Source organism: Solanum dulcamara, chromosome 6, assembly GCF_947179165.1.
Source record: "Solanum dulcamara chromosome 6, daSolDulc1.2, whole genome shotgun sequence".
Lineage (NCBI taxonomy): Eukaryota > Viridiplantae > Streptophyta > Magnoliopsida > Solanales > Solanaceae > Solanum > Solanum dulcamara.
This window is the reverse complement of record NC_077242.1, coordinates 39273925-39346013: the sequence shown is the minus strand read 5'-3', so window position 1 is coordinate 39346013 and position 72089 is coordinate 39273925. Positions and strand designations below refer to the sequence as shown.

Sequence of the window (72089 nt, the reverse complement as noted above, 5' to 3'; positions counted from 1 at the left end):
ATAACAACAACAATAATAGCAACAACAGCAATAACAACAACAACCACCACCACAACAACAATAATAATAGCAACAACAATAACAACACCACCACCACCATCAACAATAATAACAACAACAACAATAATAACAGCATCAACAGCAACAGCAATAACAGCAACAACAACAACAGCAATAACAACACCAGCAGCAACAACAACAGCAATAGCAACAACAGCAGTAACAACAACAACTGCAACAACAACAACAACAATAATAATAGTAGCTATAACAACAACAACAATAATAATAACAACAACAATAACAGCAATTGTAATAGTAATAATAGCAACAACAACAACAACAACAGCAATAACAACAGCAATAGAAATAACAGCAATAGCAATAACAGCAATAACAACAACAACAACAGCAACAATAATAACAGCAATAACAATAATATCAACAGCAGCAACAGCAGCAGCAGTAGCAGCAATAACAATAACAATAATAATAATAACAGCAACAACAACAGTAATAACAACAGCAACAGCAGCAACAATAATAGCAACAACAGCAACAACAACAACAATAACAGCAACAACAACAACAGCAACAATAGCAACAACAACAACAACAGCAACAACATCAACAACAACAACAATAATAAATATAATAATAATAATAATAATAATAATAATAATAATAAAAATAAGAAGAAGAAGAAGAACAACAACAACAACAACAATAAATATAATAATAATAATAAGAGTCAAATCAATATAGAAAATAAACCCCAAGGACCTAGTATTAGTTGGTTGTCGAGCATCTAGTCAAAACAATATATAGGTACAGACTGTCTCTGAAGGAAAACTAAATACTATTCTTATCCATTATATAGGGAGATAGGCAACTCCAAATGCTAGGAGCTCACCCCAGTCTCTGAATTTCAAAAGCTGCTCCGTACGAGATCCAATCAATAACAAGAACTAAGCTTTCTCCTAGACTGGTCAATTAAGAAGGAGAGCGCTTCCCAAATGACTCTAATAGTTCCAACTAGAAAGGAGCACATCCTCGATGCCTCAAAAATATCCATAATCATTTTCTCAAAAAAAATAGGTCATAGACTCCCATTAAAAGATAAGTTTAGTAGTAAAAAAGGCAACAACCCTGTTTCCTCGAAAAATGATGGTAGAACAAATGCATGCCCGGGATTGTACCACAAAAAATGTGTATATGAGCAACCAATGCGGTGCATGCCACCACCAGCATCCAAAGAACTGAAGAAAATAGCAACACTATAGACACAAAAAGTACCTCACTCTTAGAGTAGTGAAACTAACTTGGGATCCAGCTAATCCTCAATCAAGGCATCGGGACCAAAATACTCAAACCATCTCAACAACAAAAGTATAATAAGGCACATCCCTACTCATACAATAAAAGAAATTGTAAAAAGACAGCAAATGAAGGAGTAATTTAAGAATCTCAACATCTATCTAACGATAACCTTCAAGGGACCAAAATACAGCTAGCTCAATCCTATAGAAATAAAATACATCAAAGGATCTAAGGTCTAATCATAAGATAAAGTTTACATCACAATCATAGGCCTGAGAAGGGCCAAACCTCACAATCCCAACACAACCTCACGGTCTCTGCACTAGCGAAGGCACCAAACCAAGAAAAGCTCTCACGAGATGCCACTATAATAAATAAGGATCAACCAACACCCATTCTGAGATACTAAGAACATTGGCTAATAATAAGAATCGAACAACAACTCTAAGGAAATCTAACAATACTAGACTAAGGCATAAGAAATGGATTACCAACCGAAACTAAGGATTTCATATTACTATCAAGCCCAAAGCTCAAACGAGAATCGATAAATAGGGATAGGAAAGATAATCCTAACCCGCCACATACAATCCTAAATCACATGCATATTATGCTAAATAATATCTTATGAAGCACAATCTAAAATAAGTAGACCATAACCCACGTCGAAGCCAAACACGCATGGTCCAAAGTCCATGAATCCTAAACTTTTCTTCCTGAACCACCACCAATTTTCAGCCACACCATCAAAATATCGATCACCTCATCAATATGAATATTTTGACACTAAAATCATATTTTTTGAAGAAGGACCCAAAATTGGGTCTAAAATGGGATTGTGGGACCTGCAATGGGAATCCCAAAATTGACTTAGTGAAAAGGTTCTAAATAACTAATTGAACTCGTATCCCAAAATAAGGCATATATTGATACTCAAAAACCGAGGGAAAAGCTCATGCAATAAAATGGCCATTAAACTTTGAAGGAAGAAGAACAATATCTTAACTCATGAAATTACCTCAAATGGAGAGTACCCACCAGTTCCAATCACTCTAATGCATATTCACAAACTTCTCGAACATCCTCGGCTTGGAATCACCCAAAATGGAGCTTTAGAACTCAAGTTATGGAGTTTTGAAGTTAGAGAAGAAGACCAAAAATGGGTTGGTCTTATTTAAAGACCCACCCGGACTGCTCATCACGATTGCAAAGCATAGGCTCGAGATCGCGAGCCACAAGGAAAATACACTTCACAATCGCGGAAGTGACCTCATAATTATGAAGGCCTATTAGGGAGAGGGTCGTGACCATGGCCAGGAGGCATCGCGATAGAGAAGGCCAAAGGTGGCCTGCACCAGCAAGGTGCTACAATGCAGATTTGGCAAAGTTCAAAATCTCCGACAGAGTGCTCGGAATTTGTTCAGAATCGTGCACACAAATGGTCTATCCTACCCCATCAAATTTGATATTTTGGACTTAAAGGCATAGTCAAAATTCCCATCTGAGGTCGTCTCGATAAAAAGTGAGAATTTCAACTAAAAGCCTCGGTAATCGCATGAAAGGTTGTTCTCAAAGATTAATCTCCAATTCGATTATCATCAACTAAGGGTAAGAGATGTGATATTCCCAAGATGGTGTTTTGAATAAGGTATGGTCATTTTGAATTCTTAGACATGTCATTTGGATTGACTAATGCTCCCACTATCTTCATGGATTTGATGAATCATATTTTTAGGCCATACATAGACATGTTTATGGTGGTGTTCATTGATGACATTTTGATTTACTCTCGAAATGAGAAAGATCATATGAGTCATTTGAGGATTGTGTTGCAAAATTTAAGGGACAAGCAACTACTTGCCAAGTTTGGTAAGTGTAAATTTTGACTAAGAAAAGTTGCATTTCTTGGACATGTGGTATCCGGTGATAGAATTAAGGTTGATCCAAAGAAAATGGAAGCGATAAAGAATTGGTCTAGACCATTATCTCCTTTGGATATTAGAAGTTTTTTGGGCTTGGCTGGATACTATAGAAGATTTGTTGAAGGGTTCTCCTCTATTGCTTCACCTTTGACTAAGTTGACCCAAAAGAAAGTAAAATTTCAATGGTCGGATGAATATGAAAAAAGTTTCCAAATATTAAACAATCGTCTTATGTCAGCTCTTATTTTGAATTTACCGGAAGGATCCAATGGATTTGTTGTCTATGTGATGCCTCACATATTGGATTGGGTTTTGTGTTGATGAAACATGATAAGGTGATAGCCTATGCTTCTAGGCAACTCAAAGTGCATAAACAAAACTATCCAACCCATGATCTTGAACTTGCGGTGGTTGTGTTTGCATTAAAATCTTGGCGTCATTATCTTTATGGGGTGCATGTTGATGTGTTAACAGATCACAAAATCTTGCAATATGTGTTTAACCAAAGGGACTTGAACCTTAGGGAAATAAAGTTGCTTGAGCTACTAAAGGATTATGATATGAGTGTGTTGTACCATCTGAGGAAGGCAAATGTTATATCCGATGCTCATATGTAATGACCCTCAAGGTCATTTTTGGAATTTTTGTAAAATGACCATTTTACCTCTCCCTTTAGTTTCCCCGAGTCATTTCTAATTGGTACTGGGTGTTGATTTTAAGAAAATTCTATGAAAAATTAAGTCTTTGGAAATTTTGAGTTTCATAAGCTTTAAATATTAAAAAGTGGTATTTGGGGTCAATCGGAGCTACAGGTCTTGGAACGGAATTCCTTCAATTCCAGTAGCTCCAAAATGTCAAAATTGGCTTAAGAGACTTTACGGAATCAGTTTTGGAGTTGTAACAAAGTTTTGAGGCCTTGAGTTAAGAAATTGAGGAATTTAAAGCCAAGGTTTGACTTTGGTCAACTTTTAAAGTTTCGATACTTGGAATGGAATTCCGATGAATTCGTTGGATTCGGGAGATGGCTTTTGGTCTAGAAGAATTATTGGTTGAATTTTTAGAGGTCCTGAGTCTGTTTTGGTATTTTGAAGGGCTAAGTTGGGTTAGCTGCGACTTTTTAAGTTATGGGTCAACGAGATCTCGAATTCATATTTTGATGGTTCCATCAGCTCCGGAATGACCAAATTAGTCTAGTAGAACTGTTGGAATGATTATCGAGACAATCGATACGAGTTTGGGGCCATTTGACGCTTTGACTTTGAAAGTTAGCCTATGGTTGACTTTGGTCAACATTCTTAGAAAACACACTCGAATGAAAATTCTGACAGTGCGTTAGTTCCAGAATGTTGATTTTGATATAGAGCGACCCTTCGTTCTTTTTCTGAGGCTTACGGTCTAATCTCGAGGCTCGTTGTGGAATGTGGTTTAAAAAGGCTCTTGGGTGTGGAACCCACTTTTTATTAAAATGATCTCGTATGGGAATTCTGAATATGCCATTGAGTCCGAAACATTAAATTTAGTTGGGAAGCATATTTGTTTTATTTTTAGCGGATTCCGAACGAATTCCGAGCACCCCATCGGAGATTTTGGATTATCCAAAATCTGAAAATGCAGCAACAGCCCTTTCCTTTTTTTGGTTTTTCTCTAACTTTAAAACCCCATAACTTGAGCATTAGGGCTCCAAATTGGGCGATTCAAAAGGCAAACTTGTGAGATTTTTCGTGAAGAACGCATTGGGGAGATTGAAAACTGATTGGGAGTATTCGATTCAGGTAAATATTGTGATATTATTTGCAGCAGTGTCCAATTTCGGAATGAATTTTTGAAAAACTTTGATAAGTTATTTCTTGACTTATATAAATCCGATTTGGGTGATTCTAGAGGCTATCTTGCGTGGAATATTTAGGAGAACATTGTGGAAGTTTCAGAATCTGCTTTTGGCACGTCGTTCGAGGTAATAAACTAATTTTTAGCTGCAGATTTAGTATTTTTCGGAATCAAATTTTGTTAAATTTTGGAAGAGTGTATCTTGGTCAATATAACTCCGTTTTGAGTGATTCTTGAGGCTAGATTGTAGAGGTTTTCGCAAGGAACATCATGGTATAATTTTTTTTGATTGAGAGAGTTTCTTTTTTGAGAAATCGACGCCTAAAGAGGCTGCCTTATTTGTTTTCTTAGTTTAAAAATGTGGGAATTGATTGTTTGATCGTCTTGCGTTATTTTTCCACCCCAAATTGTGTTATAAATCTGAATTTTGAGCTTGGGGTGATGTTTGTAACCTATTTTAGAGGTCAAATCCAGAATTTCGTATGCGGGTCCCACAATTTCTATTTTAGACCCTAAAATTGGTCTGTCTCCAAAAATTATGAAATTAGTGTCTAAATGATCGTATCGATGTTGTTATTCTATTTTTGATAGCGTGGCAGCATTCTGAGACCATTTGGAAGGGAAATACTCCGGCACAATGATTGGGAGCCCGCGTGTTCACCCTACAGGTAGGCTATGGTTTACCTTTCTTTAGATTGAGCTAGAATGTGTGAAAGCATGTTGAAATAGTTGGAATTTGGGTTGGGTAGTTTGATTGTATACTTTAGCTATTAGAAATCATGTTTTAGGCTTGTTATCGAGGTTTTCGGATATTTAGAAGCATGTGTATCTTGTCGTTATTTATTAGTATTATAAAGAGATTTGAATGAACATGTTGTTGATACTGTGGAATATGATGGCCTTAGTATAGGATGTAAAATTGCTTTAGATGCCTCGGCGTTACTCCGATAGACTTAGATCCTTGTAGAATGGTGTAGCGGGCTAGTGCCTGGTAGTTTGGCCTTAGCAAAGCATTACTCTTGCTCTTAAAAATACCATCATCCATAACTCGGTATAATCGTGACTTTCGTGATGCATCGGCAACACTAGATTTCGTGGTCATTGACCTTGGCTTCGGTTTTAGTTTTGGCAGCATATTGGTTGACTCATTGGGAAGAAGATTCTCGGTACTATTATTATTTAGTTAGAAAGGAGAATATTCGGCACCATAGGATAAAATATCTGTGAGCATCCAGGTATCCAGTCCTGGCCTCTATTCTGAATTATCTATGAGCATCCGGGTACCTAGTCCCGACCTCCATTTTGAATTATCGAGGAGCATCGACCTCCATCGACTTTCTAGTATGATGAGCATCCGGGTATCCAGTCCTGGCCTTGATCATATCGATGTGTCACGACGAGCATCCTGGTACCAGTCCAGACCTCGACCGCACCGATATAATACGGCGAACATCCGAGTACCCAGTCCCAGCCTCGACCGCACTTATGTATTTTGGCAAACATCCGGGTACCCAGTCCCGGCCTTGGCCCTTATGAACATTCGGGCGAACATTTGGGTCCCAGTCCCGACCTCGACCTCTAAGGCACCCCTAGATCGATTAGCTCTTGGAGATTCTGGGTTTGGGAATGATATAGTACTTCGGCTCCTAATATCGCAGATTCTTGGTTCCTAGCCTTGGTAGTTTTAGCTATTTTGTATACTCGGCGAGCTTTTGAGGGTTCGTCTGGGTATTTATTTAAATTGCGAATGAGCATCCCGGTTGGGCTTATGGGGGCCCAGTTGGGTATAGTTAGATGTAGCTCTCATAGATAGTACTCTTTTTACTTTAGATACTTATGTTGATCCCTATTTAGGCTTATTCTTTTTTTTACATATTGTTTTCACCTTTTTTTGCTCAGTCGGCGTATGATGCCTACTGGGTACCTATTGTCTTGGTACTCATACTATACTCTGCATTTACTTTTGTGATGCAGGACTGAGCACCAGCTACCATCACGAATAAATTGAGCCTATTGTAGTCAGATTCGGAGACTAGGGCTAGCACTTGGCGTTTCTGGATCACTTCTTTCTCCTTCAGGATGGATGGCCCATCTTTTGTCTTTTGAGACTAGCAGTTTTTGTATATATATGTCCGGTCCACTTTCGGGACTTTTACTCGTCTTTTATTTTATAGCAGCTCTGTACTTGTGACTTCCAGGTTCTAGGAGGGATCTTTAGTTGTTAATATCATGTTTTGGTCTACTTCCGCTTATTCCTTCTACTTATCTTTATGATTCGCCACTCTTGTTTAGTTTTCACCCTCAAACCTATTACTTGATGTTCTGGGTTTACGGGTTGGCTTACCTACTGGTGGGTTATAGTAGGTGTCATCATGACTTGAGGAATCGAGTCGTGATAAGTTGGTATCAGAGCCCCAGGTTCGTTGGTCTCACTTGTACAGAGCTAACGTCTATTAAAGTCTCGCGGATGGATTCGGAGACATTTGTAACTTATCTTTGGGAGGCTATAGGATGTCATTAGGAACATTCTCTATGTTGCTTCATTTCGTGCATTTTTGTGTCTTATTGGTTTTCTAAAATCTCATTTGTTTTACTATCATCGGGATGGTTCGTACACGCAATACTATTACATATGACGACCTACCAGTTCTAGGTAGGCCTAAAGGCTGGCCTCGTAGAGTAGGAAGAGGAGCAGCACTAGCTCCCGACCCGGAGATAGAACCGGAGCTGGTAGAGGAGCATTAGGATGCTCCTATTCCTACTCAGCCAGAGGGACCACCACCACCAGCACAGCCCACAGCTGCACCATTTATGACCCTAGCACTGCAAGCAGCTATTGTGCAGCTCCCCACGGCTATTGGGGTTGTACCACATGCCCCAACCCCAGTAGCATGCATACCAGAACTGAGGGATCCACCCGCCCAGCCAACACCTAAGGTTCAGCCACCTCCACTAGTTATTGCACTCCCGCCAGAAGTTCTAGAGGGTGTGATGTCATTACAGGAGTAGAAGATGTTAGGGGTCTTTCAAAAGCTGTCACCCTCGACATTTTCTGGAGCCATTGGCGAGGATGCCATAGAGTGCTTGACTACCTATCAGGAGCCACTCCATTCCTTGGGTTTTGTGGAGTCTAGAGGCCCCGACTTCACTGCTCACCAGTTCAGAAGGACAGCCAGAAAGTAGTGGCGCTCTTATTCGTAGTCCAGGCTAGCTGGGTCCCCACTATTGACATGGTCCCAGTTCTTAGAGGCTTTTCTGGCTCAATACATCTCTAGGAGTGTTAGGGACCAACTCCGAGATCAGTTTACTCAGTTGGAACATGGCCACATGACAATTGCAGAGTACGAGGCCATATTTTATCAGTTATCCCAATATGCCACTATAATTCTACCTACTAAGGAAGAATGGGTATGATGTTTTGTGCGTGGATTAAGACCTTACCTAAGGTTGTAGACCGAGCTCTTCATTTCTACGGGCCACTCTTTTCTGGATGTGGTGGTTCATGCCCATCGAGATTATTTATCATCAGGCCCAAGAGGGAAGCGATAAGAGACCCAGGCATCAAGGTAGCTACAGTGTGTCCCATTCTTGAGGCCATGATAGTTATGATAGGCCCAGCGGTTCCAGCAGGATAGGTACCAGCAGCGTCAGTCCAGTCGTCCAGTTCAGGCTGCCATGCCAGCAGTTGAGGGTAGTCAGCCCCATTTGGGAGGGTTCCACCGCAAGGCAGAGCTCGAGGGGATCAGGTTCACTTTCTTCCTACCACAGATGAGTTATCACGGGTCGCTTAGCTTCAGGATGCTTCAATTATGGCTTACTGGAGCACTGTTCTAGGGAGTGTCCCAGTCGGGCTAGACCGTTGGTAGTAGCACCACCTTCACCAGGAAATATGGATCGGGTTCATAACCACAGCGATGGTCAGCAGAGTATTTAGGGAGGTTCCCAGGGAGGCAGGTCAGGTGGTAGGGCAAATATTTGTGAGAGAGACCGACAGGGCCATTTCTATGCTGCTTCGACGAGGGCAGAGGCTGAGGCATCAAATGATGTTATCACAAGTACTATTCTTGTTTATCAGCAGACTACTTCAACTCTATTTGATCCAGGTTCCACATATTCCCATGTATCTATAATATATTTTGCTCCACGTCTAGGTATTGCTTATGAGTCACTTGAGGTATCATTGCATGTTTCGACCCCAGTAGGGGATTCTTTAGTAGTGGATCAGGTTTGTAGATTTTGTGCGATAACTATTCAGGGGCATGAGACTCAGGCAAATCTTATTTTACTTGATATGCTGCACTTCGATGTTATTCTGGGCATGGATTGGCTATCCCTTCATCATGCGGTTTTGGACTGTTATGCCAAGACCATTATATTAGCCATGCCTGGCATTCCCCCTGTCTTATGGCAGGGCATTTATAGTTGCTCATCGACTGGGATCATATCCTTTATGCAGGCCCGGCGGCTAGTTGTGTTCGGGTGTTTGACGTACTTAACATATGTCCGTGATGTGTCTAGTGAGGCCCCTACTGTTGATTCAGTCCCTGTGGTTAGGGAGTATACTAATGTCTTCCCTACTGACCTATCTGGCCTACCCCCAGAGAGAGATATTGACTTTGCCATAGATTTGGGAGTCGGGCACTAAGCCTATTTCTATACCACCTTACTATATAGCCCCCGTAGAGCTCAAGGAGCTTAGTGTGTAGCTTAAGGATCTTTTAGGTAAGAGATTTATTCACCTGAGTATGTCGCCGTGGGGTGCACCCATCTTATTTGTTAAGAAGAAGGATGGGACTATGCAGATAAGTGTTGATTACAAGCAGCTGAACAAGGTGACGGTGAAAAACCATTACCCCATGCCTCGTATCGATGATCTATTCGACTAGTTTCAGGGTGCGACCATGTTTTCTAATATTGACTTGAGGTCTGGATACCACCATTTGCAGATTAGAGAAGACGACATTCCTAAGATTGTGTTTTAAACTCGCTATGGCCACTATGATTTCCTTGTGATGTCTTTTGGGCTTACTAATTCCCCTACAACTTTTATGGACCTTATGACTCGAGTATTCAGTCCTTATCTTGACTCTTTTGTGATTATATTCATTAATGATATACTAGTATACTCACGGAGTAGAGAGGAGCACGTGCAGCATTTGAGGGTTGTGCTCCAGACCTTGAGAGAACAGCAGCTTTATGCTAAATTCTCAAAGTGTGAGTTTTGGTTGGAGTCTGTGTCATTTCTAGGACACGTGGTGTCCAGAAAGGGTATTAGGATGGATCCGACGAAGATTGAGGTTATTCGTGGTTGGGCTAGACCCACATCTGTTATGGATATTTAGAGCTTTGTTGGATTGGCTGGGTATTATCGGCGATTCATCGAGGGTTACTCCACCATTGCAGCACCATTGATCTATTTGACTTGCCAGGATGTTCCCTTTGTATGTTCCAAGGAGTATGAGTCAAGCCTTCAGAAGCTTAAAGAGTGTTCAATTCCAGAACATCAGTTCATTTTGAGTTCTTGGTTTTTCAAGTTGAGATTGGGATTTGGGGCTTTGTGCAGGGTGTCCTTGTTTTAGTTGGTTTTATCCTCCAATGTTCAGATAGAGTATGTAACTCCTTCGAGGTTTGTATTGTATGGTAATTTTTGAATTGCGTTGAAGGTTTTCAGGATAGCTAAGGACTGGTAGAACGCCTTTAGTGGCTTGGAGAAAAGGATTTGAAAACATAAGACAAGTATTTAGAATTTTGAGTGAGTTGTATCTGTCATGGTCGTGTATTACTCAATTCGGTGTTTTTGGTTTATTTTGGTTGTCCTCAGTAGAAACCCAGTGTTTTGGTTTAAGTTCGGTCTAAACGAGCGAGAGTGGAGCCCAATAAAGGACTGGAGGAGTTTTTGGAGTTGGAAGTGAAATTGAGGATTTTCCTCTTAGCCTAAGTTCTGTGATGGCATTGTTCGACCCGAGAGGGTGTCCAAGGTTTAGGCAAAGCATGCAGGCCCAAAACCCTCGTCCTTTCATGCCTTTAGACAGTGACTGTACTTTTACTTTCGTAGATGAAAGTATTTTTAGTGGTGGATATTGTAATGACCCTCAAGGTCATTTTTTGGATTTTTTGTAAAATGACCATTTTACCTCTACCTTTAGTTGCGCCGAGTCATTCCTGATTGGTACCGGGTGTTGATTTTTAGAAAATTCTATGAAAAGTTAAGTCTTTGGAAATTTTGAGTTTTCATAAGATTTAAATATTAAAAAGTGGTATTTGGGGTCAATCATAGCTACAGGTCTCGAAACGGAATTCCTTCGATTCCATCAGCTTTGAAATGTCAAAATTGTCTTAGGAGACTTTACGGAATCAGTTTTGGAGTTGTAACGAAGTTTTGAGGCCTTGAGTTGAGAAATTGAGGAATTTAAAGCCAAGGTTTGACTTGGTCAACTTTTGGAGTTTCGATGCTCGGAATGGAGTTCCGATGCTCGTAATGGAATTCCGACGAATTCCTTGGATTCGGGAGATGGCTTTTGGTCTAGAACAATTGTTGGTTGAATTTTTAGAGGTCCTGAGTCCATTTTGGTATTTTGAAGGGCTAAGTTGGGTTAGTTGCGACTTTTTGAGTTATGGGTCAACGAGATCTTGAATTCAAATTCTAATGGTTCCATCAGCTCCGGAATGACCAAATTAGGCTAGTAGCACTGTTGGAATGACTATCGAGATAATCAAAACGAGTTTGGGGCCATTTGACGCTTTGACTTTGAAAGTTAGCCTATGGTTGACTTTGGTCAACATTCTTGGAAAACGCACTCGAATAAAAATTCTGACAGTGCGGTTAGTTCCGGAATGTCGATTTTGGTATAGAACGACCCTTCATTCTCTTTCCGAGGCTTCCGGTGTAATCTCGAGGCCCGTTGTAGAATGTGGTTTAAAGGACTCTTGGGTGTGGGACCCACTTTTTATTAAAATGATCTTGTGTGAAAATTCTGAATGCGCGATTGACTCTGGAACGTTAAATTTAGTGGGGTAGCATATTTGGTTTATTTTTATCGAATTTCAAACGAATTCCGAGCACCCCATCGGAGATTTTGGATTTTCCAAAATCTGAAAATGCAGCAGCAACCCCTTCCTTTTTTTGGGTTTTTCTCTAACTTTAAAACCCCATAACTTGAGCATTAGGGCTCCAAATTGGGTGATTCAAAAGGCAAACTTGTGAGATTTTTCATGAAAAACGTATTGGGGAGATTGAAAACCGATTGGAGCATTCGATTCAGGTAAATATTGTGATATTATTTACAGTAGTGTCCAATTTCGGAATGAATTTTTGAAGAACTTTGACAAGTTATTTTTTGACTTATATAAATCCGATTTGGGTGATTCCAGAGGCTATCTTGTGTGGAATATTTAGGAGAACATCGTGGAGGTTTCAGAATCTGCTTTTCGCACGTCGTTCGAGGTAATAAATTGACTTTTAGCTGCAGATTTAGTATTTTTCGGAATCAAATTTTGTTAAATTTTGGAAGTGTATCTTGGTCAATATAACTCTGTTTTGAGTAATTCTTGAGGATAGATTGTGGAGGTTTTCACAAGGAACATCATGGTATAATTTTTTTTAATTGAAAGAGTTTCGTTTTTTGAGAAATCGACGCCTAAAGAGGCTGCCTTATTTGTTTTCTTAGTTTAAAAATATGGGAATTGATTATTTGATCATCTTGCGTTATTTTTCCACCCCAAATTGTGTTATAAATATGAATTTTGAGCTTGGAGTGATGTTTGGAACCTATTTTGGGGGTCAAATTCAGAATTTCATATGCGGATTCCACAATTCTCGTTTTAGACCCTAAAATTGGTCTATCTTCAAAAATTATGAAATTAGTATCTAAATGATCGTATCGACATTGTGATTCTATTTTTGATAGTGTAGCAGCATTCTAAGACCGTTTAGAAGGGAAAAGCTCCGGTATAGTGATTTGGAGCCCACATGTTTAGCTTACAAATAGGCTATGGTTTACTTTTCTTTAGATTGAGCTAGAATGTGTGAAAGCATGTTGAAATAGTTGAAATTTGGGTTGGGTAGTTTGATTATATACTTTATCTGTTAGAAATCATGTTTTAGGCTTGTTATCGGATTTTTCGGGTATTTAAAAGCATGTGTATCTTATCGTTATTTATTAGTATTATAAGAAGAGTTGAATGAACATGTTGTTGATATTGTGGAATATGTTGGCCTTAGTATAGGATGTAAACTTGCTTTAGATGCCCCGACGTTGCTCCGGTAGACTTAGAATGGTGTAGCGGGCTAGTGCCTGGTAGTTTGGCCTTAGATAGGCATTACTCTTGCTCTTAAAAATACCATCATCCATAACTTAGTATAATCGTGACTTTCGTGATGCATCGGTAACACTAGACTTCATGATCATTGACTTTGGCTCCTGTTTCAGTTTTGGCAGCATATTGGTTGACTCATTGGGAAGGAGATTCTCGGTACTATTATTGTTTAGTTGGAAAGGAGAATATTCAGCACCATAGGATAAAATATCTGTGAGCATCCGGGTATCCAGTCCCGGCCTTGATTCTGAATTATCTATGAGCATCCGGGTACCTAGTCCTGGCCTCCATTCTGAATTATCGGGGAGCATCCGGGTACTCAGCCCTGGCCTCCGCCGACTTGCTAGTATGACAAGCATCTTGGTATCCAGTCTTGGCCTCGATCATATCGATGTGTCATGGCGAGTATCCTAGTACCATTCTAGGCCTCGACCACACCGATGTAATACGGCGAGCATTCAGGTACCCTATCCCGACCTCGACTGCACTTATGTATAATGGTAAGTATCCGGGTACCCAGTCCCGACCTTGGCCCCTATGAACATTCGGGAGAGCAAATGGGTCCCAGCCTCGACCCCTAAGGCACCCCTAGATCGATTAGCTCTTGGAGATTCTGGGTTTGGGAATGATATAGTACTTTGGCTTCTAACATCACAGATTCTTGGTTTCTAGCCTTGATAGTTGTAGCTATTCTGTGTACTCGGTGAGCTTATGGGGGTTCGTCTGGGTTTTTATTTAAATTGCACACGAGTGTCCCGGTTGGGCTTATGGGGGGCCAGTTGGGTATAGTTAGTTGTAGCTCTCATAGATAGTACTCTTTTCACTTTAGATACTTATGTTGATCCCTATTTAGGCTTATTCCTCTTTTTCAAATTGTTTTCACTTTTTTTTGCTCAGTCGGCCTATGATGCCTACTGGGTACCTGTTGTCTTGGTACTCATACTACACTCTGCATCTACTTTCATGATACAGGACCGAGCACCAGCTACCATCACGAATAGATCGAGCCTGTTGCAGTCAGATTCAGAGACTAGGGCGAGCACTTGGCGTTTCTGGATCACTTCTGTCTCCTTCAGGATGGATTGCCCATATTTTGCCTTTTGAGAGTAGCCAGTTGTTGTATATATATGTCCGATCCACTTTCGAGACTTTTACTCATCTTTTATTTTGTAGCAGCTCTGTACTTGTGACTTCCAGGTTCTGGGAGGGATCGTTAGTTGTTAATATCATGTTTTGGTCTATTTTCGCTTATCTTTCTTCTTATATTTATAATTTGCCACTCTTGTTTAGTTTTTGCCCTCAAACCTATTACTTGATATTCTAAGTTTACGGGTTGGCTTACCTACTAGTGGGTTGTAGTAAGTGCTATCGTGACCTGAGGAATCGGGTCGTGACATCTTAGTTGGTTATCCATCAATAGTATAGCCCATGTAGAGGAAGGTAAGAAAGAGTTGGTTAAAGAAGTGCATAGTTTGGCCCGTTTAGGTGTTCGTTTGGTTGATTCTAAGGATGGGGGTGTTCTTGTACATAATGGCTCAGAATCGTCTCTTATGGCAGATGTTAAGGCCAAACAAGACCATGATCCGATTTTGATTGAATTGAAAAAGTCTGTTGTCGAAAAATCCATTGAGGCTTTCTTCAAAGGGAGAGATAGGGTACTTCATTACCCAAGTCATTTGTATGTGCATAATGTGGATGGTCTAAGGGAATTGATATTAGTTGAGGCTCATAGTTCTCAGTATTCGATTCACCAAGATGAATCGTGAATTGAAAGAAGTCTATTGGTGGAATGGCATGAAGAAAGACATAGCGGAGTTTGTGGCCAAGTGTCCAAATTATCAACAAGTAAAAGTTGAGCATCAAAAAGGGAGGTTTAGATCAAGACATTAAGATTCCTACTTGGAGAAATCAACAAGTAGAGAGTGTTACATGGGAAGCTGAAGCGGACATGATGAAGTATTATCCGTATCTCTTTCCCTCCACTTAAGCCTAAGGTACTAGGTTATTTTCACAACCCGACCTATGACCTAGTCATAACATGGCGATCGAAACTCCGAAGGGATCCAACCAAGCCTCTTGTTCATATCATAAGCATACATAAGGTAAAGTAAAAGAGGAAACATCATAAGAGAGTCTAAACCATGAATAGTAAACGAAGAATGTCACATGACAACATAGACTCAAAACATTTGTCCAAGTAGATGCCTCTACTCATGAACATGGGCGGGGGCTAAGATATTTCCTTAGCTCACCCTCAAAATGAAATATAATAAAAGTCTTTGGAAACAATAACAAACTCAATAATCAGTCCCCAATAAATTAGGACTCACCACAACTTCATAGGATAGAAAAGCTTAACTAGCTACGTAGATAGATATGATCCTCAACCTCAACCCCTATATTATGAGACAATGTAGGCAACAAGTACGCATTAGTACGTTCGAATTTACTAAGTATGAGGGCATAACATGCAACATAAATAATGGAATACAATGATCATGTAAAGTATATGATAAGATGAGATAAGTAAAACATAAGAAAATCATAATGACCAAAGTATTTGAAAAGCATACTTGAGATCATGAAAATACATAAGATATCATACATACGTGGGATAGGAACCATAACTGACAATAAGACCATGCTGGCTATAACATGGAATCCCGATGCTACCCCTACACCAAAAAGAGGGGGAATCTACTTGCCAAGATAGATTCTACCCAGCTAGGCAGGTAATAACATAAGCTATATATGAATCCAATAGCTAGGCTATTAGGCAACCTACGGTGGCACGTAGTTTAAGAGACATGAGGTTGCTACTAGGGCTTTTGGTAGGGCCCCCACCTCAATTCCACTCAATGCTAAGTAAAATCCTACGAAATACATACATAGCATAGTAAGCATAGTTAACATACAACATAGACATGATCATAGGTTTGAAATCATAGAGTTGCTCATTTTAATAACGTAGCTGCAATGTGAGTATTTTCCTTCCACATTACATAACATACCTACATAGTCGTAATTCATACATAATTCATATCATCCCTTAAGTCACCACATTGGGCCCTAAGTAACCTTTTCCATAATTTGCATGAAAATCATGATTTAAAACATACTTATAATTCATGCTCATAGTTGAAATACATAATCATAATTCATACTTGGAAATTAGGATAAAACATGAATGTATGATCAATTGATTTGAAAATTATAAAATTGACTTGAAAACATGCATGATTGTATACTTTCTATCAGCCCATACATAATTTATAAAAATAATATCATTAGAAGTATAATTAAAAATACTCATAATTCATAACATGAACCCCTAAAGATCAATATAGGAAAATTCATGGAAAAAATCTTCAATTCAATGCAATAACCATCAATTTATATCAAAATAGACTCATAATCATAATTAGAATCATAATTAATGCAATTGAAATAGAGATCATAAAACTCATAAGAATACATATTTTAATTGATTTAAAAAGTAGAGAATTTGTTGGGCTCCATGGGTGAAAGTACCCTAGGATCAATTACCCTCATACCTTAAGTTAGAAGACAAAAGAATTTGGAAGAATTTGAGAGTTTTGATGGAGATCTTGAGTAAATTTCTTGGAAGTCTTCAATGGAGTCCTTGAGGGATCTTGTAGAGAGAAAAATATTTGAGTAGCTGAATTGTAGAGAAAATGAATGGAATTAAGGATTTAGGGTAGTTTATAGAGTAGAATTAGGACCTAAAAAGATCCACGTTCATTAACTAAAAATTAGGGAAAAGTCTAAAGTGCCCTTACTTAAAAACTGAATTCGGACAAAAATTCTTGCCCGGGTCCATGACGCGGAGCTGCTCCCGGATAGGCCAATTTTTAGCAAATGAGATTTTGGCCAGAGTTTGACTCGGGAAAAATTAAACTTAATGGAAATAAGTGGGAGACGTGGAGCTGTCGCACACCTCATTGTTTTGTGCAATATTTGTCAAAATTCATTTTTCGATACATGAGTCCTAAAAATCCACCGAGACTATTTTTCTGTAGATTTTGACCCCCTGATCGATATTCTAGACTCGAATTTGCCAAAAAGAATGAGGATAATACGTTACGCGAGCATCCTATTTCCAAGGCATTCTTAAGGCACTTATGAACATTTTGAAGGAATGTTACAATATCTCCCCCTTGGGAACATTCGTCCACGAATGAGATTCAATAGGAAGGACATGGAAAGAGGACTAGCAACCCATCATGAACATGAGGACACCTTAAAATGCATAGAACATGTAAACGTAGTACTTAACATAAACATGGCCTTTGAAAAATCATTTTCATGAATCATGCATGCATAAGAATGACATATGGAACTGAAACGTAGGAGTTTAATCGATTTGATCATGAACAACTTAGAATCTTTAAGCTTGAGTGGAAGGAAAGAGATACAGATAACTCTTGATCATGTCCACTTCCGCTTTCCACATAGCACTCTCTACTTGTTGATTCCTCCACAAAACTTGGACAGACGCAACGTCTTTAATTCTTAACCTCTTCACTTGCCGGTCTAAAATTTTCACCGGTACTTTCTCATAACTCAAATTCTCTTCAATGTTTACAATTTCCAATTACACAATGGAGCTTGGATCATCCACGGATTTCCTCAACATTGACACATGAAATACCGGATGAACAATAGCCAACACAAATGGTAAGTCTAACTCATATGCCACTTTGCCAATACACTTCAATATTCTATAGGGTCCTACATATCTAGGACTCAACTTTTCTTTCTTACCAAATCGCATTACACCTTTCATAGGTGAAACCTTCAAATACACCCAACCATCTACATCAAATTCAAGCTCTCTTCTTCTAGTGTCCGAATTGGACTTTTGACGACTTTGAGCTACCTTCAATCTTTCTCTTATGAGCCTTACTTTCTCCATTGCATCAGCTACCAAATCTGAACTAATCAATGCCATCTCACCCACTTCAAATCATCCCACCGAAGACCTATATCTTATCTCATACAAGGTTTCAAAAGGAACCATTTGTATGCTAGAGTGATAACTATTATTACAGGCAAACTCAATCAATGGAAAATGCTCATCCCAACTTCCTTTAAGATCAATCACACATGCCCTTAACATATATTCCAAAGTTTGAATAGTTCTCTCAGCTTGTCCATCGATTTGAGGATGGAAAGCGGTACTTAGCTTAACTCTAGTACCAAGACCTCTTTGAAATGATTTTCAAAAATGTGAAGTAAATTGAGCACCCCTATCCGGTATAATTGACAAAGAAACTCCATGAAGTTTCATAAGTTCACAAATGTACAACTTAGCATAGTCATCGGCACCATAAGAAGTTTTGATCGGTAGAAAAAATGCAAATTTAGTCACTCGGTCCATAACAATCCAAATAGAATCATGTTGTCTCGTAGTACGAGGTAAACCTATTACAAAGTCTATATTCACATCTTTCCACTTTCAAGTAGGAATCTCAATGTCTTGAGCTAAATCTCCTAATTTTTTATGGTTAACTTTAATTTGTCGACAATTAGGACACTTAGCCACAAACTCTGCTATGTCCTTCTTCATGACATTCCACCAATACACTTTCCTCAAATCACGTTACATAGTAAAGAAAATCCCAATACATCTTACATTCACCCACATGCCATCAACACCACATTCAAGCCTAGTTCTATAACCATTCTAATACATTCGCTTGAAGCCCTTAAAAAGAAATCACCAATATCCTACTACAATCACTCACATACCGACAACAACATATTCAAGCCTACCATTCTAACCACTTTGTGGCTTCCTCGAAGTCAACATCGCTTAAGAATTCCCATGTTTAGCATCTCTACATCCGCATTTGTATTACCTACTACCAAAGGCACACCAATATACTCTTATCTAACCATTGCACGCACAAGATCCTATACACTTATTGTACGGAACACCCACTATATACTTAATCTTTTCTAACTCATCTATCAAGAACTATGAGTTCCACTCAATACCATTTCTCTTAGGCCGTTTACATTCAAAACTCCTAAGCAATCTTGGTAACGAAATACTCCATCTCCCCCTTGTGGGAGAACCTTGATCTTCTCATCAACCATCAATTTCTCATGCACTACCCATCATAATTCCAAACAATTTCAAACAAAACACCACCTTCATTAGAATTACTTAATTTTACCCCCAACCAAACGCACGACTAAGCATGCCAATCTATGGACCTCTTTAACCAACTCCCTCTTACCTTCTGCAACACATTGCAACATTATCCATAGACAGCCGACTAAGAGCATCGGCTACAATATTTGCCTTACCTGGATGGTACAATACACTCATGTCATAGTCTTTTAGAAGTTCCAACCACCTTCTTTGCCTAAGTTTAAGTTCCTTTGGCTAAACATATATTTCAAACTTTTGTGGTCAGTAAACACATCAAGATGCACCCCATAGAGATCATGGCACTAAATTTTCAAAGCAAACACAACCAACGCAAGTTCAAGATCATGGATTGGATAGTTCCTCTCATGTACTTTAAGTTGCCTAGAAGCATAGGCTATAACCTTACCATGTTGCATCAAAACACAACCCAAACCACTACATGAGGCATCACAATAAATAACAAACCCATCCAAACCTTCGAGCAATGTCAAAATAGGAGACGACGTAAGACGATCCTTTAATATTTGGAAACTCTTCTCACACACATCCGACTATTGAAATTTCACCTTCTTTTAGGTAAACTTAGTTAAAGGCGAGGCAATATACGAAAATCCTTCAACAAACCTTCTATAGTATCCAGCTAAGCCCAAAAAACATCTAATATCCAAAGGGGATAATGGTGTAGGCCAATTCTTCACCTCCAACATTTTTTTAAATCTACATTAATCCCATCACTGGACACCACATGGCCAAGAAATGAAACTTTCCTTAGCCAAAACTCGCACTTATTAAATTTGGCAAATAATTGCTTCTCTCTCAAGGTTTGCAACACAATTCTCAAATGACCCATATACTCTTCTTCATTCTAGGAATAAATCAATATATCGTCAATAAAGACCACCATAAACCTATGTAGGTACGATTTGAAAATTCGATTCATCAAGTCCATAAACATAGAGGGAGCATTAGTCAACCCAAATGATATAACCAAAAACTCTAAATGTCCATACCTCATTTGAAAAGCCATCTTGGCAATGTCACACTCCCTCACCTTTAATGAGTGATAACCAGACCAGAGGTCAATCTTAGAGAAGTGACTTGCACCTTGGATTTAATCAAATAAATCATTTATTCTTGGAATGAGATACTTATTCTTTATTGTGACCTTATTCAATTGTCGGTAATTTATACACATGCGAAGTGACCCATCCTTCTTTCTAACAACCAACACGGGATCACCCCATGGTGAAATATTTGGCCTTATGAAACCCTTATTAGTATCAATCATTCTTTGGGTTTGAGCTCTTCTTGGAGGAATCTTCTGACAATCGTAACGAATAATCCTTAGAGAAAAAAGACCTAGAGTACGCTCTATCGCATGACATGGATCATGAAAGAAGTGAAGATTTCCTAAAATGCCTCATTGCCTCCTACTCATAAATGTGGTGCACTTCACACCCATGAATAAGACTCTACTTGACGTGGCATGTGGGACTCTCTAGGACACTTGAACCTTGTGCTTTGATACCAAGTTTGTTACGACCCGACCTAGGGCCTAGTCGTAACACGGAGATCGAAACCCCAAAAGTCTCCAACCAAGCATCTTTTTCATATCATAAGCATACATAAGGTAAAGTAAAAGTTGAAATATCATAAGAGAGTCTAAACAAAGTCCACCCTGCCTCATATTATGCCAGAATGGTATTTTCTATCAATCCATGCCATTTTTTTAGGCTCCATACTTCAACTAAGATAATGAAAAATTATTTCACCCCTTTAGTTCTTTTTATCATAGTATGATCAATTTTTTGAAATTGTCCATGAATAGTAAATAAAGAATGTCACATGACAACATAAACTCGAAACATTTATCCAACTAGATGTCTCTACTCATGAACATGGGCGGAGGCTATGACATGTACCTAGCTCACCCTCAAAATGAATCATAACAAAAGTCTTTAGAAAAAATAACCAACTCATAACTAGTCCCCAATAAATGAGGACTCACTACAACTTTGCCAGATAAGAAAGCTTAACTAGCCAAGTAGATGGATATGATCCTCAACCTCAACCCCTATACTATGAGACAATATAGGAAACAAGTATGCATTAGTACGTTTGAAAGTACTAAGTATGAGGGAATGACATGCAACGTAAATAATGGAATACAATGATCAAGTAAAGTACATGATAAGATGAGATAAGTAAAACATGAGAAAATCATAATGACCAAAGCATCTGAAAAGCATACTTGAGATCATAAAAATACATAATAGATCATACATACTTGGGATAGGAACCATAACCGACAACAATACCATGCGAGCTATAACATGTAATCTCGATGTTACCCCTATACCGAAAAAAAAGGAATCTACTTTCCAAGATAGACTCTACACGCTAGGCGGGTAATAACGTATGCTATATGTGGATCCAATTGCTAGTCCATGAAGGTAACCTATGGTAGCACATAGTTTAAGAGATATGAGATTGCTACTAGGGCTTTTGGTAGGGACCCCACCTCAAGTCCACTCGGTGTTAAGTCAAATTCCACGGAATACATACATAGCATAGCAATCATAGTTAACATATATCATAGACATGATCATAGGTTTGAAATCATAGAGTAGCTCATTTTCATAACGTAGTTGTGCATCACAAACATCGTGAAAACTTATACCTTTACATATACCTTTGTGGGATAGGACCTTTAACAGACATATAAGACCATGTGAGCTATAAAGGGAATCTAATGTAACTCCCACATCGAGAAGAAAGAGGGTACTTGGCAAGGTAAACTCCGTGAGAACATCTTAAACTTGAGTTATTTATGGATCCACTAGTTAGGCCATAAAGGCAAACATACCCAGGCAACATAAATAGGGATTAGAGGTTGCTACTAGATTTTTCTTGGGTCGCTACTTGAGCTTTTGGAATGAACTCCACCTCAAAGTCCTCTCGGTGCTTAGTCAATATCCCAATAAAAATCATAAATCATAGTCATTAACATTATGAGGAAAGGCAATAATGGATACCAATTCAACATCATAAAATAGTCATAAGAGTAGCTCATTAACTTGATTGATTCGTACAAGAATGATAAAACATTTCAATCCTTATGAATCTGTGATTCAATGAGAAAACCTTTCACCATCTTTAACATGAGTGTGTGAGGAAAAACCCTTCACAACCTTTATACTTTCTTGAAACATCATTGAAATCATAGTTCATCATCATTTATTACTTTCATGAGACATTCATAAGTCCTTAATAATCATTCATAATTAATTCATAAAAATCCTTTATCAATCATAATTATAATTCCTTATAATCATACTTGAAAATAGAATATGGCATGGGTCCATGAAAATCAATTGAAACTTTAATCAACTTGCTTTAATCAATGATAATAAAATAAACTATAATTGAATTGACGTAATGCAATTTAATGAGAGTTAGGGCTTAGGGGAAGAATTTATAAAAGGGGAATGAAGAAAACCTTGGGACTCCATGGATGAAAGTATACATGGATGAATTCCCACATACATAAGATAAATAGAGCCCTAAATGCACTTGAATTGGAGACTTGGACTTGAAATCCTTGAAATCTTGCTTGAGGAAGAAGATGAACTTTGAGAGAGAAGATTTGTATTTAGGGTATATGAGAGGGAATGAGGGGTTTAGGGGAGTAGTTAATATAATAGGATTTGTACTCAAAAACTGTCCAAATACATTAATGAATTAATAAAGGAAAGACTAAAACACCCCTAAAACTCATCAGTTAGGACCCCTGCATGGATGGTCCTCACGAACTATGTAGCCCTTCACGATCTATGAAGTGGATTATAAACCATGAAGACTAAAGGGGAGACTTCTACGGGCGTCTCTACGGCTCATGCATAGCTCTATGAGGCTAAACCTTGACGTGAAGGGAACTTTTCCTTTGAGTCCAACTGCTTCTCTTATGCGGACTTCAATACGATCTATGTAACCCTCTACGGCCTATCAAAGGGATTCATGAAACTTAAAAAACATGGGGTTCTGAGGGGTCAGGTCTACGAGCAAGTCTACGGTCCATGGTGACCACCATGATCCATAGACCCTCTCGTGAACCTTTCCCCTTTTCCCCGCTCACTTCCACAGCTCGTGCTGAGCATCATGACCCGTCAACCTTGCCCGTGAAAACCCTAAAGCTGCAACTTTGAGAAATTTTCCTTAAAACTTTTGTTTTCCGACTTTTTAACTTTTGGGGTCTTATATCTATACGAGGCAAGAGTTACTTATTATGGATGGTAACCTTGTTCAACTGTCTGTAATCTATGCACATTCTTATGCTACTATCATATTTCTTTACAAAAAACACCGGAGCACCCCAAGAATAAGCACTAGGCCAAATGATTCCCTAATCAAGCAGTTCCTGAAGCTGAGTCTTGAGTTCTCTCAACTTTGCCAGAGCCATGCGATACGAAGGAATAGAAATTGGGCGAGTGTTTGACTCCAAGTCAATACAAAAATCTCTATTCCTATTAGGAGGTATGTCAGACAAATCTGTCAGAAACACCTCCTTAAATTTTGCAACTACAGGAATACACTCAATGAAAAGGGACTCCACATTGACATCTTGAAGATGAGCCAAATAAGCCAAAAACCCCCTGCCCACTAGCCTTCTAGCCTAGATAGAGGATATAATCTTTACTAACTTAGGCATGTACACCCCTTCCCACTCTAATCTTTTTCTACCCGAGATCTCTAGAGTCATAGTCTTAGCATTATATTTAAGCACAACATAATAGGGGGAAAATCAATTTATTCCTAAGATTACATCAAAATCAATCATATCCAATATAATCAAATCCACCTAAGTCTGGAAACCCACAAATAAAATAGAGCACAAATGGTACACATGTGTAACAAATACAAACTCTCCAACTGGGGTAGAAACATGAATGGGGGCATCAAGAATATCACATATCAAGTCAAGACTCAAAGCAAACATAAAATATATGTAGGAATAGGTAGAATCCGGATCAAACAAGACAGTAGCCATCGGGTCACAAACAAGAATAGTATATGTGATCATTGTATCCGATGCCTCGGCCTCATTCCTGCTTGGAAAGGTGTAATACTGTGCTTTATCATCATTGCGGGCAACCCCTCTACCAAGATGTTCCCCTTCCCTACTTATATTACAATTTTCTCGACCTCCATGACCTCTTTGATTTCCTCCTCACCCATCTTGTGGACATCCTCTTCCATTATTACCTTTGCCCGTTGGTACCACTATTTTTGCTTGTTATTGTTCCTTATCGACTACCCAAAGGTGCGGGTATTCCTTTCTGAAGTGTCTCATCTCCTCACAATTAAAATATGCACGGTTAAGAGATGGCATGTTAGCTGATGAGTAAGAGGCTCCTGGGCTACCCTGAGTCAAAGTCTGTTATAGAACACCTGAAAAACCACCCGTAGAAGTGAGAATAGCTGAGTAGATTGGATGGTCTGAATATACATGATGACTTGAACCCCTGGAGTAAAAACCACTATAGTTGCTCGCGTTCTTAGGCTTCTTAGACAAAGCCTTGACCTACCCAACTTGCCGAACTGCTTCAATCCTCTTAAAATAATCTGACACCTCATTAAAGCTCTTATATGTAGAAGTCAGATGCACAGATAGTATTTGCAAGTCAGAGTTCAATCCTTTAACATACAAATGGATTCTCTCCTACTTAGTGTTCACAAGTTGAGTAGCAAAATAGGACAAGGCATGAAACTTAGCCTTATAGGTTGCAACTGTCATACTACCCTGCTTAAGAGCCAAACTCAATCTTCTTTTGGTCTCTCAAAGTAAGAGGAATGTACTTCTCAAGTAACAATGCATGGAACTGAGTCCAAGTCAATGGAGGCAGAACTGATGAATGACACTACACATAAGCTCTCCACCATTGCTTGGACTCTCCCTGTGGCTGAAATGTCATGAAATCCAACCCATGTTATTGCACGATGCCCAAATTATGCTACCTCTCATTACAGTTCAAGATAAACTCAGAGGCATCCTCATTCTCCAACCCATAGAATGTTGATGACGTTAACTTTAAAAACATGATCAACATCTTATCCTCAGTGTCAATCATCACTGGACCTATTAATGTCAGAACTCAAAGCTCCCTCCATCCTAGGGGTTGTAGTAGCAAATCGATGAGTACCTTAAGCATAAGGAGTTGAAACAATAGATGTGTCTCCAGTACCTGCCGACTTACTAAGAAAAGCTAAAACTTGTTGAATTACCTCAGCAGACATAAGAGGAAGACCTGCACCCCAGCCCGTGCTGTTATCGCTCAACCTCCTCCTTTATCTCAACCTCAACCTCTTCCTTAACATAGTCATGTGGTGGGGGAGGAGTCAATTTCCTTGGTTCTACCCTTGCCTAAGCTCCACCCCTAGCGGGTGTTTCTTTTCCTCAACCCCTTCTCCTACCATGACCTCAACCTTTATCGCATCCTCGTGATGCCGACACTTTCATTGGCTCCGCCGTTAGAGGGCATCCTCGTACCGTTATGTCATGTACCAACTATCTGTGGATTGAAGAGTAAAAGAAGTTAGATATCAATTTAGATCATTAGATACCAATTAGAATCAAGTCATAGCACGAAAGGAGAAATAAGAGAGAGAGAGTTTTTCTATAGTCCTGCAGCCTCTCAAAAAAAAGTACAGACATCGATGTACCATTGCACAAGACTCTACTAGACTCTTTTTGGTACAATGAGATCAATGAACCTAGGGATCTGATACCAACTTTGACACGATTCTAATCCATAGTGAGTGGCACCCACACTCTCTGGTGGAAGAACCAATTTCTAACCCAACTATACCAAGCTAAGGACCAAAACATGCATTTAGACAAGTAAAAACACTTTAAAATAATTTAAAGTTGACTTCCCATAAATCCAATCAATATTTTAAAGTGAGTATTGCGGAAATAAACTCCTTAGAACCTGAAAGTCATTGTATCAAAAATCTAACAAAGTTTAGAATTGAGGGGATGCAACCACAAACAAGAATTAATAAACTATTGTCTATGAAATTTCTGAGTCCGAAGAGATGCACCGAGAAATAAAGACGAATCCATGGCAGCCTGAAAGAATTAGCTCACCCTTGGATTCGAGTAGTGGAAGTCTCATAGTTGAGGTCTTTCATCAATTGAAATGTTCATTCCTTTTTCCTAATCATATATCATGTATGTAATACTAATGAAGTAGTTAGCAAGGACATGTAACACAAATGGGAAAACAACAACTATCACCTAGCTCGAATCAAATCTGAATGCTCTAAAAAACTTGAATTTTCCTTTTTGAAGTGTCTTGGATTATTCTTAGTATAAAACAAATAAAAAATATAGAAATCAATTATCACTTTCCTAGATTACACGGATTATAACTCAAATCTCAACCCTTGGCCAATTTCATAATCATACCACCCAACTAGGATTTTTTCCGTCATTAATTTCATGTCAAGAACACTCCCTTAAGGTAATCCTCATAGATTCTAAGGTGCAAGAATCGAATTACAAATTAGAGGAGTAATCAACTAACCTGTACAGAAGAATTTGGTGGAAAAATCGAAGAAAAATAGCCCTAAGTCGTCTCTTTCTCTTCCAAGAACAAAATTGCAGAAATAAAAATGATTTTGGACATTTTCCTTATTGATCCCGCGACGGTCCCGCTATAGCAACCCCCATCCCTCTATAGCGGCCACACCATAGCGGGATCACTCCCGCCATAGCGACTTGCACAGAGATAGAAACTTGAAAATTCTCCCCCAAACTCCTATTTCACAATGCAACCTCAAACATTGACGTTCTAAAATAACCCTTTCACGCCAAGTTTGATATCAGGAATTCTACTCTCCCGAATTCACTTCCAAAAAGTCCTACAAACTCCTTAATGCCTTAGCTATCATAAAATCAAATCCAAGCTTAGGCATTAACCCCAGTCTATTCTCGAATTTCCCTAGACCTCACATCATTCAAATTTTGTCTTAGACTGACCTAATTTGAAAATTTTAAGCTACCATCCAAAAAGTTTTCTGGCCCAAATTATTTCACTATTGATTCTCCCTTAACAATAGGAAGGGGTCGTTACATAGAGAGGTGCCACATCACCTTATCTATGTTTTTTCGTTATATTATATATAGATTTACTCAATAATAGTTTGAATTGGTTTAATTTCATATACAATTTTTCTTCTTTTTTTTAATAAGGCGTTATAAATTTACACTAGTAATTATTTCTATATTGAACCTTTTGGTAGAAAATAATTTTGATATAATTCGATAATTAATGTTATAAAAATTAATTCAAGAATAATAAAAATATTTTTATGTATATGTTACTTTTATGCAAATTTCTAATTGGGGGTGCACTTTCATGATTTTTGTTGTTATTTTATTCAAGAATACAATTTAAATGAAGTTTAAAAATAGAATTAAAATCAATTTTATTTATCTAGTTAAAAAAAAAAGGCAACTCAGTGCACTAAAGCTCCACTATGCGCGGGATCCGGGGAAGGGTCTGATTACAAGGGTCTATTGTACGCAGCTTTAACTTGCATTTCTGTCAGAGACTGTTTTCAAGGCTTGAACCGTGACCTCCTGGTTATATCTAGTTATATAAATAAAAATCGTAATTGAGTTAACCAAAACTATCCATTTTGGTAATAAAATTCTTTGTTATGTTATTGAAATTTCCAAAATGTCTAAGATTAAATTGATTTAAATTTCCAAATAGAAAATGTGAAGGACCAAAAATAGAAAAAGTAGCCACTGTAATTTTGATCTCCATCTCAAGCTCCTACTTCTTTGTCTGGATTCAGTGACTGCAGTAGCAACCAACAATCAATATTGTCCACACTCAGGTAAGAACCAATAATTCGCTTTCTCTACATCTGTCTCATTTGTATTGGTTGGGTTCAGCACTTTTAGATTCAAGATGGGAATTTTCGCCAACAATTTCAATGTCGTATCCCCAAAGTTTGTTCTTCCCAAGAAACCACTTTTCTCAGAATTTCCTCTTCCACAGGTGCGCATTAATCCTTCACGCAGGCGCAGCATCACACTTCAAGTTGCTTTCAGCATGACACAAAACCCAGGTGACCATTTTTAGCAGTAAAAGACAAGTAATTTACTGTGATAGTTTAACAACATAGGATCTACAGAAAATGAGTTGGAATGTTTACACCAATCTCAAGAAATTTCCTTCTTCTTCTCCAGTCCAGTGGATATAAGTAGTGCACACGATTGACTGAAATAGGTGAAAGGAGCCTTGTAACTTAGGGGGTACATAATACAATGTAATCCCAAATATTCTTTGAAGCCAACGATGTCAAATGTATATGGATTACTTGATATTTAAAATGGACTCACCTCTGATGCTTCTCTAATGGTTGGCTGGATAACCTTTTTTTGGAGAATATTTAGGGGTAAGTCAGGGTTATTTTTTATCTTAATAGAACGTTAGTTTACTCTCGAACGAAAGAGAAGTGGTCAATTCTGTTTTGTTTTCAGTATGGATGAGGACTCCCAACTCTGCTGGCCCTACCAACTTTTTTTTGGCCATATCGACGTTTGTGATCTACATTCTTTAAGAATTCTGAGAAAAAGTGTTATCATTAAGCACACTTCTAGCTTACCATGTTCTGAACTAACTCATGTTTAGCATCGAAATCAGCAGTTACTAGTTAATCACTCTAGACTTTCTCTGCCATAGTCGTGTAACTAGTACTGCTCCCCAGCTAGTACTCTCACTTCTGCTCTTGTAGCTAGTGCCGAATTAACTGCAGCAGCTTTGTTTAATTTAGCATACACTTTGTTTCCAGGAGTCATTCTGGGATCTATGCTGTATTACTCCATAGATAATGCTTGCAATGAATAAAAAGAGAGTCAACCTGATTGAGTCACTAAACATAATCCGTGGATTTTTGACAACTTTTGGTGAAAGCTTTAGTAGTCTTCTTCATTTTCAATATGGAAGCCTGATACCAATTTAAAACGCTACAATAAACTCATCAATCTGCTTATACCGGAGAAAGAGGCAATGCTGATCCCTTGACAACTAATAACATATTCTGTGACATTCTTCTGTCTACTTACGCATGCACGTGTCCTGATGTTCAGCAGCTGTGCAGAAGAAAATTACAGTGCTGAGCCAGCACAATGAGAAACTAGTTGGAGTGTTGCATGATACTGGATCTATGGAGATCGTGGTCTTGTGTCATGGATTCAGATCCTCAAAGGTTTGAACTATTCCTTTTCTACTATGGTTCTTCTGCTTCATTAGCTGTTCTATTGCTTCCTTGATTTTTCTACTACAGTCATCTAGTTCAATGGAGCTGAGAAGTTTCAGAAAGTAAATGCCTCGGCTGTTTTAGATTATGCAGTATGTAGTGTTGTAGTGTCCCACCGCTGTGACATATCTGATTTTATCTCCACCAATGGTCTTGAGCAACAATAGTGTGAGTATGAAATCGTCCAAACAAAATAAGTGAATAAAAAGAGAAGATGTCAGTAATTAATTAATTTAGTACCTGCTGCTGGTGGGAGGTGGCAAGTATCCCCGTGGAATTAGTCGAGGTGCATGCAAGCTGGCTCGGACACCACGGTTATCAAAAATAATTAATCGAAGAATGAATTCTTACTCAAAAAAAAAAGTCTTCCTCAAAAAATTCATTGAAGAATGAATATATTTGGAGGATTAGTTGAGGAATCAAACTAAAGCAGCTTTATTTGTTTGGTTGCATTTTGATGCAGAAATGTGAGGGCTAAGAATGATGTCAGATTCCCAAGTAATAAGCTTTACTAAGATTTTCTTAGATAAGATTTTTAGTCTGTATTGTTTTCAGCATCCGTTTGCTGCTTCACATCTCTGTTAAGAAAGTTCCTGTTGATTTTGAATTGACTGGTGATGTTCCACATTGACTTGACCCTGAATGGGGTTTATTGATATCAAGATTTACTGTCTCTTTTTGAGTGAAACAGTTCTAGTTGACCAATGCCCTTGAAAAGGCACACTCGGTTATACCACTCGAGCATCAGAATTAGGCTAGTGCTCAACCTCATGAAGATTGAACAGCATCTAGTCATACAAGTACAAATATGAGCAGCATCTAGTAATACAAGTACAAATTCGAGATTATTTGGGTCGATACAATGCAAGTGCTTGCAGATTCACCTTCCACTTTGTCAAGAACAAACTTTTATGGCTATATTTTCAAGTGATGCTCTAGATAACTATAGTCTATAGTGAAGTTTTAACTTTGATTTGGCTTCAGTTAATACTGAACTCTGAACAATTTCATCAAGCAAATTAACTTTTTTGACTTTTCGGGGCTGGATAAAATTGAAGTCAAATGTTATATAAGATCAGTATAGAGCTATTATAGATGGATATGTATGGAGGAAAGTATCCTTAAGTTCACGATTGAAGCAATTACTAGCTCACTGGCTTTCTTGCATAAATTAATAAGTTAAATTTTTTGGTTAAGTTCCACAGCAGAAGATTTTTTTCTCCATGCTTTTTATCAGTATATGTGTAGTCTGTTTGATGGTGGGAGAGTTGTTGATGAAGCATCTAAATTTTCTGTGTGTTTCTGTTACTAGGACTTCAACACTATGGTGAACCTTGCTGTTGCTCTGGAGAAAGAAGGAATCAGTGCATTTCGCTTTGATTTTCCTGGAAATGGGTATGATCTTGGTATTAAAAGGACCATCTATATTATTCAGGCAATGTCTACATACAGGGGGACCTTTTTCATTTATTGTTCTGAATGCTCTTTAGGCAGACTACTGTTAGTGGTGTGAAAAGTATCTTCTTCTTATTCATTTCATTTTATGAGCAAAATATGCAATTTATTTGAGCTACTATTCAGTCTGTCCTTAATCCATGGCTTCTATTTCTCCCTTATCATTGGTTCATAGTATTTGCAGCAACTGCCTGAAACTATAGAGGCTTTTAACTTCCAAACAGATAATAGCAGTGTGCCGACTTTTTCCCTAAGGGAAATTATTCCAACAATGTGAGCAGGGTTGGTCATAACTCAAAGTGTCTGCAATCCAATGCTTCTCTGTGTTGATTTCTCGTAGAGGTAGTAAAGTACAGAGCAATACAGACCTAACTCGAGGTCAATGCAATGGGTCAAAGAGCAAGATTATACATCATTTCTATTCCATAATTCTCTTTGATTTACTTTCGCTCTCATCATCTTAGCTTTCAGAAATTTGTTGTCCCAAATTTCTGTATGCAGTGACTAACATTAGTTCTTTTACAATTCTTGATTGTACATTATCAACTGCTTTCCAGTGAAAGCGAAGGTACATTTCAGTATGGTAACTACCGTAGAGAGGCGGATGACTTGCATTCTGTGGTTGAATATTTCAATGGAACAAACCACAAAGTAACAGCAGTCCTTGGACATAGTAAAGGTGTGTCAATTTTTACCAAGAGTTGTATAGTATATCAAGGGTATTTTTGCACACTATGGTGAAGAAAGAGGTTTTGCATGTGAAATTATTATGCTCTAGATTTTTATTTATTTTTGGTGATATCTGGATATGATAATAGGATGTGATCATACCAGCACTAACATACCGGATCTCATCAGAACTCCGAAGTTAAGTGTGCTTGAGTGAGAGTAATACTAGGATGACCCCTGGGAAGTCCTCGTGTTCCATCCCTCCTCTTTCCTTGAGGGGGGGGGGGTCTATCAGAAACGGCCTCTCTGCCGCCCAAGGTTGGGGTAAGGTCTGTGTACACTCTTCCCTCCCCAGACCCCACCTGTGGGATTACATTGATTATGTTATTGTTGTGTTTGGATGTGATAATCTTTCTTCTCCCACATAATCACATTGTGGCTCTTCCTTCATGCAGGGCAGAGGCATAGTGTTTGTTATGGGTTCAGCAGAATCCACTAAATTTGTTTCAAACCTTATATTTGTGTTAAAAATTCATTTAGTATGTACAAATAATCTATCCAGAACCCAATAGGCAAAAAGAATTGTGGTCTAGAACCCATAAACAAAAAATCCTATCTCCGCTTCTGTCTTCATGGAATCTTGTTAAGATGTAACTGCAAAATCAAAGTTCAAGAAGAAAGAGAAAAGAGAAGCATCTCAAGGTGCTAAAATGTGCCAAAGTCCCTTGTTCCTTTTAGATTATATGAGCTAGTTGTCATTATAATAGAATGATATCAGCTAGCTGTTATTGTACCCCTTATTAATTTTGAAATTAGTTGTCCCAAGTACAGACATAAAACGTTTTGATAATGGTGGTTTCTGGGCTTGCTTTTACTCGCCTCGACTATTCTACTAGGTACCCGCTACCTCCCACCAGCACAGATGGTATCGCTGTCAACATGATTAGGCAAATAAGAAGAAGAGAACAGACGGAACACTAGGTTGTATATTCATTGCTAGGTCCATACACAAGAAATATCAACTATGAGAACTCCTTGTGGTTGAATTCATTGCTCCTAACTCATGTGCCAAAAGGAAAAAAGGACAAACAAGAAGGATATATACTTAGATTTGACAAATTCTTTTTACTTCAATAAAAGATAATTCAAAGAGTTTCTCCACTCAATGCAAATAACGGAAATTATCCCTGAAGTTAATTACTGTGAGTCAATAATGATGTTCTTTGATTTGTGCTCTGGTTTTCCTCTGTAAATGACATTGCATTAAGTATTAGCATTTTTCATGTTCTTGTATGTTGACTAATTATCAGAAATAAACTGTTGCAGGAGGGGATGTTGTGCTTCTATATGCTTCTAAGTATCATGATGTTCACACGGTCATCAATTTGTCTGGCCGTTATAATCTAGAGAAAGGCATTGCTGAGCGCTTGGGCAAGGACTTTCTGGAAATAATCAAGAAGGATAGCTTTGTTGATGTTAAAAATAGAGCAGGTAATGACAGTATATCTTTATCCTGCTTAAGCATATAAACATTTTCCCCTTTCTCCTGTAGATTGGAATTCTTCGTTTTTGTCATTTATATAGTGACTGTAATTCAGATTATATAGAATATATGAAATTGATAGAAGACAAATCTCAATTTGTGAATGCCACAACTGCCCCTGATTTTCTTGATTTCTCTATCATGCCTATGTTTTGACAAGTTTGACATTTCAATAGAGATAAGAGTCAAAATGCACAATATCTACTGTTTTTATCCCCCTTTATTTTGTTTTGTTTACTTTTAGGACTTTTTTTAGGACTAAAAGCTGAGGAAAGTAAGAATGTAAACCCCCAGTCATGATGCTTTGTATCTAATATTACCTTGGTCTCTCTTTGGTTCTTGTGACCAATGTCTATGGGCTATAGTATTAGCGTAGACAGAATAAGGCTCCAATGAGAAGTAAGAACCTCTTGCTCAGTATGCTTATTTAGGCTTCCATAGCCATTTTCTTCTCCATCAATGGAGTAGGTTTTAGCAAATGACAATGCATAGGATTTTCATTTTCTTGGGAAAGCTGAAAATATGACTTCTCTGTTTGTAGGAGACGTTGATTACCGTGTTACCGAGGCAAGTTTAATGGATCGACTTAATACAAACATGCATGATGTATGCCTTCAAATTGACAAAGGATGCAGGTTGTACGGATCTTGTTTTCATTATGTCAATACCTTCTCTCTTTGTTTTCGTTGACATCTCTCCAGGTGAAAGAGACTCACTGCAAAAAAAAAAAAAGTAAAAGGAAAATAACTAGGTGAAATTCTTTAGTTTGCAGAATGGAGACAATGTTGACATTCACTACATACATGGAATGCAGCCTCCTTGGAATATTTTAGGTCATATGATCAGTAGACTTTAAGAAACTATAACAAAGATAATTTCTTTAAGTTGTAGAAACTTCGGAAGATTGACATAGTAAAAATATTGTAAATACTAATAAAATATTTTAGAAATGCATTTTTATTGAATTGAATTGAAAAAGCTGATGGTGATGGTTCTAACTCACAATTGAGGTGGTTGTACCATAGCATTCCAACCTCGCTTTCATCTTGTCTGTTGGCATTATATTTCTGGTCTGATCTTTTCACCTTAATACATCATAGACTTGATCAGATCTAAGGTACAAACTGAGGAAGTTGCATTTGTACAGGGTATTGACAGTTCATGGGTCTGTTGATGAAATTATTCCAGTGGAGGATGCTTTAGCGTTCGATAAAATCATACCAAACCACAAGTTACATATCATCGAAGGAGCCAATCATAGCTATAAGTCACACCAAGCTGAGTTAATGCCTGTGATCTTGCCATTCATAAAGGAAGGTCTGCAACACTTAGCAGCAGAACTAGAACACTAGATAGGTACTTTGGGATGCTACTATTGTTGAAATTCCGGGTTTAGGTAACTTAAGGAACAGACTGTTACAATCTAACTTGTGCAAATGAAACAAACTACTGGCAGGGTTTTAGTTGAACTTGTTTGGGTAATTCAGAAGTTTCGCCTCATACTTGTCATCACTACATGGGGATTGTTCATACTAGATCTTGAACTTCAGCAGATTCGGTATGAAATGCATAACAAGATTAACTAGAGAGCATCTGTTGCACTTCAATGGCATTTGGATTTGTATCTTGAGCTTGCAAAATAAAGGATTGTAAAACTGCAGACCCTCACATTTTTGTCATTTCTATGTTGAATGTTTCTCATTTCAAATTTATAACAATAATACTACTTGTTTCACTTTTTATGAGTCTTTGAACCAACAGAGTTCAACTTGTTTAGAAATGTATATTGGTGAAAATGTAAAAAAAATACAGTTAAAAATTAAAATGAAAATGAAGAAAAAATAAGTAAATAATTTTTCAGGCTGAGATGAAGATATCTTGTTCTCTTCAAGGAGATTCAATGCGGTAGAATTTTCATTGCTCAAGTAGTACTACTCTTGACATGTCTTTTCCGTGATACAACAACGGAAAATGTCATATGATTCAAACAACTCCAAACTAGTTGTTGAGTCCACAGCTCTACCACTGAGAACACCTTCCTTGAACAAAAATAATATGTACTTCCTTTTCTAGAAAATAAGTTGGAGACTTGAATTTTTCCTCTACTCTCGACTCTCTTATTCTCTATGCCGACCTCACTAGTTTCATGCGTACAACAATACTTTCCCACACTTCTAATACATAAACACGAGGATGCAACAACAACAACATATTCAGTGAAATTTCATTAAATGAGGTTTGAGGAGGGTAGAGTGTATGCAAACCTTACCAATACCTTGAGGAGGTAGAGAGGTTGTTTTCGAAAGACCTCGACTCATGTGCTATAAAATCAAATAAAAGAAAAAACGATGAAGAAAGCATAGCAATTAACAAGAAAGGCAAATGTAAAGTCTACAATAAATAAACAATATTAACAACAAAATAGTCTGATAATAGAGACACGATACACAATAAAATACGCTAATCCTCCACTAACCTTCACCCCTACTAACCTTCTACCCTACTATGTGTCTTCCACTCCTTCCCATCTAGGGTCATGTCTTCGGTAATATGGAGTTGCGTCAAATCCTGTCTAATCATCTCACCCTAATATTTCTTCGGCCTATTTCTGCCTCTCCAATTACCCCCTACATCCAGTCTCTCGCACCTCCTCACTGGGGTGTCAGCGCACCTCCTTTACATATATCCAAACCATCTCACCCTCGCTTCCCTTATCTTATCCTCCACAGGGGCCACTCCATTATTTATAAGTGTATAAATTCTTCATAGATTAAATAACAAGATAGAGAGATAATAATACTCACTTCGTTCTATTCTATGTGATACCTTTTCTTTTTTAGTCCGTCCCAAAAAATATGTCACCTTACTATAATTAGAAATAATTTTACTTTAATTTTTTTTTACCCTTAACGAGATGATTTACAACACACAGATATCTATCGATTATTTTAGACTACAAGTTTCATAAGTCTTACTTTTTTCCTTAAACACTATTTCAAATCAAACGGTACTACATAAAATGAAGCAAAGAGAGTATTATAGAACATTGGTTGGTGTAATATCCCAGGCGTTTGAAGGTAGGAATATGATATAATAAGGTAAGACATTGCAAAAATGGCCTCAGTGAATTTTTAGATCAAGTATTTTGGAAAATAAAATTTTCGAAAAAATTACATTTCCAGAAGAGTACGCGAGCGGACCTGCCCCAGCTCAGTTCAAATTTTCTCCAGGTCAAAATCTGGTCAAATTCTCATCCGCTCAAAATTGGCCTATCATGAACCCTCTCCTCATCATGGACTTGGGTTAGTTTTTCCGTCTGATTTTAATTTTTAAGTAGGGGCACTTTAAACCTTTTCCTACCCATTAGTTAATGAACCTGAATGTTTTTAGGACTAAATTCCACCCTTTTAACCACCCACAATCCCCAATTCTCCCTCATTCTTTCACAATTATATATCACAAAAATTTTCTCTACAAAGACTCTCAAACTTCCATTGAAGACAAGCAAGCAATTCTCATGTTTTTCATCAAAATACAAAATCTCTTCAATTTTTTTCTAATTTCTTATTCAAGGTATGTGGGTATTCATCCATAGATCCTTCTCAACCATGAAACCCAACTAATTCTTAACTTTTTCAATCAATTCAAAATATATATTTTATGGGTTTTGTGATATCAATTTCAATTACATGAATTATGATTTAAATTATGGTTATGCACCTATCTCAACATGAATTAATGATTTTTGCATGAAATTGAAGAATTTTGGATGATGGGTATTTTCAATTATACTTCAAATTGATATTATTTTTCATGAATTTGCATTGGGTCTTCTCAGTTATGATTTATCTTATTATCATTGATCAATTTATGTATAATTCACATCACATTGCATGATTGACTTTCATTGACCTATGTTATATGCTATTTTCAAGTATGTTTTCAAGAAATTATGATCATGAATTTCAAGGGATTTCAATGAATGTTTATGAATGACTCATGAAAGGTTATAAATGATGTTTTGATGATTTTTCAAGTAAGTTTATGAAAAAGGGTGACTTAAGTACTTAATGATACTCTTTATGAAATAAGATTCGTAATGATGGAAGGTCTACACCCATATTACATGAATCACATGATAACAAGTTATTCCTTTGAACAAGTTTTACGAACTATGATTTATGACAAGCTTATGATTTACGACAAGTATGATTTATGATGATGATATGTATTCCGTGGGATATTGACTTAGCACCAAGAGGAATTTGAGGTGGGGACTCGACCCAAGGGGTCCTTAGTAGCAATCTCTAGTTCCTTAACTACGTTGCCACCGTATGTTTGTGTTTATGGCCTAGCTAGTGGATCCACATATAGTTCATGTTTATGTTTATGATACGGAGTCTATCTTGACAAGTAATCTCTCTTCTCGGTATGGGAGTTACATCGGATTCCATGTTATAACTCACATGATCTTAAATATCGATTACGGTTATAAACCACATATGTATAGTCCCTTATGACGATTTACTTGACTAATCCTAACTTTTACTTTCACATGATACTCTTATGGTTTATTGTGCATTGTCCCTTTTCATGTCTACTTATGAGTTTACTACCTCTTTTATCATGCTTTTTGAAATGGTCATTTGCACAGTATGATTTTATTATGCATTACATTGCCTACATACTTAGTACATTCAAACGTACTAACGCATACTTCATTGCCTACATTATATCACAATGTATGGACGGGCACTCCATTCCATTCTCGTGGCTAGTTGGTGATCTATTGAGGATTGTGTGGTGAGTCCTCCTGCTTTGAGGACAAGTCGAGTCTATCTTTTTCTTCTCTTGTCATTCTTAGACTATGATGATACATCGAGACTATTCCACGTTATGTCATTACTTTTTCTTTAAGGGTGAATTAGGAACATGTCCTAGTCCCCGCCTATGTTAGTTCACATAGAGGCATGTTAGATATGTGTATGGAGTCTATGTTATCTTACTTCATTCTTGCTATGCTTTGTTCTTGGATTTGTTATGAGTTTCCACTTTATTTTATCTTATGCATGCTTATGATATGTTAAGAGAATTGGTTGGAGTTTCTTCAGGAATTTGTTATGAGTTTCCACTTTATTTTATCTTATGCATGCTTATGATATGTTAAGAGAATTGGTTGGAGTTTTTTCAGGAATCCTAATTACTGTATCACAATCCTAATTACTGTATCACACCTAGGGCGTAGCCTGGGTGGATAATTAGTGATAATCATGACATAAATAGTTAAATGAGTTATACCCAAGAATAACTACCACTTTCTCACTGATTTATATCCAGTAAAATAATACACTTCTAATATTATAATTTTAATATTAAAAGGCACATAACTCCAGCACGGTGTATTGGTGGTTTGAATTTTCGAAAGTTGTGAAAGTCATAAAACATGGATTATCGTCAAATATTTTGAAATGTTCCAAAATGGATGTGTCACAAAAATTGGAATAGTAAAGAACCAAAGCAATAACAAATTTTACTTTCAGGCTTGCAAGATTATTCGCATTTCAGGATTGTTGTACTGTACACAGCAGGTAAAAATATCTAATCTACACAAGACGGGCTCTTGCAAGAAATTTGAGGGCAGACAAAACAAGTTGTCCATCGGGTAGGATTCGCAGGACGAGCTCACACTCAAAAACTAGTAGATGCCTTCAGGTATTTTGCGCCTCCCAGCTAAAAAAGGGACTGCAAAATTCATACATGATAACATATCATATGGTGATGTCATGGAAACATGTTTCTGTAATGATACATCAACGTGAATATTCACCTCGACTCTATTCTATACTTTAGCGCCTCCGAAGGTACAACTTCGCTTCACCCTGGATGGAAGAAACATTGTTAGTCAGGAGAAGTAACCCACAAAATTATAAATGATAAGTTGGAACCCTTCTGAACGTTACAGTTAGTTAAAGAGTGTCTAAGAAACTAGCACCAAGGAACATGCAGGGGTGGCCAGGTAGGTTGAGCAGGGGTCTAAGATCTCAAGTTCGAAACCCCATGCATGCTTTCTCGGTCGAGCTCCTCACACAGGGCTTGCCAAGTGTGGTTTACCTCACCTATGTGTTTGCGGGCTATTACATTGGAGCAAGGTTTACCTGCAGCCGAAGGGTAGCGGCTGCGGCTTCCCTTGTCATCAAAAAAAAAAAAAACTGGCATGAAGAAAAGGTTAAGGCGAAACAGAAAACTATACTTGTTGGAAAGTATGCAATGATTGTTCACATAACAGAGCAAGCAAAAGAAACACTTCAAAAACAATAAACAGAAGCGCCATAACTCATCATAAGTAGCTACAAAATAGAAGTCCAATAATGCACTCATTCTAGTTCTCACTTCAAACACAGAAATGAAATTAGCCAGTCCCTGTTTATTGTGTCACAGAACTACTAGACAGGTCAAATTTCACCAGCAGATCCTTTTCCTTTTTAAAAGTTAACCCACAGATCTTTTTCTTTTTTGTAGGGTGATTAATGATTTCACAAACAGATTCTTCATTGAAGTATGTTCTGCCCCTGAATAATATAGATGGATATGATGTTTACTCAAACTGAAATCAAAGTTAAGCAATCAACCAGCAATACCAGTACCAAAAGTGTGCAAAGAAACATCTTCCGCCTCAGATGTGCTGACACAATATATCCATCCATATCTTACCTGCAGCCTCAGTTGAGCAACAATGCAACACCATCCTTAAAAACCATTAGGCTATTACTAGCTCTGATCCTCTGCATCAAATTGCTGCAAATCAAAAATCAATATAGGTGCAGTGCTGATTAAGTATATAGATGGCCTGTTATAGTAATGTGAGCAACACAATTCAAGAAATATTTCCACATTATAATCTATATTGAATAGGACGAAATGGATTCAGATGATTCATATAGCCGGCGTGAGGTAGTTTAGGATTGAGATGTATTAATATTGATCAGGTCTAAAGTGGAGATCAGGATAAATTCTTTTCCAAATTCCGAGATATGGAAGGATAAATATTTTCTAAAAACCAGAACATTAAAGCAGACCAAGAAATTTGAATTGGGAACATTCACCACGAAAGTAATTTCATTCAGTATGATGTCCTCAACTGCCAACCGAGTACCACTTGCATAAATTTTGGAAAACCTGCACTTTGACCCATAACTAAGTAGGTTTTTACGATTTTGTACTGTGTTTCCCAATTTTAGGAAATAAAGAGGGCTGAGGGATGGAGAAAGATCAATTAGAGGTTCGATCTTCCTCTCCTACCTGCTGCAAGTGGATCAACATTTCATACTGGTCCAGGGTATTGTATCAATAAAATTTTCCAACTACAGGCCTCTATTATAGAAAACGATTCATAAGGAAGAAAGTTAAGCCAGCCAGCCAATTCAAAAGTGAAGATTATTCTAGTTTAAGACTGGATTAGCATAGGTTAATGCCAGTAATAGAAACTATCACTGGGGCACACAAATATTCTACAACTACTTCAATCAATAAAAGAACCAACGACTGACCCACTTCCATAAATTACGCTATAGAGGTTCAATGCATTCCTAAGCAATGTCAGAAGTTCAAGGTTTCTCTTGTATCATTATCTTTTATCCTTTCTCATTTTCTACTCTACTTGGAAAGAGGTGTCCATCTGTTGAGCCTCCAACTCTTACAGTGTTATTGTCTTTTTGCTTGGTCATTTCCTACTCTACTTTCAAAAGAGTACTTTAGACCCTCCTATTACCTTTTCCATGTCATCCTCATCATCAGATACATCTAATCTTGAGTATAAGGTTTCCTCATCAATCTCCTCAACCATGTGCGTATCTTCCTGTAGATTTTTCACAAGGACTAAATAAAAATGAAAGTGAAAGGTGATTTGCAAGTTTAATGGTTTCAAAAATATATTTCCAAAAGAATAGGAATTTCATACTAGCTCAGACTTCAAGTTTTGAATCTTATCCTGCAACTCTGTTATATGATGCTTTAGTGCCTGGAAGAATTTTCAGCAGACATCAATGAGGTGAATAATCTCAAGATATCAGAGACATGGAATACATCTACCTGTGAAAGAAAAATGATATAAGAATATATTACCTCGCATCTTTGAAGTTCAATTGAACGGGCCAATGCTTGTCTCTTAGTCAGAAGATTTTTGGGCCTGAATTCATTAGGACGCTGATAATTTTTCCCACGATAGAGTATAATTGCATAGCCTTGGGTAGTCTTGTCTATAGATACCAAAAGGCCACCGCTTTCAGCCTCAAGAGTAATTGCAATGTGTTTTATTTGTGCTGTATTCCTCCTCTCCGCAATGATCTTTACCAGCTCTCGGTATTTCCAATGTAAATGTATATTCTCTATAGTTCCATCAAAAACATCTCGCCTCCCTGAACCAAAATGTAGAAATTATGACTTATGAGCGTTCTCTTGATAGGAACTATCAGATTGAACAAGTAGCACCGCTTACCTAGAAGCAGAAAAGGTTTCATGCTAAGACCCATTTTGCGGAAAAGAAACCTTTCCTCAGCAGATAATATTTCCAAATCAGTTGGCAGCTCAGATGGTTCCCGATTTTCATGCAATTTACGTAACATATTTTCTGCCTTTTTGACCTTGCCTTTTGCCTGCAGATACCAGTCTAATATTATATATAACAAATAGGAAGCAAGATCCATTTGCACGGCATTTTCTCAGTTTTATTTACAACAACTTACAAGGGCTAGCTTCTCTTCAAGATACTTCACAAGAGAAGCATGCCTTGCTACAGCTGCATCTCTCATCATTTTCTCCCTCTCTTCAATACTAGGTTGGTTTCCCCAGCGTGAAGTGGCTGCCATAGTTTCAGAAAGCGTTCCAGCAACCAATGGTCTTTTAGGAGCTCTAGTATCAGAATAAATAGGGGTTGCTTCCCTTTGCCGTGCTTGTTCTTCTTGATCCTGCAAGAAAACATTTTTTCTCTCTGCTTCTACAAGCGCTTCTGTTACACGAGGTGGCAAGAAATCGTTACCCCTGTAAAAAACAATATAATCCTTGTTCCTGGAAAGTAATGTTCCTCTGGTCAATACCTGTTGAACAAAGCAGATCTATTGTCGGATTGATTTATTATTACTAAAACATACTAGATAAAGAAACAAAAGTTTGAGAGTCGGAATCGATCATGCAACTCAAGTACTCAACTGAAAATTTTGACTAAAATATTATGGAGTACCCCACAATACATATTCCAAAAACAAAATCAAGAGAATGATACCTTGCTAAAGCAGCTAACAATGTAATGGCTGGGAAATCTAAGTGCCAGAATGATGTGCAAGTTCAAGGAAAGACAGGGACATCCAACTTTTTGTCATAATTGTTTTTCTTATTATACTTCTGTCTTCTTTTTCTTCTTTTCAACACTTGCTAGTTTTTCTTATAAAAGATTATAGAGTACACCACAATTCATGCTTGTTTGTAGCGAGCTTTGTCGTTCACCTTAAGTTCTTCTGCCATTCTTTCATTGCTTGTATTTAGCACACCACGTTTTATGGCTATCTTGACAATAGCGCTTCTTCTCCAGAGCTTCACCATGGCTGCAGCTAAACCTTGCAGTTGTCTGTTCCTTCCTGAATGAAGCAGACAATAGTTTGGAGGTAAAAAAAAATATCAAAGTTAAAAATCAAAGTTACAGATTCTTCAATAAGAGAACAAGGAAACATTAAAACCCCTTTCCACATACCTAAAGCAAAATGAGGGGGCATAATTCTCGCAGTTCTGCGTAGGTAAGTCATTTCTTTATTTTTTAGGTTAAGCTTAACTCCATAAGGAAGACGGCGAAAAGGAGGTCTATATCCAGGAACAACAGCAGGCAACAGATCAGCATCAACAGGCAGTGGTTCACGACCTGACCAATCTTTAAATCGTGGACCAGCTTCATCCAACATCATGTTGAGCTCGCTTAAATCCACTATTTCTTCACCAGACAGATCAGTGGAACTATTTTTTGGCCTTTCAGCAGCTTCATTTAAGCATTTGACTCCAACGCTTTGACAACTAGCATTGTTTGGATACTCCAATTCATGGATATCATGGTTTGTTGAAGTAAATGATTGTACACAAGGAAGCTTGTATGATATTCCTCTGTATAACACTATGGAACTGCCTGATCTCCAAATCACCAATCCTCCTGTTCTATGCTAACAATGTGCAAAGTATAATGCACATAAGAATTCACAATATTACACAATCTACAAAACTGGAAAATATAACTGTTTATGGACAAACATATTAGAACCAAAAACTTCAAAGTTGACATATTCTGAGAAAACTTTATAACAATCTGGGTTGCATTTGCGAAAGGTTTTAGAAGAATGTAAGTACCTCTAGAATGTCATGTGCCCTCTTCATATTATGTGAAGGAGGACCTTCAAATCTCAATTTAACGATCTCATCTACTTTCCACTTGTCCTGAATGGAGTCAACAAGTTGCTGTGTTACACCAGCTGACCCAACCTTTATTCTCTCCACCATCCTCAATGCTGCATTCCTAAGCCTCTTGAGTTGAGCCTCAGGTATCAATTTCTCTGCCAATTCAGCATTACTTTTTCTCAACTTGTCACCTTCCCATGGCAATCTTACTGAATCTTTAGCATAAGTAATCCCCTTGTCAACATGGGCTTCAACCTCATATCTATCTGCAACCTTTGATTCCAATTTGATATCTTTCTCATCCTTCCCATCAAAATTTGCTTGTTTGTTTAAAGATTTTGACACAATATCTTCGCAATGCTCAAGAGATTTACCAACAGTGCTGCTTTCACCAATCTGAGATATTTTGGGTTGTTTTCCATGAACCCAAGGAGCTAAATTTACCTTAACTCTTGAATCAGAACTCACTATTGGATTTTCTAAATTAGAAAACTGCACTTGTCGTTGTACAACTTGTTCTATTGATACTGAATTTCCTTGTTGCCAAGGGAATTTCTCCCTCAATGAAGTGGGTTTAACAGACCATTTATCTTGAACTTGTTTAACAAAGCTTGGTCTGGGTTTTCTCTGCTTCTTTGTCTGATTGATTTGCTTTTCTTTGTTTGTTTGGGGAGAAGAACAATAAATTCTTACAACATTTTTAGCTCGACAATTATGCCAAGATTGAAGTTGTTTCGAACAAGGGTAAGTTAAAGGAGGAGAAATATAATCAAACGACAATGGTGTAGAGGCCATAGAGACCATGAACAAACTCTATCTTCCTCAATTCTAATCGCCAAGTCAACACACAGAAAGATATTTCCAAAATGGGCCTATGGCCCTAGATGTTACATGACTACTTGTTGCCCAATTTGTGTGGTAAATTTTTTTGGGAAATTTCGTAAATAACCATTATAATAAACGAAAAAAGGTCAAATATAATTCTATATTATTAAAAATAATTTATATATTTCATTCGTTATACTTTTGGTTTATATATATCACTCCCGTTATACTTTGACACACACACACACACACACACATATATATATATATATATATATATATATATATATTTAATTTTAACGGAGGGACACATGTTAGCTTATGAATCAAATAACTCCTCCCCAATTTTAAATACTCAATTTCTTGGAAAATCACCCATTTCTTCGAGTGACCTATCTTGAACAAAAACTATTTTCATAAGTCATTTTCTCTAACTAAAACTTCCATTAAAATCAGTCCTTAACCACCACAAAAGTTCACTGTAAAACTAACGAAGGAAGTGAAAAGCTAATACCATATAGATTAAATACTTAACTTCCGACAGTCGATAATCAGCAAGAGCATCTCACAATATAAATTGGACAACTTTCTTAACACAATGATGAAAATACCCTTTTTAGGGAAGTTGTTGATACTGAAGCTTATAACAAGAAATTACAGAGATGGTGATGCAATTCTAAGAACAAAACTAAGAATAACAAAAGAAAGTAGAGGAAACGAAAACAAGATAGAAGGATAGATACAAGAAAGGAATCAAAGACAATCAATTCAATATAGAATTGACCTCCTTTGAATATCCTATCAAACACCTAATAGAGAAAGACCTCAAGGGAATTAGAATTTCCGAGCAACCCTTCTTTCTAATCTTTAACACAACCAAAAGCTTAAAGCAAGCACTCAAATCTCTCAAAGAGTAATAATCTTTATGTTTTGATAATAATCTACCTTTTAAATAATAAGAAAAACAAAGATAATAGCTATTACAAGTACTTCTACTCTAGCATGTTCTCAAGCTTCAAGCTTTCATTCCAAATTATTTCCAAGCTTCTAAAGTATTGACTTGATGTAAGCACTTGCACTCTTTATCTTGGCTTGGTGTCCATGCGTCATTTAGATTAGAAAGAAGGGTTGCTTGGGAATTCTAATTTCCTTGAGGTCTTTCTAATAGGTTAGGTGTTTGATAGCATATTCAAAGGAGGTCATTTACATATTGAATTGATTGTCTTTGATTCCTTTCTTGTGTCTATCCTTCTATCTTGTTTTCTTTTCCTTTACTTTCTTTTGTTATTCTTAATTTTGTTCTTAGAATTGCATCAATTGAAATATGAGCCTATTTTAAATTTGTTTCTACAAATCTAGTCTTGGTTTGCAAAAAAAAAAATCATCCAAAAAAAAAATTCAAAAATTTTGTTGTTTGTTTTGTTGTTTTTGACACCTGATCCCTGTTCCATATTATTTTGTGAGTCTAGCTTTTAAATTTCATTCAATTTGGAGTTGTTGTCACGACCCAAGCCTAGGGCCTAGATGTGACATGGCGAATGAGGTACCCGAAAGTACCTCAATTAAGCCTCTTAGCATTCTATTAGCCTTTCATAGGTAATGATGATAAACAAGCGGAAATCATAATAGTAAATCTTCAACTTACATATGTCCAACAATACCTCTAACTATTAGATTTAATGGGGCTAAGACAAGTCCCTAGCTCACCCTCAATCATAATAGAAGAAATTCCATAGTAAAATATCTTAACATATCATAAACTAGAAAAATAAAGGAGTATTGTTCCCGGAACATGAGAACTCACCAAAAGTAGTCTTCAATGGAATATCAACTAGCCACGTGGAGGAGAACGAGGAAGAGCACTGATCCCTACATGGTGATATCATGTAGGCAAAAGAGTATGCGTTAGTACTTTGAATGTACTAAGTATGTAAAGATGCATGAACATTGAGGAAACATTAAAAATATTTATGTAATATGGAACATAATTTAATGTATGCATAATAAATCATATAGATATCCTTTAAAACATTTATTTTGTGGGAAATTAACCATAACCGACATTTAAGACCATGCGAGCTATTACATGGAATCCAACATAACCCCCTACGTTGGCCGGGGAGACTACTTGCCAGGTAGAACTCCGTCAACTTCATTCATTTCTTTAACTTTAATTTTAAGGGCTATTTATGGATCCATTAGCCTAAGCCTACAAGGGCTCCTATGTTGGCACATAGTTAATGAGACAAGGGGTTGCTACTAGGATTTCCTTACCGAATCCCACCTTAATGCCTCATTCGGTGCTAAGTCAATCCACAGAATAGTTTAATACTTTAAAATATTCATAGCATATAACTTGAGAATTCAAACATCATATTTGGTAGAATAGCTCATTAAAACATTTGAAAATTCAAATATGCAAGAATTGTCCTTATTGCATAAAGAATCCATGATTCATATCATTTCATCATTCTTTCATTTCATAAGACTCCCTTTTTGATCATAGATATTGCTTTCATAAATATTTATTTGGAGTCAAAGCTTTCAAGTCAAATTTTATTAAAAACATAGTAAACTAGGTGGGTTCAAATCACTTTAACTTGCAAATATGTATGTAAATAAATATACATAAATACTTTAAAATCCATTAATTAAAAATCATGCTTTAAACAACCCACCATGAATTTCAAGAACCTTTAAATAGATAAATAAAAGAATTACTTGTAAACCATCAATTCATACATATAAAATTATGTTGCACCAAAATAGAGCAATAATCATTAGTTTAACCATGATTCATACTATTAAGTAAAATTAAGAATTAACATAAGAAAATATTACTTGAAATCAAGATATTTAATTGAAAGAGTTTTTGGACTACATGGGTGGAAGAACCCATGGATAAACACCCACATAACTTAGAGTAAAGCTTAAAGAAAATAAACATAATTTATCATATAATCAAAATAATTTAGACATGAGAGTGGAAGGAATACTCTCATTGAAATCTTACATACCTGGAGACCGAAGCTTTAGTTGGTACCGAAAGACTTAATGAACACTCTTGAGTCCTAGCTTCTCTCCTCGCCGGAACGTTTTGTGTACTACCCGGAGTATATGAATCACCGGAATAGTATTTCTTCACTACTAAGAACTAAAACTATATTTGAGAATGTGTAAAGAAGTGTATAGAGAGAAGATTTGCTTGAGAAAGCTTGATGAATAAAATGAGAAAATAAGGTGGGTATTTATAGGTGGGAAAGAGGGACCTAACAATAAATAAAATAATTATAAAGAAAAATCTGAAAATTTAGTGGAATATATTGATATCATGGATGATGTTAAATGGAGGACAATTTATGTCATGAGTGATGTCAAATGTATCTAGATCTTTCTATGGTAGGTGAAATGAGTTATCTTTGACAGAATACTCTTTTTAGGAGCTGCGTTTGAATAAGATAAATTCCTTATTAGGATTTGGTGTCTTCATAAGAATTGTAGATATGAAAGTCTAGTTTCATATCGTTCAAGAATCAACCAATTTGGATAAACCTGCAGTGAGATATGATTTTTCTTCTATAAACACTCATTTCCATCACAGCATCCTACCTTACATAAATTAATTTATTTGACCTACTTAACCTCCGAATCTTAAAATATGGTCTTCATAAAAGTTGTAGGTAATGATCTTGTGGTTACTCAGAAATTTGAATCACTCAATTTGGATATTCTTATGAAAAGTTATGCCTAAAATATAGAGGCTGTATCATGTTTAGGCGAAAATTGAAACATCGTATACAACGTTTTTAGGGGATGTTACAGTTGTAGAAGTGGAGTTGCCATTGAAGGATTTTGAGTTTTTGAAACTTTTCAAATTTTGAAAGTGGATCTCTTGATTGAGGAGGAATTGGAGCTTAAAAATCATTGGGGTTTGTTCTCTAAGTTGAAGGGTAGCTAATCCTAAATTTTGAGCCAATTCCGAGTCGATTTGAGTGTGATGGAATTTGGTGTGTGTTCTTAGTGTTCTATGTGTTCTCGAAGATCTTTAAGTGTTCTTGAAGAAAAAGAAGACCAAAAGGTACATTTAATCTAATTTTCTCAAGTTAAAGTTGGTTTAAGTGTTTGTGGCTTCACTAGTGGAAATTTGAAAAAAAAATCGAAATTCAAAAAAAAATAAAATTCCATGCGGGCTCCACACCAATAGCCACGTCAGAAGACAGCTGACACATCAGCGCCGCGTCAACAGCCACATCAGCAGCTTTGCCCAGTCGTGCCACATGGCGTGTGTGTGTCAATTTCAGAGAGTAAAAAAAAGTATGCAGGCTTTTAGACCCCTAAAAAAACCTAAGTATGAAAAGTGTCCAAATTCACTTCTTCTTTTTTTCCTTCCATTTCTCAACTATTTAACAAGTAACTAACATCTTTAATTACTTGTTAACTAGTTTTAATCATCAAATCATCCCATCAAATCCTTTCAATTGATGAACTTCTTTGAGGCCTCCAAATTTTTCGAAGTGTCAAATCTTTCTAATTCTTCTTCTACATTCATTTCTCTTTCTATTTCTCAACTACTTAACATCTAATTATTGATTTTAATTACTTGTTTACTAGTTCTTCATCTTCATCTCATTTATTTAATTCCTACAACTAATTAACAACAAGTAATTCCTTCTACTTATTGTTACTTAGTTCTTGAGCCGACTTTTGTCCCAATTATTTTCTTCACCTTTCTTGCTTATTTTTCATTGAGAGTTATTGGATTCCATTCCTTAGCTCTTGACTTCTTTTCTGAGTCAAAAAGAATCCATTCTTGGCCTCAAGTAGAAATTGGACTCTTGCAACTCATCGGAACTAACCAAGATACAATCATTGGCCGAGGCAATTTGTGAGGCAAACAAAGGTGCAATTTTTTCTTTTGAGTGCTTGTGAGATTTCATTTTGACTAACTTAACGTGTTTGCTTTCTTTGATTGAGTATCTTCAATACGTACCAATAGATAACCACGAAGAGGCTAATCGGGTTACCACCGGGGAACCCACTTTACTCGAATTGATGAACATGATCACCGCCTTGTTGTAATGATCCGTTAGGTCATTTTGAGAATGAGTCATCTTTCCTTCATAAAAGACTCCTTCCGTATATTTAAATTTGGAATTTTGGACTATTCGATAACTTTAGTTAATTAATTGATGGGTAATTTTAAATAATTAATTTAATTGATGGGCTAAAGTGTTAATTTATTTAATACTTATACCACTTTTCCTATATTTAATAAAATAGGTTAGTAGGGTTTGTTATCTTAGTTCATAAATAATTAGAAAAAGAAGGAAATAAATAATAATAAAAAAAAATAAAAATATATATATATATATATATATATATATATATATATATATATATATATATATATATATATATATAAGTAAAATTTGATGGCATTAAGCCATCAAATGTAAACAGCAGCGGCGAGAAAGCAAACGAGAAAGAACGTAGGAACGAAAAAAATACGGAGAAAGAAAGAAAAAAAAGGAGAAAAGAAAAATAAAGGAGGAGAGAAAAATATGGATTTTCATTTCAAAGCGTCAAGGTAATTATTCTCATCCTTTTCATTAAATTTTCATGTGATTATGAACATATTTTTAGGATATATTGGTGGATAAATAACGCTGAAATAAGAAAATATGACCCTAGGATTCTTCACATAAAATCTTGATTTGGGGGTCGAATAATGATCTGTTTTTAGCTGAAATTTGACATGTGAGTTTATTTGATCATGAGTGAACACAATTGAAAAGAAAATTTTAGATTTGACTTCAATGACTCGGGATGACTTTTGACCCAATTTTTTATCCGAAAATAAATATAGCAATATGGATGTCATTGGATACGTTTTCTTATGAAGATAATGTATTTGAATGAATTTTGATCGTTAGGAAGTGTTATGAAAGGTTCAAGTTTTAAAGTGATTATTCAATTTAATTGAAGTTTAACCCTAGTTTTGAAATTCAGAAAATATGGGAGTTGACATGTTAAGTGGCATCAAGATTAGGAACGTGTTTATAGATTTGCTTAATTTTTTGGGTCTAGGCTATACATATGGTAATAAGGGTGTTATTAGTTTCAAAAATCTTATTGTAATTATTTATTTGACTAGATTACGTTGATTTGGAGGCCCAACGAAAAGGGAAGGCTCAAGTCCCGGAGTGATTGCTTGATTAATTAAGGCAAGTGAATTTCTAAACCTCAGTTTAAGCTTGTAGATATTTGTATTTCCGTGTTATGTGTACTGGGGAGTAATGAGAATTGAACTGAATTATTGACTGTATAATTGGCTTTAAAAAAGTGGAGATGAGGGGTATAAAATGGTGATATAATGACATATATTGATGGGATTGATATGTTATGATTATGAGTTTATTTTGGATATGTGAAATGACTATGTTGATATGAGATAGGAAAAATTATTGTTGTTGTCATGTTATTATCGTGAATTATATGAACATGAATTGATTGCATTGATTTTGACATATTGGGTGAGATTGAAAATGATATGAAATAAAAGGGGTCAGGCCACACGCTCCGTGGCAGGTATTATGAAATAAAGGGGTCGGACCACAAGCTCTGTGACAGGTATTATGAAACAAAGGGATAAGGCCACACGCTCTATAGTAGGATATATATATTGAGGAGATGGGCCACACACTCTATGGCAGATTATATGGAAAAATGTCCCCCATGGGTTTCGGACTGTAATTCAATGGATGTGTACCGATAGAATAGATATGCATCATCTCATTGCATTGCATCATATTTTGTTGATATTTGTAAATTCGTGTTTACCCCTTTATTGCTCTGTATATGCTGAACTTGACTTGATATGATTCATTGATAAGACTATTGATGAGTATTCGTAGACTGTATTACTGTTATTATTGTACAAGTGTAGAGTTGGGCTGGTTTTATGCAGGTTGTAGTTAAGGAGGTTCGGTTTGGAGGACAGGAGTACTTGTATCTATTGACCTTTGCTTAGTTTTAGTTGTCCACTTGCTGAGTACCGTGTTGTTTGGTACTCACCCCTTGCTTCTACACTTGTATAGGTTGTGAGCCCAAACCTGCTTGATCTCCTAGTGTTTCTTATCAATTCTGAGGCTATCATCTAGAGTGTTGAGGTGGCTGTTACATCCCTCTAGTGGACATCTCTTACTCTTTTATTATGTTTTAGTCCTATTCTAGAGATAAAGACATTGTGACTGTATTTTCTTTCGTACTTCGGTAATGTATTAGTGGCTTGTACACATGATAACCAATTTTGGAAGATTTTGAGGTTGGCTTAGGTATTTTCGGTTAAGTAAAATTTTGATTTATGTCTTTTTCTTCTGCATCTACTTTCTTTTGGGTATCAGGCTGACTTATCACGGTGGGTTGAGATGAGTGTCATCACACCCGTATTTGGGTCGTGATACTTGTCTACTCGAATAGATGAGCAGATGGATAGATTGGATACCGAATAAAGAGCTTTGAGGAGAGAAGTAGGGAAACTTCCTCCACACCTTGCCCTCTCCATTATGGCCAACAAGTGGAGTTCGTCAAGACTCTTCGACCCGTATGTCACCCACCACTTTTCACCATATGTTCAACCCTACTCCTACCATCCAACTACCCCATACTACCTACCAGCCACCACCACATGTACCTCAACCACCACTACATATGCCTCAACCACCACCACATGCACCTCTACCATTACCACATATGCCTCAACCACCGCCACTTGTTCCCCCACCTCCACTAAATATGTCACGACCCAAATACGGGTTTGATGACACTCATCTCAACCCACTGTGATAAGTTAGCCTGATACCCAAAAAAAGTAAATGCATAAGAAAAAGACATAAATCAAAATTTTACTTAACCAAAAATACCTAAGCCAACCTCAAAATCTTCCAAGATTGGTTATCATGTGTACAAGCCACTAATACATTACTGAAGTACGTAAGAAAATACAGTCACAATGTCTTTATCTCTAGAATAGGACTAAAACATAATAAAAGAGTAAGAGGTGTCCGCTAGAGGGATGTAACAGCCACCTCAACACTCGAGATGATAGCCTCAGAATTGATAGGAAACACTAGGAGATCAAGCAGGTTTGGGCTCACAACCTATACAAGTGTAGAAGCAAGGGGTGAGTACCAAACAACACGGTACTCAGCAAGTGGACAACTAAAACTAAGCAAAGGTCAATAGATACAAGTACTCCTGTCCTCCAAACCGAACCTCCTTAACTACAACCTGCATAAAACCAGCCCAACTCTACACTTGTACAATAATAACAGTAATACAGTCCACGAATACTCATCAATAAATCATATCAAGTCAAGTTCAGCATATACAGAGCAATAAAGGGGTAAACACGAATTTACAAATATCAACAAAATATGATGCAATGCAATGAGATGATGCATATCTATTCTATCGGTACACATCCATTGAATTACAGTCCGAAACCCATGGGGGACATTTTTCCATATAATCTGCCATGGAGTGTGTGGCCCATCTCCTCAACATATATATCCTACTATAGAGCGTGTGGCCTTATCCCTTTGTTTTATAATACCTGTCACAGAGCTTGTGGTCCGACCCCTTTATTTCATAATACCTGCCATGGAGCGTGTGGCCTGACCCCTTTTGTTTCATATCATTTTCAATCTCACCCAATATGTCAGAATCAATGCAATCAATTCATGTTCATATAATTCACGATAATAACATGACAACAATAATAATTTTTCCTATCTCACATTAACATAGTCATTTCACATGTCCAAAATAAATTCATAATCACAACATATCAATCCCATCAATATATGTCATTATATCACCATTTTATACCCCTCATCTCCATTTTTTTAAAGCCAATTATACAGTCAATAATTCAGTTCAATTCTCATTACTCCCCAGTACACATAACACGGAAATACAAATATCTACAAGCTTAAACTGAGGTTTAGAAATTCACTTGCCTTAATTAATCAAGCAATCACTCCGGGACTTGAGCCTTCCCTTTTCGTTGGGCCTCCAAATCAACGTAATCTAGTCAAATAAATAATTACAATAAGATTTTTGAAACTAATAACACCCTTATTACCATATGTATAGCCTAGACCCAAAAAATTAAGCAAATCTATAAATACGTTCCTAATCTTGATGCCACTTAACATGTCAACTCCCATATTTTCTGAATTTCAAAATTAGGGTTAAACTTCAATTAAATTGAATAATCACTTTAAAACTTGAACCTTTCGTAATACTTCCTAACGATCAAAATTCATTCAAATACATAATCTTCATAAGAAAAGGAATCCAATGACACTCATATTGCTATATTTATTTTCGGATAAAAAATTGGGTCAAAAGTCATCCCGAGTCATTGAAGTCAAATCTAAATTTTTTTTTCCAATTATTTTCACTCATGATAAAATAAACTTACATGTCAAATTTCAGCTAAAATGGATCGTTATTCGACCTCTAAATCAAGATTTTATGTGAAGAACCCTAAGGTCATATTTTCTTATTTTAACATTATTTCTCCACCAATATACCCTAAAAATATATTCATAATCACAAAAAAATTTAATGGAAAGGAGGAGAATAATTACCTTGACGCTTTAGAATGAAAATCCATATTTTTCTCTTCTCCTTTATTTTTCTTTTCTCCTTTCTTTTCTTTCTTCATCCGTATATCTTTCTTTTTCCTGTTTTTGTGTTCGTTTTTCTCGTTTTCTCATTTATATCTGATAGCTTAATGCCATCAGATTTTGTTTTTAATATATATATATATATATATATATTTATTTTTTTCTTTTCTTTTATTATTTTTTTCCTTTTCTAAACTAATTATGTATTAAAATTTACAAACCCTACTAACCCATTTTAATAAATATAAGAAAAGTGGTATAGGATATTAAATAAATTAACACTTTAGCCCATTAATTAAATTAATTTTTTAAAATTATCCCTCAACTAATTAACCAAAGTTATCGAAAGGTTCAAAATTTTCAACTTAAATTTACGTAAAGGATCTTCTATGAAAGAAGGAGGACTCGTTCTCAAAATTACCTAACGGGTCATTATATCATCCACCACTAAAAACCATGTTCATCCTCAAACATAAAGTAAAAGAAAGTACCTGAAGCTTCGAAAAGTTGGGGATATCTAGCCGCATATCAGCATCTATCTCCCAAGTCGCCTCTCCGACTGAACGCTCCTTCCATTGCACCTTTACTGAAGCTATCTCCTTGGTTCTAAGCTTACGAACCTGCCTATCTAGAATAACTGTAGGATCCTTCTCAAATGTCAGGTTTGGACCCAACTCCACTAAATCGAGTGATAACACATGGGACTCATCCGGAACATACTTCTAGAGCATAGAAACATGAAACACGTTATGCACAATTGATAAGCTAGGTGGTAAGGCCAATTTATAAGCTACCTCTCCAACTCTCGCCAAAATCTCAAATGACCCAATGAATTGAGGGTTGAGCTTGCCCTTCCTCCCGAACTGCATCACGCCCTTCATGGGCGATACTTGAAGCCAAACGTGATCACCTACCATGAACTCCAATGGTCAAAATCTCCGGTTTGCATAACTCTTCTGCCTACTCTAGGCTATCAAGAGTCTACCCTGAATCCTATGAACCTGCTCCATAGCATCTCTAAGCAAGTCGGTGTCTAAGGAGTCCATTTCAGCTAAGTCAAACCATCCAATAAGGGATCGACACCGCCTAACATACAAAGTCTCAAATGGAGCCATCTGGATACTGGAGTGATAACTGTTGTTGTAGGCAAACTCCGCTAGGGGTAAGTGTTGATCCCATCTAGCACCAAAATCGATAACATAAGCTCGGAGCATGTCCTCCAACACCTGAATCATCAGCTCGGACTCCCCATACTATAGGGCTTCTTACTCAAGGCATCCGCCACCACATTGGCTTTTCCTGGGTGATACAAGATAATCATGTCATAGTCCTTCAGCAACTCAAGCCATCTACGTTGCCTCAAGTTCAGATCCCTCTGACTGAATATATACTGAATACTCTTATGATCAGTGAAGACCTCATAATGCACACCATATAGGTAATAACGCCATAACTTAAGCACGAAAACTACAACCGCTAACTCCAAATCATGAGTAGGATAGTTTTTCTCATGGGCCTTCGACTGTCTCGAGGCATAGGCAACCAGTTTCCCTTTCTGCATCAATACACCGCCTAAACCAACACCGGAAGCATCATAGTATATAGTAAATCCCACACCTTCCTCGAGTAGCGTCAAAATAAGAGCCGAAGTCAATAAAGTCTTTAAATTTTGGAAGCTCGCTTCACACTCGTCGGACCAATGAAAATCCACAGCCTTCTGAGTCAATCTAGTCAATAGAGCTGCAATAGTGGAGAAGTCCTGCAGAACTGTCTGTAATAACCAGCTAACCCCACAAAACTACGAATCTCAGTAGGAGAAGTAGGCCTTGTCTAACCTTTAACTGCCTCAATCTTAGTTGGATCCACTCTAATCCCCTCTTTGGACACCACGTGTCCTAATAATGTCACAGAATCAAGCCAAAATTTACAGTTGGAGAACTTTGCATACAACTTTTCTTCTCTCAACTTCTTCAGTACCAACCTCAAATGGCGTCCATGATCTGTCTCAGTCTTGGAATACACCAAGATGTCATCAATGAATACTATCACAAAAGAATATAAGTACGAACAAAACACTCCATTCATCTTGCCGTTCTATTCTTTGACGAAACCTACCGCCATAATGTAGACTTAAAATGAACAACTTGAATTTTGAATTCCATCCATGTAACCAATTATCTATCAACATTAGCTCATACATTGAAGACCTTTATGAATTCACGTATCTTAGCTATCATTGATCACCTCTCCATTGATCTTATTGTATCCTTCATTAAAATTTAATTAAACCAGTTACCAAATTCGAAACCACAAAAGAACTTATTACCACACTCGAGTCAAATGCCTATAGAGTTATTTCTCAAATCTTATCCAATAATTGTTAACCCATATAAATAATACATAACACTGCCACCATAAACAGAGCAAAATAAACAGAACCACGTGTCACTAAATTTAACTCTACACTCTCTCTGAAGATTCATTCGACCCTTACAACCAGAGTAAATATAATTATTCTCGCCTTGTTTTGATGGCTAAACTACATTTCACTAATTATTTTTATTTATGAATCTAGATTCTTTCAATTCTATTCGAGCACTGTCTCAACACATTCTACGACTTTCCATACCACCACGCCATTCACTAAATAGTAGAAAACCACAATTTAGATACCTGTAAGTCATTATTATCATATCAAATCTATTTAACCAAAAATCCTTAAAGTATGGTTGTGTCCGGATCATAATCCATCACAACTTTTTATTACCGTTATGCTCAATAACCATTGCCATCATCTCGAAGTCAACCTTCTCAATCGACAAGACACCTTAAACCCAGTTATACCAACCAAATCTGATGGAATAACCCAATTTTATGCGCACTCTCACTAAAATTCTTAATTGCCTTCACACAAGTATACTCACTGCTACTTTCTTTATCCACAAGCTTATCATTCTGATATCGATCCACTCCCTTGGAGTTTACGATTAAATTACAAGTCCTTATTTAGAATTCTAAGGATACACTTCACAACCTAAACGTATTAATCATACGAAAATCTACCACTAAGATCTTTCTTATAAACAATGCTTACCCCAAGCATCCCTAGTAATAAACTAATTGGGTTTTTTTCAAATGTGAATGCGACATCCAATCTCATCATATGAGAAGATGATACAATTGATAACTTCTTAAGTAGTTAGTAATCACACTTGATAATCGATGTATTTGTTTTTGTATACCAATAGTACCACACCATAAAAGTTTGATAGATCCACCACTAGAATACATCATATCCATCGTAAAGATCATACCTAGATAGTCTACACCTTCATATCCATTGCGTAACTATCATACATTACCAACGCATTTTAGTCTCCACTCAAAATCGATATCACCCTTTAGTAGGTAAGGTCAATAGCAGAAGCAACACAACCAATAACCCTAACCAAATAATCACAAGTACCACGGTAGTAGACTTATAATAACCCTTCCTAATATACATCCACCCTATCAAACCGCTGTAGAGACTCTAATCTCGATTAGCATAAAATCATCCTTATCACACAATATGTAACTCATTCTTTCACGACGAACTTCACAGATTATAGTCTCCGAGGGCACAATGCTCACAAAATAGTCATTCCCCTAACTATACCATTCTCAATTATAGAACCACTTCAAACATTGGGTAGGCCAAACAAGCATCATTCTCGATGCTTAACCACTATCCAGAAATATAAGACGTTTATATAATCATCCAAACCATAGTTCCTCTTCCTATACCCTATCCTCAAAGTACCTTATTGAACCATAACCTTACTCACTCTTTTAAAATCACTGTGGATTATAAGTCTCACCATCCACCTTTTCCATAAGTTTATTACTTCTACCTCTAAATTAGATCTAGACCACGTGATGACATTTCAACTATACGCACATAGAATCAAGCAAGAGTCACCATTATATATGAGAGAACGGAGTGAGAAAATAGGAAAAAGATCAGATCAAGGACGCAGGATAGAGAATCAAAAGGTAAAGATATTTCCTAACACTCTTCATAGCCTCTCGAAGATAAGTATAGACGTCTCCGTACCGATCCTCAAGACTCTACTTAGACTCGGCTTGTATACACGTGAGACCTATGAACCTGGGGATCCGATACCATTTTTGTCATGACCCAAATACGTGTGTGATGACACTCATCTCAACCCACCGTGATAAGTCAGCCTAATACCCAAAGGAAAGTAAATACAGAAGAAAAAGACATAAATCAAAATTTTACTTAACTGAAAACACCTAAGACAACCTCAAAATCCCTTAAGATTGGTTATCATGTGTACAAGCCACTAATACATTACCGAAGTACGAAAGAAAATACAGTCACAATGTCTTTGTCTCTAGAATAGGACTAAAACATAATAAAAGAGTAAGAGGTGTCCGCTAGAGGGATGTAACAGCTACCTCAACACTCGAGGTGATAGCCTCAAAATTGGTAGGAAACACTAAGAGATCAAGCAGGTTCGGGCTCACAACCTACACAAGTATAGAAGCAAGGGGTGAGTACCAAACAACACGGTACTCATCAAGTGGACAACTAAAACTAAGCAAAGGTCAATAGATACAAGTACTCCTGTCCTCCAAACCGAACCTCCTTAACTACAACCTGAATAAAACCAGCCCAACTCTACACTTGTACAATAATAACAGTAATACAGTCTACGAATACTCATCAATAGTCTTATCAATGAATCATATCAAGTCAAGTTTAGCATATACAGAGCAATAAAGGGGTAAACATGAATTCACAAATATCAACAAAATGCGATGCAATGCAATGAGATGATGCATGTCTGTCCTATCGGTACATATTTACTGAATTACAGTTCGGAACCCATGGGGGACATTTTTGTCCATATAACATGCCACAGAGCGTGTGGCCCATCCCCTCAATATATATATCTTGCCACAAAGTGTGTGGCCCGACCCTTTTGTTTAATAATACCTTCCACAGAGTGTGTGGCCCGGCCCCTTTATTTCATAATACCTGCCATGGAGCATGTGGCCCGACCCCTTTTGTTTCATATCATTTTCAGTCTCAATACAATATGTCAGAACCAATGCAATTAATTCATGTTCATATAATTCATGAGAATAACTTGAAAACAATAATAATTTTTCCTATCTTACATCAACATAGTCATTTCACATGTCCAAAATAAATCCATAATCACAACATATCAATCCCACCTATACATGCCATTAGATCACCATTTTATACCCCTCATCTCTATTTTTTAAGGCCAATCATACAGTTAATAACTCAGTCCAACTCTCATTACTCTCCAGTACACATAACACAGAAATACAAGCATCTACAAGCTTAAACTGAGGTTTAGAAATTTACTTGCCTTAATTAATCAAGCAATCACTCTGGAACTTGAGCCTTCCCTTTTCGTTGGGCCTCTAAATCAACGTAATCTAGTCAAATAAATAATTACAATAAGATTTTCGAAACTAACAACACCCTTATTACCATATGTATAGCCTAGACTCAAAAATTTAAGCAAATCTATAAACACGTTTCTAATGTTTATGCCACTTAACATGTCAACTCCCATATTTTTTGAATTTCAAAACTAGGGTTAAACTTCAATTAAATTGAATAATTACTTTAAAACTTGAGCCTTTCATAACGCTTCCTAACGATCAAAATTCATTCAAATACATAATCTTCATAAGAATACGAATCCAATGACACCCATATTGCTATATTTATTTTCGGGTCAAAAATTGGGTCAAAAAGTCATCCCGAGTCATTAAAGTCAAATCTAAAATTTTCTTTTCGATTATATTTACTCATGATAAAATAAACTTACATGTCAAATTTTAGCTAAAACGGATCGTTATTAGACCCCCAAATCAAGATTTTATGTGAAGAACCCTAAGGTCATATTTTCTTATTTTAGCATTATTTCTCCACCAATATACCCTAAAAATATGTTCATACTCACATAAAAATTTAATGAAAAGGAGGAGAATAATTACCTTGACGCTTTGGAATAAAAATCCCTATTTTTCTCTTCTCCTTTATTTTTCTTTTCTCCTTTCTTTTCTTTCTTCATCCGTATATTTTTCTTTTTCCCGTTTTTGTGTTCGTTTTTCTCGTTTTCTCATTTTTATTTGATGGATTAATCCCATCAGATTTTTTTAAATATATATATATATATATATATTTCTTTTCTTTTATTATTTTTTTTCCTTTTCCAAACTAATTATGTATTAAAATTTACAAACCCTACTAACATATTTTAATAAATATACGAAAAGTGGTATAGGGTATTAAATAAATTAACACTTTAGCCCATCAATTAAATTAATTTTCTAAAATTATCCCTCAACTAATTAACCAAAGTTACCGAAAGGTACAAAATTTTTAACTTAAATTTACGAAAAGGGTCTTCTATGAAAGAAGGCGGAATCGTTCTCAAAATTACCTAATGGGTCATTACAAAATATTCCTCAACCACTTCAACATGGCCAACCCTTGAGTGATGAGTTCCAAGAGGAGTTTCAAGAGGAGTTTAGAGGGGTAGGTGATGCCTATAACAATCGAATGAGGGTACAACACATACCATTCCACGGTCCTCATCGTGGAAGAGGGGGTAAACATGGTCCTATCCCTTAAGTGGGTCGTCAAGGAGGATATCAAGGGCGTGATGGCCACCAAGGCCGAGGGTATCATGAGGACAACTATGGAGAGGGTCCATACAGGGCTAATGGCCCTCATGGCAACATTTGAGGTCGAGACACGAGTCTTAATTCCATTAAAGTAACTCTCCCCTCCTTCAAAGGTGAAACCAACCCCGATGTATTCCTTGATTGGGTGGCACAATATGATAGAATTTTTTTGACTAATGAAATATTCGAAGTTCGAAACGCATTATGCCATTACTCAATTTGAAGGTTTTGCATCTACATGGTGGGAAACTCAAGTGAAGGCTCGGAGAATGCAGGGTTTGGTTCCCACTCCCTCGTGGGAAGAACTAAAGGTCATCTTGAGGTGAAAATATGTCACTGATCGGTATCTACAAGAACAAATCAAAAAGTTCACTTTACAACAAGGCACAAGAAGTGTGGAATAATACTATGATGAGTTCCATCTTGTGAAGATGAGGATCGACTTTGAAGAGGATCCTTTGAATGCTATGACCCAGTTTCGAACGGGATTGAGTAGAGAGATTGCTTTCCGAATAAGGCTCCACAACTATCATGATATTGATGGGACTCTTGAAGTAGCTATTGAGATAGAGTTGGGGCTCAAGGAAGAGAAACTCGATAAGTCGAGAGGGTACAAGGGATCTTGGAACTACAACAAAGAAGGGGGATGTTCCTCTTTACCTTGGCAAAATAACAAGGGATACTTGCAATAGGCTAAGAAGCCACTTATCAAAGGAAATCAAGATGAGAATTCCACTCCCAAGCTTGCTCCAAATGAAGGAGGTAACTCTTCTAAACTTCTTCGATGTTATAAATGTCAAGGATTTGGCCATAGAATGAGTGAGTGCCCCAACTATAGGGCATTCATTATAATGGTTGAATATACTTTTAGTGTTGATTATGTGCATCTTCTTGAGGGGGTTGATAATGAGAGTACTCAAGAGGAGGGTGTTGACACCCAATTTTGACCAACCTATGACTATTTTTTGGATTTGCTATCTCAATAGATAGATATTTTTTAAAAATATTTCTTTATTAATTAAGTGAATTTATATTTAGTTTAACAAATAAATCACATTTTTGGCATTCATAATTTATAATATTTTTGTTATTTATTAATATTATTACTATTATCTTTATTATTATTTTTTAAAATAACAACCTTCATACGTTCAAATATTTTTAAATGTCTATTTTTAGTATGTGTACATTTACGTATATAAAATTATTACTTAATTAAGTTTATTTTATCTTTACTTAATTATGTTAGTTTATATTATACATCTATCTTAGTACATAATATATACGTACGTACGTTATATATATATATATATATATATATATATATATATATATTATGGTTATTAATTAGATAGTAATTTATTCAATTTTCCTCTATTTTATTTTAATCATAGTCCTTTTAATCCAATTTATTATAATTCTAGCTAAATAGCTTCCAATTAATTATAATTCTAGCCCAATTGATTTTAATGTGGTCTAATTTTAAATCTCTCTTTTAATCACATCCTTTCATCTATACTAATCAGTGACCCTGATTTAATCCATCCTTATTCCCCTATTTCTAATTACCCAAACCCTAAAAATAATTTAATTTTTCTTCTTCTCATCAAAAAAGAGAAGACCTCACTCTCTCTCTACTCTTCATCTTCTCCAAAGAGAAGAGAAGACACAACGCCTCCTCCATTTCTCTCACATCGTCGTCTCCACCTTCGCCGGAGAAACTATAAGCCACCACCGACCTCTCACTCTCCATCTTTATCCTCGCTGCCCCTTCTCCTTCACGTCGCTGCAACCAATAGCCACGGCGAACCTCTGCGCATATCTTGTCGGAAAATACCCCAACCAAATAACCCCAGCGATGCTCCTCCGTCTCGCACTTCTTCTCCAATGAGCAGCTTCCACCGGTGAACAACAACCTCCACAGTCGCGCCGTTGTTGCTCTTCCTCCGAGCACCACGAGCTCACACCAAACATCTTTCTCGCTCCGCCTCTCTCTTCTCCTCATCTCCCTCAACTGTCCAGCGCAACCAGCAATGAGACAACAACAAACCAGCGAGCCACTGAACAACAACCACCAGCAAACGAGCAACCACTTTGAACAGTAGCCACTAGGCGCACACCATCGGACTCTGGTCAGTGGTGAAAGGAATGATGATGGCATCGCGTTCAAATCGACAAGAAATATAAAGTTCTGGGGTTAGACCATTTCGTGAAAGACGGATTCCATAGATCCTTCTTGGTATGGTTTCGTTTAACTCTTATTTACTATATATATTTTTATTTCTTTATGAATAGATCTAAAAGTTCATACTCCTTTTATGATTATTGTGTACATGTTGGGCTGATTATATTTTGTATTCGTTGTTCTTAATAAGTTCCTTTCTTGGAAGATTTAGACCTTTTTCATATTAGACTCCATTTACATATTTTTGTTTTTCATGATAAATGTTGGGTTGATTGATTACTCTGTTCATTATTCTTATTTTCTTGCTCATAAGATTCATATTGTTCATATTTTACTCCATCACTTAAGTTCTTTATTTCTGCTTCAAATGAATTGTTGAATTTGAGGTATATCAAGATGTTGGTTTGTTTACTTTTAGATTTTTATTTATGTGTGTGGGTTGCAGGTTCTATTTAGATTCATACTCCCTTTTGTTCAAAACCAATACACATGTTATCTTGATTTGTGGCATACTATAACTGAAATTTTATCATGAGAATTGTTTGGTTATCCCCATACATTTGATCCTCCTTGACTATCAAATTTAGTCATATATATGATCTCTTTCAATTTCAAATTAGCTCGGATAAAATGTCATTTTTTTAATTTCAAAAATTAGCCTTAATTCTGATTGTTCTTATGTAACATGATTGTCTCTTTCCCCTTTCTAGAATTATTGCTTTTGTTTTGGTAAGAACTTAAGCATATCCTTTAATCGGGTTATCTGTCTGATTAGCTAAATGATAATCGATATTTTGTTAGATTTGGTAAAGGTTTAACGTTTTACTGATTATGAACATAATATGTTGATTGAAATGCAGGAAAATAATTATAGTAATTAACATTTTTCTTAATTTGGTAACATGTAGTCATCATTTTGGCATTTAGCATAATTAATTTTGCTCCTTTATTAAACTTTAAATAAAATTAGTACTCCACTACTTTTAAATAAAGTTAGAACCCACCACTTTAAAATAAAGTTAGTACCCACTATTCTAAAGTAAAATTTAAAATAGTTTTGTTACTTTAATTATTGGGGTGGATGATTACATGTCTACTACTTAATAATAGACTTTTATTTTGGCCTTGAAATTTAGTTTTCCTCATTTTCAAGTAACTTGCTGTTGCAATTTAAACAAATTCTTATTCTGGATTTTATGGTAGTCTTTGTTTAAATTTTAATTTTTAATTTAGTTTCTATTTGTTTAAGAAGATAATTCTTTTACATTTATTGATAAGGGAGGCCTCTCTTGCCATAATTTTAGGTCTTTGTTTAGTTGTGTTTGTTGACTTTTTTACCAATTTTTGAATTATTTGACCAAACAAATAATTGATTTGGTTGTTGAAAATCTTGACAGATTTGGTGGTTGAAATTTTGTTTGATTTTATTGTTGAAATTTGATATCTCTTTCAAAATATTGGCTCATTTGATGGACTCATTGGACCAAAGTTTTGAAAAAAAAGATGAGGCTATTTTTGTTATTTTTGTTGATTTTCTTGCTTCTTAATGGTTGATTATTATAAAATGAGAGACAGAGGGACACACAAAAACATAGAGACAGACAGACAGAGAAGAGAGAAAACATATATACAAAGAACAACACAAGAACAAAAAAATAGAAAGTAGAGAAAGAAAGAGAAGAACACATAATTCTTTCATTTTCTATTCATTAGGACACAAAGAGATCTTAAAACAAATTAGTCATTGCTCTTAAGTTCTTTTTTTTAGTTTTGCTACTCCGTTACTTGTTTGGATCTGAGATATTACTACTGCCCTCCTTTCGCATATTGATAAAACTCCTATTAACCGATTAGTATTTCTTTTTCTTATTCTATTAATAGTCTTTACTTTAAGTTCTTGCATAATATAGCTTGTTAAATAAAATATGAAAAGCATCCAGGTTAGTATCTAAATCCCTTCTCTCTTTGTGTACACTTGTTCATTTTACAGATCTGTTTGCCTATAAATATCATAATATCTTGTGTGTGTGTTGTGTGTAATCGTATATTACTTGTTTATGTCCTTTGAGCAGGTTTTTGAACTCTAGAGATTCAAGATAAGAAGAGTTGCCGGGAGGAGATTTTCGGATGTATTTCATTTAAATTTTTGACAAGATTATATATTTTATTGTATTTATTCTTTTGGCTCTACAATAATCCGTACGTAAAAAAACTGCTCATATAATAATAATATTATTTGGGGACTATTTAAGTGGGATGGGAACTAATGTGGTAGCTGTATTTATTTTATTTTTAAATGATGTATTGCATGTGCATGTTGCTATATTAGTAAGTGTTTGAAGGAAACTTTTAAAATCATGCCATTATCATCATGTTTAGATAAAATTTTAAATTTGGGTTTGAGTACTATTTATATAGGTATTTAGTTATTTAATTGAAAATTGGCCTAAAGTTTTAATATACAAATAGTCTAATCCTAATATTGCCTTATTGTATATTATAATATGTATTTTAAAATAATTTGCCTAACTTTTACATGTTTACATTTGTTTAAAATAAAATCACCAACTCATGTTATTCGAATAATTAAATGATCAAGTTTACATTAGAGCATGTATCAATAAGATTCAAATAAATAATTATCATGCTATATTTTTTATGACCACGCCCATAGCTTTAAATGTATCTTCAACATGTTATATCATCTAGAAAATCATTCCTATAGAATTTAATTATAATTTGAGCATATTATATCATATAGAATTTAGAAATCACGGCTATAGGATTTAATGATATTTTTAGCATATTGTATCGCCTAGGAAAACAATGCCTATAGGACTATAAATATTTTCATCATGTTAATTCATAAAGAAATTATATCTATAGGATTTAATAAATATATTCAATATATACTTTATTTAGAAATCATTCTTATAGGTTAATAATAGTTTCAACATGTTAGTTATTTTGATGTCATGTTCATAGGGTTTTTATATTAATATATATAGAAATTATATTCATAGAATTTAATTTAATATTTCTCAGCATATTGATATACATAAAAATCATGTTCATAGGATTTTAATAAATATTTATCATGATATTATGTGTAGAAATCATGTTTATAGGATTTTAATAATTATTTATCATATTATTTTATATTGAAATCGTGCCTACAATATTTTAATAAATATTTCAATATATAATTGTATTAGAAAGCATGCTTACTATTTTCCATAAATTTTCAATATATTGTTAGAAATCATGCTTATAAGATTTTAAATAAATTTTCATAATATTATTTTATAAAGAGATTTTGCCTGTGACATTTTAATAGATTTTCAACAGAACAATAATGATGAATTTAAATATTGTCAATAAATATTAAAAGCCAACATCTTACTCAAAATACATGTAAAAATATTCATGAACATCAAATCAATTAGGGTTCATGGGAAAGTAGCCATGAACAATAATTCCAATAATATGAGAGATAAATAATATAATAATCTCAATGCATAAATATATCTAACTCAATAGAAGAAGAATTAATTCATTTAGAATTCAAGATTGGGGTAAAACTCAACTACAACTCAATTATGATGAATTTAAACATTGGGCATATGAACGAACTCAATCCAATGCTATGAATAGCCTTACATACCTGGAATTCGAAGCTTTACTCTGAATTGAAGAACTCAATGACCACTCTTGAACCCCTAGCCTTTTCTCCTCGCCGGAGTATTTTGTGTACTACCCGGAGTACTAAAATAGTATTTCTACACTACTAAAAACTAAAACTATATTTGAGAATGAGTAAAGAAGTGTATAGAGAGAAGAGTTGCTTGAGAAAGATTGATGAATAAAATGAGGAAATAAGATGGGTATTTAAGGTGTGGAGGAGGGACCTAACAATAAATAAAAATAATTACAAAGAATGATCTTGAAAATTCAATGGAGGATTATGATCTCATGGATAATGTCAAATGGAGGACTATTGATGTCATGGGTGATGTCAAATGGATCTAGATCTTTCCATAGTTGGTGAGATGAACCTTCTTTTAATGGAATATCCTTTTTTGGAGCTGCGTTTGAAAAAGATAAATTCCTAATTAGGATTTGGTGTCTTATATAAATTATAGATCTAGAAGTATACTTTCATTTCGTTCAAGAATCAACTGATTTGGAGCATCCTACAGTGAGATATGAATTTTCTTCTACAAATACTCTATTTCATCACAGCACCATATTTTGCAACAATTAATTTATTTGAACTATTTATCCTCTGAATCTTAAGATATAGTCTTCATAAAAGTTGTAGGTAATGCTGTTAGGGTTATTTAAAAATTTGAATCACCTAATTTGGACTATTCTATGAAAATTTATGGCCAAAATACAAAAGTAGTATTATTTTCGTCGAGAATTGAAACACCACATACAATATTTTAGAGGGTGTTACAATATCTCCCCCTTGGGATCATTCATCCTCGAATGAAGAATAAACTAGGGGACATGAATAAAGAATATCATCAAGACATCAATTTCTCAAAAAACTCCAATACTCAAATTTTCAAACAACACATACTGAAATAGTCAATGACTAAAACTCAAGAATACACACCGACTCAAAGGTAGAAGTAATGAATATTACCTTGAACATCATCCTCGGAAGGCATGAATAGATAAGGATATTTAGCCTTCATATCTTTTTCATCTTCCCATGTTGCCTCTTCAACAAATTGATTTCTTCATAGGACTTTGACAGATGCCACTTCCTTAGTTCTTAATTTGCGAACTTGACGATCAAGAATCTAGAATGGAATCTCTTCATAACTCAAAATCTCTTTCACCCCAATGCTCTCAGTCGGGATAACAAGTGAAGGATCTCCCAACACTTCTTAAGTATAGAGATGTGAAACATGGGATGAATAACTGCTAATTCTAGGGGCAACTCCAATTCATAGGCTATGTTACCAACCCTCTTCACAATCTAATAAGGACCAATATAGCGGGGACTAAGCTTCCCTTTCTTTCCAAATCTCATCACACCCTTCATGGGTGAAACTTTTAAATATACCCAATCATACACTTCGAACTCCAACTCTCTCTTCCTAATATCAGTATAGGATTTCTGGCGACTCTGAGAAATCCTTAACCTCTCTTGGATGGTTTTCACCTTCTCCATAGCTTGGTGAACCAAGTTTGGTCCAATCAACTCAGCTTCACCAACTTCGAACCAACTAATTGGTGATCTATATCTCCTCCCATATAAAGCTTCATAAGGAGCCATTTGAATACTTGAATGGACGCTATTATTATATGCAAACTCAATAAGAGGTAAATGATCATCCCAATTACCTTTGAATTCCTTGACACATGCTCTCAACATATCCTCCAAATTCTGTATCGTACGCTCTGCCTGGTCGTCTGTCTGCAGATGAAAAGCAGTACTAAGGTTCACTCTTGAACCCAAACCCTTATGAAATGACTTCCAAAATTGAGCAGTGAATTAAGATCCCCTATCTGAGATGATAGACAAAGGAACTCCATGCAGTCTAACAATCTCTCTAAGATATAGTTTGGCATAATCCTCTGCGGTGTCCGTAGTCTTAACCGACAAGAAATGAGCCAATTTGGTCATCCTATCCATAATCACCCAAATAGAGACATGTTGTTTGCGGGTTCACAGTAAACTGGTAATGAAGTCTATGTTGATCATCTCTATAACACCCCCCTAAAAATATTGTATATGATGTTCTAATTCTCGATGAAAATGATATCTTTTCTGTATTTTAGGCATAATTTTTAATAGGATGGTCCAACTTAGAAGATTCAAATTTTTAAATAACTCAAAAATCATTACCTACAACTTTTGTGAAGACCATATTTTATATTTTGGAGGTTAAGTAGGTTAAATAAATTAATTATTACAAGATATGGTGCTATGATAAAATAGAGTATTTGTAGAAGAAAATTCATATCTCACTATAGATTGCTCAAAATTAGTTGATTCTTAAATAATATGAAAGTAGACTTCTACAGGAACAATTCATATGAAGACACCAAATCCTAATGAGGAAGTTATCATTTTTCAAACGCAACTCCGAAAAAGGGTATTTCGTTAAAAGAAGGTTCATCTCACTAATCATGGAAAGATTTAGATCCATTTGACATCACCCATAAAATCAATAGTCTTCCATTTGACATAACCCATGACATCACAATATTCCATTAAATATTTAGATTTTTCTTTATAATTATTTTAATTATTGTTAGGTCCCTCATTCACACCTATAAATACCCACCTTATTTCATCATTTTGTTCATCAAGCTTTCTCAAGCAACTTTTCTCTCTATACACTCCTTTTCTCATTCTTAAAATACAGTTTTTAGTTTTTAGTAGTGTAGAAATACTATTCCGATGATTCATATACTCCAGGTAGTACACAAAATGCTCCAGCGAGGAGAAAATGCTAGGATTCAAGAGTGTTTATTAAGTCCTTCGATTCTGAGTAACACTTCAGATTCTAGGTATGTAAGGCTTCAATAAGAGTATTCATTCCACTCTCATGCCTAAAGTATTTTGATTATATGATAAATTATGTTTATTTTATTTAATCTTTAATCTAAGTTATGTGGGTGATTATCCATGGATTCGTCCACCCATGTAGTTCAAAACTCTTTCAACTAAATTTCTTGATTTAAAGTAAGATTTTCTTATGGGTAAATTCTTATTTCTACTTAATAGCATGAATCATGGTTAAATTAATAATTATTGGTCTAGTTTGATGCAAAATAATTTCATATGTATGAATTGATGGTTTAAAGCATGATTTTTAATTGATGAATTTCAAAGTATTTATGCATAATTTTATTTACATTCATGTTTGAAAGTTGAAGTGATTTGAACCCACCTAATTTTACTATGTTTTTAATGAAGTTTGACTTAAAAGATTTGACTCCAAATGAATATTTATGAAAGCAATATCTATGATGAAAAGAGAGTCTTATGAAATGATATGAATGATGGATTCTTTATACAATAACGACAATTCTTGCATATTTGAATTACCAAAGGTTTTAATGAGCTATTCTACCGAATATGATGTTTTGAATTCTCAAGCTATATGCTATGACTATTTTGAAGTATTAAACTATTCCATGGGATTTACTTAGCACCGAATAAGTCATTGAGGTGGGATTCGGTAAGAGAAACCTAGTAGCAACCCCTTGTTTCATTAACTATGTGCCAACATAGGAGCCCTTGTAGAATTAGGCTAATGGATCCATGAAAGCCCTTAAATTTAAAGTTAAAGAAATGAATAAAGTTGACAGAGTTCTACCCAGAAAGTAGTCTCCCCGGCCAACGTACAGGGTTATGTTGGATCCATGTAATAGCTCGCATGGTCTTAAATATCGATTATTGTCATTTTCCCACAAAATAAATATTTTAAAGGATATCTATATGATTTATTATGCATGCATTAGATGATGCTTCATATTACATAAATATTTTAATATTTTTTCAATGTTCATGCATGCTTACATACTTAGTACATTCAAAGTACTAACGCATACTCTTTTGCCTACATGATATCACCATGTAGGGACCGCTGCTCCTCCTCATTCTCCTCCACATGGCTAGTTGAGATTTTGTTTGAAGACTACTTTTGGTGAGTTCCCATATTTCGAGAAATACTCTTTTATCTTTCTAGCTTATGATATGTTGAGATCTTTAAACACTTATTATGACATTTTTTTCTATTATGATTGAGGGTGAGCTAGGGATTTTTCTTAGCCCCGTTAAATCTAAAAGTTAGAGGTATTGTTGGACATATGTAAGTTAAAGATTTACTATTATGATTTCCACTTTTTTATTTATTGTCATTACCTATGAAAGGCTTAAAGAATGCTAAAAGGCTTGTTTGAGGTACTTTCGTATTTCTCATTCTCTATGTCACGTCTAGGCCCTAGGCTTGGGTCATGACAAACTTGGTATCAGAGCCTAAGGTTTTGAATGGTCCTTGTATTCTAACATACCGCGTCAAATAGGATCTTGTTCATGGTTGTGAAGTGCGCCATAACTATGAATAAGAGACTATGGGACATTTAGGAAGGTTTTCACTCTTTCAAATTCATGTCATGCCTTAAAGTATCCTAAGATTTCCTTTAACTAATGACCCATTTCGTGTTCTCTAGATAATGACTCATGGAAGAGAACCTCCAAGATCAAGGGTTGAAGATGAGGACGAAGCTTTTCCGATTCCCAATGCCTCATATTATGAGAATGGGGTAACCCATGCCGAGTTTCACAATATTATTACATTTTTGGCTCAAGTCGTAGCCAACCAAGGGCATCAAGGTATTCCTCCTCCCTAAATGCAAAATTTGACCTTTAGGATTTAGGATTTCCAAAGGATGAATCCTCTCGAGTTTGATTGGTCTAAACTAGATAAGGACCCTATGGAGTTCATTGATGAGGTGTACCAGATTGTGGCTATCATGGGTGTGCCACTGAATGAGAAGGTTGAGATAGTGGCCTATCAACTCAAAGGTGTGTCTCAAGTGTGATATTAATAATGGGTTGTTAAGAGGGATGAAAAAATGGGGTCGATAGGATGGGAAGAGTTCAAAGGTGCCTTCC

General features: G+C 36.1%; 2 protein-coding genes and 1 pseudogene across 8 annotated transcripts; 2 read left to right on the top strand and 1 right to left on the bottom strand.

Moving 5' to 3' along the window:
* The first annotated feature begins 28330 nt into the window (after window positions 1-28330).
* LOC129893511 (uncharacterized) lies at window positions 28331-35303 on the top strand. 5 transcript variants are annotated; one of them, XM_055969060.1, is made up of 8 exons: window positions 28331-28473; window positions 28638-28707; window positions 29735-29850; window positions 31214-31296; window positions 31914-32035; window positions 33352-33516; window positions 34110-34203; window positions 34716-35303. In XM_055969060.1, the coding sequence occupies exons 2-8, from the start codon at window positions 28692-28694 to the stop codon at window positions 34918-34920; spliced, it is 801 nt and encodes a 266-aa protein (XP_055825035.1). In that variant the 5' UTR covers window positions 28331-28473; window positions 28638-28691; the 3' UTR covers window positions 34921-35303. The 5 variants fall into 5 exon arrangements, with proteins under 5 accessions (XP_055825035.1, XP_055825034.1, XP_055825033.1 ...); XM_055969059.1 differs by having other exon boundaries at window positions 28332-28473; window positions 29732-29850; XM_055969057.1 differs by lacking the exon at window positions 28331-28473 and having other exon boundaries at window positions 28497-28707; window positions 29732-29850; window positions 34716-34924; window positions 35025-35303.
* LOC129893586 (5S ribosomal RNA) lies at window positions 32174-32287 on the top strand (annotated as a pseudogene).
* A 3776-nt stretch (window positions 35304-39079) lies between the features above and the next one.
* On the bottom strand, window positions 39080-44871 carry LOC129893510 (CRM-domain containing factor CFM3, chloroplastic/mitochondrial). 3 transcript variants are annotated; one of them, XM_055969054.1, is made up of 11 exons: window positions 43952-44871; window positions 43311-43767; window positions 43067-43197; window positions 42310-42660; window positions 42063-42219; window positions 41690-41982; window positions 41526-41585; window positions 41337-41423; window positions 40280-40363; window positions 39396-39447; window positions 39080-39310 (listed from the first exon to the last, which is right to left on the bottom strand). In XM_055969054.1, exons 1-9 carry the CDS (start codon window positions 44801-44803, stop codon window positions 40337-40339), a joined length of 2415 nt encoding a protein of 804 aa, XP_055825029.1. In that variant the 5' UTR covers window positions 44804-44871; the 3' UTR covers window positions 39080-39310; window positions 39396-39447; window positions 40280-40336. The 3 variants fall into 3 exon arrangements, with proteins under 3 accessions (XP_055825029.1, XP_055825028.1, XP_055825030.1); XM_055969053.1 differs by having other exon boundaries at window positions 40280-40350; XM_055969055.1 differs by lacking the exons at window positions 39080-39310; window positions 39396-39447; window positions 40280-40363 and having other exon boundaries at window positions 41337-41443.
* Between the last annotated feature and the right edge of the window lie 27218 nt (window positions 44872-72089).

What these genes read in the sequence shown, in the direction of transcription:
- LOC129893511 (XM_055969057.1), top strand. Translation starts at nt 28,548, where the DNA reads ATGGGAATTTTCGCCAACAATTTCAATGTCGTATCCCCAAAGTTTGTT. An exon ending in TTTGATTTTCCTGGAAATGG is followed by an intron (nt 31,297 to 31,913) that starts GTATGATCTTGG and finishes ACTGCTTTCCAG; the next exon opens with TGAAAGCGAAGGTACATTTC. An exon ending in AGTCCTTGGACATAGTAAAG is followed by an intron (nt 32,036 to 33,351) that starts GTGTGTCAATTT and finishes AAACTGTTGCAG; the next exon opens with GAGGGGATGTTGTGCTTCTA.
- LOC129893510 (XM_055969053.1), bottom strand. Translation starts at nt 44,803, where the DNA reads ATGGTCTCTATGGCCTCTACACCATTGTCGTTTGATTATATTTCTCCT. An exon ending in GAATGGCAGAAGAACTTAAG is followed by an intron (nt 42,661 to 43,066) that starts GTGAACGACAAA and finishes TTTGTTCAACAG; the next exon opens with GTATTGACCAGAGGAACATT. An exon ending in AAAACTTGAAGTCTGAGCTA is followed by an intron (nt 41,424 to 41,525) that starts GTATGAAATTCC and finishes AAAAATCTACAG; the next exon opens with GAAGATACGCACATGGTTGA.